We start from the raw sequence: 60,948 nt of genomic DNA on the forward strand, positions 1-60,948 counted from the left end.
CTGTCGATACGAAAAAAAATAGAGCTCCAGTCACCCGCTTCGTTTTGTGTTTCGAGCCCTCTACGTACCAAACAAACCGATCACGTCCCGCCGCTATCGCGCGAGATCTTCTTTACCATCGTGACGTTTCAAAAATGTTATGATTGAATGACAGCCAAGTGACATTTATAAATTATGCTTTCGAGGCGACACCTACTGGCGTCAAGTGGAGGAGGAAAACGTGACGTCATACCTCGTAATCCTAAAAGTATCATTTTTATAACTATTAATTCAGAATAAATCTTATATCTTTTAGACAAATAGCTTGATACATTAAGTAAAACGACATATAGGTTCCAAAAAAAAAATGATTTGCTTAATCATGTAAAAACACCGAGACTATGTCATAAAATAAGATAATAAGGCTAAAATAGCTCCGACGACCTGTCAATTTCGCTATCTTTCGTCTATAGAGACATGGTCGCTCAGTGGGCCTATGGGTAGAGGGGAAGGGGGAATTAGCTTCCAGACGCGACCGCGTCTTTTGATTTTGTACAGCATATTTCCCCTTTGTATTAACACACCTGAACGTTGAACTTCGTTGTCGGAGTCTTCGCTGCTCCAGAATGCTTTCGGAATAATGCGCCTACGCATGCTCGGTGGCTCATCGGACTTTAGGTCGCTTGTGTCCTCAGCCAGCTCCGTTTTCTCCCTCGCTTTGAGGTAAGTATCTGGAAGTACATATTAGTAATTACTTGATATAATAATTCGAAAATAATTAGTATAATAATTTGAACTTACCAAAAGTGACTCGTGTAAGCAATTTCACTGGATGCTTTGGCCAACTCGTTGATGCTGGCTCGCACTTTTTGATTACAGCGGTGACCATTTTTGCCGCAATCGGTGGCCAAGATGATGAATCGCCGTCAAGTCAAGATGACGGCACAGCTTCTGGCCACTCTTCTTGAATATCCTTCCGTTTTCGTTCCAACCTTGACGATGATATTAAAGAATCCGATGAATGTAACATAATACAGAAGAGATCTTGATTAATTCTCTGTCTTGATACTTTGCAAGTGTTTCTAAGTCTTAGCCCTCGATATTCTTTGTAAAATCACACCTTATCAATTACCAAAGCTGTATACTTTTTTTTAAACTTCTAGATTATGTGTAAACGGTTAGAGACGGATATCTTTCTGTGTACACTGGTCAGGGACACATGGTTAAATAATACTACAGTACCATTCCAACTGTGAAACGTTGTGATTCTTTTGTTTCAAACAATGTAAGTAACTCGAAGACATTACAGGTGATTGCTTGCAGTTAAAAATAAATGTTCCTGTCTATACTTGGTCCATTCTATCCTAAAACACGCAGAGTTTAATTATTTAAAAAAAAAAGAAAACAAAAAATTTCAAAATATCAAGAGAAAGAGTTAATCAAGATCTCTTCTGTGTTATGTTACTTTCATCGGACCCTTTAATATCATTTTTAAGGCTGCAACAAAAGGGGAAGGATATTCAAAAAGAGTGGCCAGAATAGATACGTTTGAATTTTAAATAGTAATAATGCAAGTAACGTTTTCGTATTAGTTAATGTAATTAAGTATTAGTTAATATAAGTAACGTAATGCCATCTACCTAATGAAGGACTCTTCAACTTGATTAAAGAAAAAAGAATTATTACTTTATGTTCATCCGTTCAAAAGATAGATTTTTGGCCGCTGCAGCACCGATTTTCTTCCACTGTGCGACGTGTGTTACGAAAAGTAGCACGTTTCACTTTTCATACAAAAAACAGCACGTTTGTCTTCGATGTTACGAAAACTATTATGTTTGGGTTTTCGCTGCGAAAACTAGCATGTTTGAGTGGGTTGGCACGAAAAGTAGCATGTTTCGAGTGTAGCTACGAAAAGCAGCATATTTGGATGGTTCACTACGAAATATCGAGCGCGTCAACTTAAATACCTTCCGCCGCGATTTTTATTTAATACTAGGACGGTAATTTATTAAACATTAAAATGCCGTACTTAAATTATGCAGATTAAAATTTTCATACGTGTTTCCTTTTGGAGATTAGATGGAGTTATATTATTTATTAAATAATATTTTCAAAAGTTGAATTCTTCGATACAAAATGCACTTGAACAATTTAAATTAACCACGCGCGGAAATGTGATAATTTCTGCGGTAGAACCCAAAACGTGTAATTTTTCGTGGCGAAACAGGATAATGTGCTAGTTCTCGCTGCAAAGTACGGAATGTGCTATTTTTTAATCCAAAATAATGATAATTATCTGTTTTGATATGTTTAATTATACGTTCCCGGCTGTTTTTAAAAGCGTTCTGGCATGTAACGTGCTGGAAACTGAGCTTTTTAAAATCGGGAGTAGGGGAGACCGGGGCTAAAAATACCGGGGGTAAGTTGTTCCGACGGCTCTATCTTCAAAATAAAAAGAGCGTTGTACTTTAAATTATTTTTTCCGTGGGAGTTGATCACGCCACTCTGTCGCCCACTTTGATAGCGTCCGCGACAGCGAATCGTGTGGTTGTAAGCAAGGACCTATTAGTCGCGTACCAGATAAGTAAAAAAATTTCTATCATCATTTTTTGGTCTATTTCAATTATTTAACGTCGATATTATAGATTGATTCGTTCTTATGGATCAAATGACATTTAAGAACATGGTGTAATAGTGTTTATCGTTTGAATATTTGTAGAAGCAGAATAGTCCCCCAAATTGCTACATGTGTCGGTAGGGGCTAGTTGTTACCGTAAAAATTTGCCCGCCGCAAATGTATAAATTGTTTCTGCTGTGCTTTAAACTGTCGGCAGAGAATTCAATATCTGCCACATGATTCTATCGAGATTTATGAAAATACTACAATGTGGACAAGAGTCCACAGTAGGTTACATGTACAAATCCCAATAAGTAGGTACCTACATACAGTTGAATGTAAGACTAGTAGATTAGTAGATTATAGTTTTTATACCAAAGATAATGTTTATGGTTATTATATCGTTTTGGTTTTCTTTTAAAGATAATACATTTTTCTTGGTCCGAACCTTCATAAATAAACATTATTAATAAAATTCTGTTTTATTTCATTAAAAGGCAACTCTTATATCTTACCCAGATAGCACAAAGACGTCTTATGTACGTCCGAAGAACGTCCGTTCCGTTCGGAGGATGTCCCGAGAATGTCCATATGTCCCCTGTATGTCCCCGTTAAGTTCTTAAAATGTCGTAGGAAGGTCCTATTTACAAAGTAGGACGTCCTGAGGACGTGCTGTGTCAACATTCTCAGAACGTTTTCCGAATGTCCAGAAGTAACATTCTCTGTACGCATTGGAAACGTTTAAAGAATTTTAAAAACACTGTGGTGATGTGTTAAAAGTGCTATAATAATGTTTAAAATTACTAAACAAAACAGCTTCTATACTTTTTGTGAACGATTTAACAGTCGGACGGCGAACGTGGTCATTTTTGACACATGCTAAATTCGCATACTTGGACATTATGAAATAAAGTGAAGAAGAAGACTTTATTATCTTTACAATAAATTATACACATTTGGGAAGTACACATATATTTACGATTTATTTGTAAAATTAGAAAATATTCAGCAAAAGTACAATTATATTATTTATTATTATATATTTTTTTTATAGAAACACGTAGAGTACACATAATTATAAATCTTTCACAATAACTTTATTGCGCTCTGCGGCCCTCCTAAGCCATGATTGAATGGAAACCTCGGTTTCTTTTTTATCTTTGGCCAGCTTTGATTTTTCTGCTGCATCTGAAGATTAGAATTTCAGAAGATTTGAATAATATATTCAATTGTATACGAATAAATTTAAAAAATAATAAAATAAACATGATATTTACCAATTATCACTTTGGCTAATTTCAACTTATAAAATTTTTTCTTTCCTTTTTTCCCCACCCAACTGTACTGCATAGCCAATTCATTTGTGATTAAACTTCCCATCACACGTTTGACAAAATTCAAATTGTTCGCTCCTCCTATTGTTGCTAATTCATGAACCTACAAATTAGTCATTTTTTTAAATCAAGTGAGAACTCTACTTTTAGTTGCGATTTCACACCGGTGACGCTGTGCGATTTGGCAGGTTTACTATGTCTATTCTACATATATATGATGGAATGCACACGAGCGTTGCGATCCCTCCTAAGATGTGGCAAGTGACTTAATAGGGTATTCGCATTTCAAGGTCCTAAAAATATGTAGGTGATATTTGTGATTTATTTTTTAATAGAAAGGAACACTGTATAACTCGAATCTTTGTACAACGTTTGTATTAGTTTTTAAATACAATATGTACCAGTTTAAAAAAAAATCAATACATTTGAAGTAACAGCGGTTTGATATGGGCCGTACATTTAGTGACGGTGAGCATGATTTCGTCTTTTGTGTCCATTTGAAGTGAAAAACAAAGTTATTTTCATATTCAAAATGGTTTCTATTTTCGCCCTTACTAGAATTGTTCATATCTGATAACGTAAAGAAATATAGCAACGCGATAAACAAAGCAGTTCAATTTTGTACGAATTTTTGAGCTCCCACCTGAGAGCAAAAGTTGGAAGTTGTTCATTAATTTTTACAATTCTAGTAGGAGCGAAAATAGAAACCATTGTGAATATGAAAATAACTTTGTTTTTCATTTCAGATGCACACGAAAGGCGAAATCGTGCTCACCGCCATACTAAATGTACGGCTCAGATCAAACCGCTTTTACTTCAAATGTATTGTTTTTTTTTAAACGATATATATTATATTTAAAAATCAATAAAAATATAGTGTTTCATTCTATTAAACTTTCTTAAAGTTAGATAGTTTACGCTGGGACTGAACCAAAAATTGTAGTTTCAGTTTTTGTTGATAATACATTTTGCATCGATACAAAGTAAATTTATGTAAGGAAAAATTTACTTTTCCTTTTAAACCCAATAAATTTTTCAATTGTTGAATTCTTTTTAGATTTGTATCAATCCCAGCGTAAACTACAGTTACTCACAAAATTAAGCGTACACCTAGGTTGGTAATGAAAATTGACGAAAAAATGAATACAAATACACATATTCAAAAATGAAAACACAACATATATTTTATTCGTTTATTTTACTAAATAATTCATAAAAAAATCTAAATAAAATTGACTATTTGTCTAAATTTAACAGAAATTGTAAAAGTATACGTATTTTAGTGACACAAAATTGAGCGTACACGTAGGAATTTTCACATTACGCAGGTCTGTATTGATTAAATGTTGGTACTATCGAAGAGGAAGTCCCGCGAAATGTCTTTCAAAGTTCGGTTGCTCAGGAACCAGCAACAAAAAACTATCTGTTATCCGTAGATTGACGATTATAGTAGCAACATGGCTAATAAGAGGAATCAGACTGACATTTCAATACGAAATCTTATTGTAAAATTATATTCGCAAGGCAAATCCTTTCGTTAAGTAAGGAAAATAGTCGGCAGAACACATTCTACCGTACAAAAAATTATGAACAAATTTCGGTACGATGGAACAGTCCGAAATACACCTGGCCAAGGAAAAAAGAAAATATTGTCGAACACTGATGAACGATTCATTTGTCGACAAATTAAAACAAATCCGAGTACAAGTGTGCGGAAGTTAACGTTAGATGTTTCCTCACGTATAAATAAAGACATCTCGGTTGAAACAGTTCGTAGAACATTAAGAAAAGAGGGATATGATTATCGGCCATTGCCGAGTCGCACGAAAGAAACCGTATATCTCCAAAGCAAATAGGCAGAAACACATAGAATTTGCAAAAACGTTTGTAAATTTTGACGAAAGTTTTTGGGAAAATGTTACATTCTCCGACGAGACTAAAATCAATTTTTTGGACGGGATGGAAGGAAGCAAATCGTATGGCGACAGCCAAATACTGAGCACCCCAATAGAAATACATGTCCAACGGTTAAACACGGAGGAGGATCCGTTATGTTATGGGGTACTAGACTACGAATGTTAGGTGTTAGAGCTACACCAGATAGATGTTCTGAGCTCACTGCACTCAACTTCTCGTGCACTATGCCGTGGGCGACACGATACAATGGATTAAGCGGGAAATCATTTGGTGAAACGCTTAACATTCCGATACCGCGGGTGCTGATAGCAACTGGTTGTTTAGATCTTATTTGTGCTTGTAACAAAGCTGCCAGCTCGTCCGCATTGTCCAGGAGGTAGTAGTAAATAGGTTAATTTTTTGCCGTTCGGCCTCAAAATGGGGTTACATGTGTTAAGTGTGTAAGTGTTTCTGGGACTGTTAACTGCATGTTGTGCTTTCGTTTTGACTTCTTCCTTCATCTTGGTCTTCTTTTCTTCTCCTTTTTTTCCAGAACCATACGCATTCACTCCACTCCTTCCTGCATCTCCCTTTAATATTCCTCTGATCGTTGCATTTTCTCTTTTCAGCTCCTTACAGTCTCGTAACATGTGACCCAACGTCTCTCTAGCCCCATTACATAGTCTGCATACTGTCTCTTTTTCTTCCTTCCAGTACTTGCTTCCCCGTTCCTCGTTCCCACATCTGAACCTTGCGATCATGCTTTGGTCTCTGCCTCTGTAGTTTCCGTCTAGGTAATTTGCTCTTTGGTTATCTCTGATTTCTGTGTAATGTGCGTTGTATCTGCCTCCTAGTATTCTGTCGTATTGCCATTGCACCTGCTCTGCCCTGTCTCTTTGCGCTAGATCCTACGCAAACTCTCTTCCTCTCCTTCTTTCTATTTCCATTTCTTGCATATCCATCATTTCTTGTCTGTAGTATGCGTCTCTCATTTCCTCCCATTTCGACTTTTTCTCTTCTTGCTTCGCGTCTATTTCCCTCCAGTATTCTTGTACTATTTTATTTTTATTTAGACGTTTTGTTTTCTCCTCATATTTTATTGCTCTTTTCCCCGCTTCTATCCTTACTTTGTCCGTTTTTGTTTCCTCCAAAATTAGATACGCTGGTGTATTGAAGTCCAAACCTAAAGTCCACCTTATGTATTTCTCCTGTATTTTCTCTATCTTTTCTGCTTCCATCCATCCCCAAATTTCTGACGCGTACAGCAAGATACTTTTCACTATGCTTCTAAATATTCTCATTTTTCTCTCAAAATTGTTCTTGAACATTCTTTGCCCTATTCCCCATATCTGCGCCATTGCTATTCTTGCTTTCTTTATGACCTCCCTTATATGCATCTCTCTGCCCCCATTTTTCTGAAAATTATACCCTAAGTATTTGAACTCCTTTACTTCTTCTAGATTGTGCCCCTGCCAGCCCCATTCTTCTCTCTTCTTCTTTCCTCTTCCTTTATGGAAGATAAGCACCTTTGACTTCTCTGCATTCAGATGCAACCCTTTCCTTTCAAGATATTTTCCGAATCTACTTATCATATCCTTAAGTACCTTTGGTTCATTTGCTAGTAACGCTATATCATCCGCATATGCTAGAGTCCAGATTTTTTCTTTTCCTACTCTAACTCCTCCCGCTTGGTTTTTTCTCATGGTTTCCTCCAAATCCGCTACATATAGTGTAAATAACGTTGGACTCAGTGGGCATCCCTGTCTTACCCCTTTTGTTGTCCAGAATTTGGATGACATTTCTCCGTTTGCTTTTATAGTATTTCTTGTTTCTTTGTAAATTTCTCCGATTCTCATCCTCAAGCATTTACTTATCTCCTTTTTCTTCATGATGTTTTGAAGTTTTACTCTATCCACTTTGTCAAATGCAGCGCTTAAGTCTGCAAAAAAGGTATACAGCTTTCCCCCTTTTTTCTGTATTTCTCTGTTAGCTACATAGTTCAGAATAAAAATGTTATCTATTGTCGACCTACCGCTCCTGAATCCTGCTTGTGTTTCTGGTAGTATGTGGTTCTTTTCCAATTCCTCTTTTAGTCTTTTTTCCAAGACCATAGCATATATTTTGTACGCTGTGTTTAGGATCGTTATCCCCCGGTAGTTGCTCACCTTTTCTCTATCTCCTTTTTTGAATATTGGTGAAATCACCCCTTCTTTCCACCTCTCCGGGAATCCTTCTCCCTTCCACACTTTATTGAAAATTTGTGTGATCCTTTTTACTATTTTCACGTTACCGTAAATCCAGGCTTCATTTTCTACACTGCCCGAAATTACCATAAAGCCACCATGTTTATTGATAAAATCTTACACTTATTCCATACTATTGATAACTTTGTGTATCATACCATTTTGGGAGAGTTAAAAACAGCATATAGATCGGTTGTAATAATAGAAGTAACATTTATTTAAAAAGAAATGTAAAAATAGAATTTAACAAGGAATAAAGTGCGAAATTTCTATAAAGCCACTTGCTTTTTAAATAAATAAAATCAAAATTAACAATAGTTTTTTCTTTATTTCTATATTAATAATTAGAGTAATTGCCATTTCTTCGAATAACATAAAAAATGCGGTTCGGCATTGACAAAATCAAAGTTTGAAGTGTTTGTTTTTTTATAGACGCCCACGCTTCGTTTACCGCGTTCCATAATTCCTTAATGGAATTATATTGCTTGCAATTGCCATAAACTTTTCTTGTAAGCATTCCCCAAAGATTCTCAATAGGGTTCAAATCCGGAGAACAAGCTGGCCATGTCAAAACCCTAATATCTTTTTTATGTAACCACTGCTTGGTGTGTTTCGATGTGTGAACGGCAGCGTTATCGTGTTGATAAATGAAGTTATCATCTTCAATTTCTTCTGTAAATGGTATTAAAACCATTTCCAACAATTCTGTGTACGCTATCAAATTCATTTTGTGAGTAATCTTACATATTGGAGTCAGTAGGTTGTTTCTGAATGCAGCCCAAATCATTAATTAGCCACCACCAAAGTTACGACTCATTGCTACGTTTTTCTCCTTCCTTAAATCATGCCAATAATATTTATAGCCATCTGGCCCATTTAAATTAAACTTCTTTTCGTCGGAAAAGATAACATATTTCTATTCTTTGGTCCATGACATGTGCGTATGTGCAACATCCAGACGGGCCTGTTTATGTCCTGGTTTCATTGCTGATTTCTGCAGGATTTTCGTCCAAACGAAACCGCCCTGAACTTTTTACAATCTGCTGCACACGCCTCGTACTTACCGGCAATTCTAATTCAGTGCGAAGTTGTGCTGCACTATTACATTCTTTTGCTGCAGATCTCATCAACCGCGAACGCTGCCTCTTCGTTAGTTTCTGTCTTCTACCTTGAGGATGTTTCTTACCGTAGTCTTCACCCAAATTTATATAATTATTTATAACAGTGCGTGATCTATTGATTTTAATTGCAATTGCGCGGTTAGAACATTCCATATCCCTATAAGCATTAATGGATGCCTTTTCCTCACTCGTCAATAATTTTTCCCGTGGCATTTTACTAAAAATGTATTAAAATATAACATATATACAATTTCAATGAAGTTATAGATAAATTTTAACACAAATACATATTTTGCGATTGCAGTTACTCTTCTGTAACAGTATCTAGCTGTAGTTATCCATTCAGAATCTAAATGCAAACTAAGCGGCTTTATAGAAATTTCGCACGCGTATGCTGCTTCGCGCAGCAAAAAAGTAAACGAATACGAAATCTAAACACGTCTGACCCGCTACTATGTACATCTACATTTGGTATGAACTAAATATAATTGTAGATGGGACAGAGTATTAAATTTCGTAATATTTTTTAAAAAAATACATTAAAATGTAGGTGGCTTTATGGTAATTTCGGGCAGTGTATTTTGTCTTCCCCTGCTGCTTTCTTCTTTTTTAATTTCCTGATTTGTTCTTTTACTTCTGCTTCTGTTATTTCCTCTTCCTTTTCTCCTTCCGTGTTGTCTATTTCTTCCAACTCTCCTACTTCTTTCTTACAGTCGACGCCTTCTAGCAATGTTTTAAAATGATCCTTCCATTCTTTTAAATCTATTTTATTGGAGATTCCTATTCTTTTCTTTCTCTGTTTATTTATATATTCCCATATTTGATTTTCTCCCTTTAATTGCATTATCTCATTCTCTGTATTTTCTTGTAATTCCCTTCTCCTTTCATCGCACACTTTTTTGTACTCCCTTCTTTTCTTCTGGTAGTCTTCTTTGTCTCCTTTACCCCTTCTCCAGTTCCTCAATGCTTTCCTGGCTTCCCTTTTCTTTTTTGTACAATTCGAATTCCACCACTTAAAGCTGCCCAATTTCCATTTTTTAATTTTTACTTCTTCTTTTCGTACTGCATTATTTATTTTTCTTATCATTTCTTCTACCATTTCATTCACCTCCGTCCTATTAAAGTTTATTTTGTTTAATTCTATTTGAAACTCTCTCCTCCCTTCTTCTGTCCAGACTCTTCTCTCTCTCCACCTCTCCTTCTGATTTCCCTCTCGTTCTCCCCTTTTATTTCCCCCATACAGTTCTGCAATCAGAGGCATATGGTCTGACTCCACTCTCTCTTCCACTGTGAATTTCTTGATCTCTTCTTTGGCCTCGACATTTGTTATTATATAGTCAATTACCGTACTGCCTCTCGGCCCCGTATACAGGGTGTCCCACTAAGGAGTGGACAGCGCGATATCTCTTAAAGTATTGTCGATAAAAATATAAAAAAAATAGGGAATTGCATGGTTCGAGGGGGCCCATTTATTACCGCGAACGAATTTTGTTTTCGATTATTATTTTAAAAGATACGATGGTCAAGTTCGGTTTTTCAAATGGAACTATTTTTTTTGAAGACCTGAGTTGATAGTGCGTTCCAAGACAAATTCAATAAGCTTTAATGTATACACTTTATTTCCACTGGTTTTTAAGATATTGCGCTTGCAAATTTACTGATTTTCACTGCAAGAAACCCCTCTGGAATGGCAAAAACCGGGGGCGGTCTTACTGCCGCCACGGGTGGCACTGCCTATTGAAATGGATACTTACCTGCCCAAGGTCTACGCCAGAAATGGCAGGCCCAAAGGCTGGACAATTCTTTTCCGTCAGAAATGCTACTTAGGTAGGTATCGTTACTTTTATTTCGCACTTGCTTCTACGCTCGGATGGCCGGTTCTTTTGGGAGGGATGCAAGTTGGATTGGTTCTGATACAATCTGCTCCCTATGGTTGAAATTTAGTCTAGCAACTTTCACTCCTCCTAACCTAACCAATCCAACTTGCATCCCTCCCAAAAGAACCGGCCATCTGAGCGTAGAAGCAAGTGCGAAATAAAAGTAACGATGCGCTTCTCGATACCGCAGATGTACCTACCTAAGTAGCATTTCTGACGGAAAAGAATTGTCCAACCTTTGGGCCTGCCATTTCTGGCGTAGACCTTTGGCAGGTAGGTATCAGTTTCAACAGGCAATGCCACCCGTAGTGCCAGTAAGACCGACCCCGGTCCTTCCTATTCCAGAGGGTTTTCTTCCAGTGAAAATCAGTAATTTTGCAAGCGCAATATCTTAAAAACCAGTGGAAATAAAGTGTATACATTAAAGCTTATTGAATTTGTCTTGGAACGCACAATCAACTCAGGTCTTCAAAAAAAATAGTTCCATTTGAAAAACCGAAGTTGACCATCGTATCTTTTAAAATAATAATCGAAAACAAAATTCGTTCGCGCTAATAAATGGGCCCCCTCGAACCATGCAATTCCCTATTTTTTTTATATTTTTATCGACAATACTTTAAGAGATATCGCGCTGTCCACTCCTTAGTGGGACACCCTGTATATATACTCTCCTTTCTCATCTCCCTCCATATTCCCATTCAGAATATTCCATCCTCTTTCCTCAACCACCTCTAATAACACCTTTCCCTCTGTGTTTTTAACTTTGTCTTTTGATCTCCTTACACCATGCTTTTCTTCTATTCTAAAATCGCCCCCTTCCTGTCCAATTCTTGCGTTGAAATCTCCTCCGATTATCAGTTTCTCCACCTCCTTCTCCTCTATTATCTGGTGTAACTCTTCTTTCGTCTCCTTCATATCTCTGCTGTACACTGTTATTATTCTCCATTTTTCATTTTGTATCTTTATTCTTCTCTCTTCAATGTGTTTCGTTCCCGCGTTCGATTCCTCCTCTTCTATGCCCTTTCTTATGCCTGTGATAATTCCGCCTATCGCTCTCCCTTTTTTTCTCTCTCTGGTGGCATATTTACATTTCCATGAGAATTCTTGTGGCAATTTATCTTTCAATCCTTCCCATTGTTTCTCTTCAATCCATGTTTCTACTAATCCTATTACATCGATTTCTTTTAGGAAATCCCAAAACTGCTTGTCTTTGCTGAGTAATCCTGCTACATTCCAGTATCCTATTTTAAATGTATCTATTTCTCTTTGATTTATTATTCCTTTCCCAATTCTGTGTACCCCCTCTCCCCACATATCTGCATCCGCAGGCGCGCGGGGAACGGGTGTTGGTATTGCCTTTTGTCGTGCTTTCGTTGTCCTTGTAAGCTCTGCGGTCCTCCTAAAATTTAGAGGTTCACAGAACTTTGCCGACTCCAAAAATTTACTTCTTTCAGCCCACCTTCCTCTTTCCAGATAAATGTCTTATCGTTGATTATTACTTTCCTGTACCCAACTTTCACTTTTGCCCCTTGCTCCCTTTCCACCTTGGTAATATCTTTAATGTTTCTTTGTATCTCCCTTTCCTTTTTCGTCAGGTCATTGTCAATAAACAGCCTCTTATCTTTCAATGTACTCTTCTTTAGCATTACTGCTCTTTTCTGTTGCCAGCTTCTTAACTTCGCTATCAGTAGCCCTTTTTTTCTCCCCCCTTCCTATCCAGTGTGCTTCTTCGATTTCTGCTTCTACCTGCAATTCGTGCTTTAACACATACTCCACCGTATCCTTCGGCGTCTCTTTACGTGGTAGATCTTCTCCCCTTAGGGTAATATTATTTCTTCTCTCTCTCTTTTCTCTAGCCTCTTCCTTCCTTTCTAGCCCCTCCAGTCTTTCTGTCAGCCTCTCTGCCTGAACCTTCTTGGTCTCCAGTACTTCTATCCTTCCTCTCATTTCCTTCCTTTCCTTTTCCCATATCTCATCCCTGCTCTTCCACTCGTCCCTCAGATCCTGCATTCCCTGCCTTAGATCTTTATTATCTTTTCTCAACTCTTCCATGTCTTTCTTAACTGCCAGCACAGCTTCCATCAATTTGTCTAATTTTGCATCCATTTCTTTTTTCTGCCCTGTCTTCTGGCTGTCTGGCGTTTCCGCAGTTTCTATAGCTACCTCAGTTTTCTTCAGCGGAGGCGACCTCCCTACTTTCTTCGCTTTTAAGAATTCTTCTTCTATTTCCCTTTCGGCCCTCAACCTCTCCTGCTCCTCCTCGCCGTCCCGTTTCCTCTTAAATGAGTCCAGTATTGAGCCTTCGCTGTCCGCTCTTCTTCCCAGCTGTTCTGCCAGCGATGGTCTTCCCCTTCTCCTGGTTTCCTTTTGCACTTCCCCACCTTCGCCTGCTTGGCTCATTAGAGTCTCCGCTCTTCTTTACCAACTGCTGTCTTCGCTTTGTCTTCTCACTTCTTCCACTCCCTAGATATCACTTATCCTTGCCACGTATCTTGTACTTCGTGTACTCGTTTCACATCTTCTCTTCTTCACCTTTTATCTCACCCTTCGGTCCTTTATTAATTGTCGATTATACTGTCCACCTGAACCTTGTCTAATCCCCTCGTTGTCCACCCGGCCTCGTAATTTTCTGCGCACTTTTGCCACACTTTTCGTCTATTTCTTTCGTCTGTCTGCCAACACACGTTATTCTCTCACGCACGTCACGTGGTTCCCCCTGTCCAGGAGGTAAGATGATAATATTTCTTCCCTCATCTTCGCCACTGTCTTGTCAGACTCGATTTCGCGCTTAGCTTCCATCCGTCGTTTATCGCGTACGCGAGTGTTACGTGATTTGGCATTTTTAGGCTTGGATGTAATAGCCTTACTGCCAGTCTCGTCCACTATGGATGTATAGGTGCAAATGGTACCGGAATTATCGAATACATAGATGGCATAATGGACAAAATTTAGTACTTAAATATCTTAAAAAAGAATCTAAAAGATTCAGCAGACAAATTAAAAATGCCGCGGGTGTATTACTTTCAACAAAATAATGACCCATAGCATTCATCATATATAGTTCAATTATGGTTGCTGTATAACATCCCAAAGATGCTAAAAACACCTTTCCAGTCTCCTGATCTCAATCCCATCGAGGATGTCTGGGGAGAAATAAAATCCAGGATGGCAAATAACAATTTTACGAATATAGAAGATTTCAAACAAAAGTTGAGAGAAGAATGGGAAAAAATTCCTCCTCCTTTAATAAAACACCTACTTTATTCTATGCCACGTCGCTTACAAGCCGTAATTGATGGCAGGGGATATGCGACGAAGTATTAATAAATGAAATGATATAGTATAAGTTTGTAAATAGTGTTTTAACAAGGTGTACGCTCAATTTTGTGTCACTAAAATACGTGTACTTTTACCATTTTTATTAAATATAGACCAATAGTCCATTTTATTTAGATTTTTTACGTATTATTTGGTAAAATATACGAATAAAGTATATATTGTGTTTTCATTTTTTAAGAAGTGTGTTTGTATTCATTTTCCCGCCAATTTTCATTACCAACCTAGGTGTACGCTTAATTTTCTGAGTAACTGTATGTAACCTTAAGAAAATACGTCACACCAACAGGAGTTACATCGTAGAAGAGGTTAACAAGATTCCACAATAATTAATAAATAAAAAGGATCGAATAAAAAAAATTTCTAAAAGTTTAATGATGCCTCCTTGTATCCTGAAGGAGTTTAATTCAATATTAACAATCGTATTTTTTTTTTCAAAAAAAAAAGAAAGAAAAACTCATTAATATCAATTACTTTTTGGGCTGTTACACGAGAATCCCGCCTTAACAAATAAACGTGCCGCGTTCATTGACGCAGCGTCAACTGTGTGAAATCGCAACGACGCCAACGCCGACGCCGCATCACTCGTCTGCATAGGGCATTATCGTTAATGTGTTATTTATTACTGTGTCTCTAAAATTATTCTCATCTTGTAAATGAGTCTCCAATTTTTGCAATTCTTCCTCGGAATTTATAGGAAACAAAATGTTTCCTTGAAAAATTGAAGTTCTCTCTCCGGAAGAATTTGATTTGGTTTTCAAATGTTTTTCAATTATTTCTACTCTGGTTAAAACATCCGTCAGTAAAAGGCGTAGTAAATGCTGCTGCTCTATAATTCTTTTTAAATATATTTCTGTGGTTGTTGCGGTTTCTTGGTTTTCTGAAAATTTTTATTTATTAGGTATCATGCTTACAAATATTTCTGTGTTTAAATCAGTTTATACATAGATCTATTAATATAGTTACCAATAATTCCATAATTATTATTTATTGGAATATTTTCTGCAGGTTCAATTACGTTTAAATTCTCGTTACTCTTCATGTTTGTAACTGAAAACAATAATCGGTTTTGCTACAGAAATTAAATAATTATAAAAAAAGAAAAAATAAGTAGCTATCAATAGTACAATGTTCCATAGCATACAATTTTTCATTTACAGACCTAACTTTTTGTTCGTTTGTAACACAGGAGGCGCTGGGAGTATCGAGTCCGATTCATCGGTATCACTACTCAAAGGACCTTCCTTTTCTTTCCTTTGTCTTCTGCTTGTTTGTTCAACTTCTGACTGCAAATCAGAAGTTTCTTCCGCTACTTTCGCTTTTGCTCTGGCTTTCGCATAATTATCTGGAAGCATTCTTAAGTAATATGTATTTATTTTAATTTCATTGTATTATAAAATCCTTAACACACCAAAAGTGCCATTACTAAAAAGTTTGATCTCGTGTGCTTCCCAAGTCTTCTTCATGGGTTCACATTTTTTTATAGCTGTTGAAACTTGGTTATGCGATAACGATGGTGGCCAATAGCAATAACCACCTACCAACCACGCTAATGGTACTGCCTCTACTGTGCTGTCTTCCACAAATTGAACAATGTTCCATGAATGCATACCTATTGTTCAATTTGTTCTGCAAAATTGATATATTAATAAAATGTGATCCTGAATCAGTAAACATGGGTTGAGGGTGGGTTGGGGGTCATCGATAGCTACTCGGATCGTGTGTAAGTAAAGTCTCTCCCTCTTTCTCTCGCTCTCCCTCTCTCTCTCCCTCTCTATCTCTCTCTCGTGCTCGCAACGTTTCGCTCTTCCATGCATTCCTTTAACGGTCACTCTTCATACATAAGTACTTTGTATCATTCTTCCATTCCGGACATTTCATTTATCTGGGATTCTTTAATACTTTGTAATATACCTCGCCACTCTTATTCCATTTTTCTTTTTCACTCAATGTCTTTTTCTACATTCGTTGCTATTGGCAAACTACAAAAGATAGATTATTTCAAAAGATAGCAGGGGCAGTATTGGCGGCTAGTTATATTTTATTACCTGTGTCGTATTTAAACAGTATGGGTAAATTTCCACACCACCCTATGGGGTATTACCCTGGTGCGTTCCTGTTTTTTTAGAATGTGGGTAGTTCGCCAATAGCCGTATCGTCCCACGATTTGGTTAAACTTGTTTTTATCGGATCGCAAATTAGTGAGGTATTTTTATTTCTGATAGCATTCGATGATGAGTAGAATCTAAAAATAACAATTTTAACTATACTCACAGACTAAGTCCCAAGGACAATGATCAAAGTCAACATGGCGTTGAAATAGCCGTAAAATATGCATTTTTACAAACGTATCTTTTGATACCATGAATTCCTAAAGTTAAAACTATTATTTTCGGACTGTCCTCGTAGAATCCTATTAGAAGATATAAAAATATCTCACTCATTTGTGGTTCGGTAAGAAAAAATAGCCCACGATTTTACTGGCTTTACTTACAACACAACTGCAATGTTACAGTTGATTAGGACAGATGTTATTATTATATGTGCTAAAAGTGCTGAACTATATGAAGCTACTTAGTTTCTAAAGTGCTGTTTAATCTGAATGCCTGAGACGGCGTGTGGAGTGCCACTGGTCGGTCAGGGAAGAAAGGCACTTCAACGATGGACGGATGAACGTTATTTATTCGGCACATGGGCGTCGTTAACAAAGAGGACGAACACTCCACGGAAGACAGCACGAATAGACAATACTGGTTAACACGCAATGGTCCGAACAAGAGACGTGACACTTTGTACTATGCGCGAGGCGCGAGGGCTCGTGGACCGTTTTTGGTTTCGCTGGGAGCGTGGGTCGCTGGGCGACAAAGAAAAGGGCGATTCCCTGTGTGCGGTGTCGACCAGGTGTTCGCAGAACTAACTGCCGGATTCTCGGAAGCGCGCAACGCTCGAATCCGGCAAAAACGCGTGACGTCGCCCACCGTCTTACCGGACAGTGAGTCACCGTGTTTACACGCTCTCGCACGCACATTTAAACCGGCCGATCAGCTGTCGCGCTGATTTCGGCTGCAACTAGTGCCAAAGAAAAAATAGGTATACATACCCTGATAACCAGATCAGGCAGCAGGATCTGCCGGCAGCTGCGATGCAGCCTACGTCCGCATTCAGCTACGGTTCTGCCGGCAGGGTCTGCTTGTCAGGGTCTGCCGGCAGATCGACGGCAGGGTCTGCTTGTCAGGGTCTGCCGGCAGATCGACGGCAGATCGACAGCAGGTCCTGCTGCTCGCCTGACACATCCAACAGCGCCATCTGAAGGCCACAATTGCCAAAGAATTTCCTACGCGTGACGTCACATGGACTTATTTCAAAAAGTATTTATTCTTTCTTTAATAATATACAGGATCAGTGATTACAATTGTTACAAAATAATATAAGCGCATATAAATCCAAAGAGGGACTTTCAACATTTACATTTACAAATCCACGTCCCGTAACCACTGGTACCTAGTAGGGGCGATATCAGGAAATTTCATTCAGTATTTTCGACTTCTTTTTTGTGTAGAATCATCATGTTCCGCGTTGTGTTAGCGCTGAAAACAAATACAATATTAGCATAAAATTAAACGTAACGTATGAATAAACAGAATACATGCGATACTTACTTCAGCTCCATCTCCACACAGTACACAGTCTAGGCGATCATGCATGCTCCTGCGAACATTAAAATTTATAAGAAAATATGTCTTAAATTATTATCTACTAAACAAGACGCTGAACATTCGCACTTCGCGCATAACCCTACTTTTCTGTCTTCTAGATAATGCGAATCTCGATGTCCGCGACGTAGATAATTAGAAATTATTCAATTCCATAATTACGTTTGCCTTCTGGATACGACGAGATGCTTTGTCTGGATGTTGATGGATGAAATTACTTGGAATATTCTTCGATTTTGCCGGCACTGACTGCCACCGCCAGTGACTGCCACCTCAGACCTCGAAAACTGGAAGTGGCACCCGTTGCCCGTTGTGCTTGAAGACGTACGCTCAAAGAATATTCTAAGTAATCTCATCCATCAGTATTCAAACAAATCATCTCGGCGTATCCAGAAGGCAAACGTAATTATGGAATTGAATAATTTCTAATTATCTACGTCGCGGACATCGAGATTCGCATTATCTAGAAGACAGAAAAGTAGGGTTATGCGCGAAGTGCGAATGTTCAGCGTCTTGTTTAGTAGATAATAATTTAAGATATATTTTCTTATAAATTTTAATGTTCGCAGGAGCATGTATGATCGCCTAGACTGTGTACTGTGTGGAGATGGAGCTGAAGTAAGTATCGCATGTATTCTGTTTATTCATACGTTACGTTTAATTTTATGCTAATATTGTATTTGTTTTCAGCGCTAACACAACGCGGAACATGATGATTCTACACAAAAAAGAAGTCGAAAATACTGAATGAAATTTCCTGATATCGCCCCTACTAGGTACCAGTGGTTACGGGACGTGGATTTGTAAATGTAAATGTTGAAAGTCCCTCTTTGGATTTATATGCGCTTATATTATTTTGTAACAATTGTAATCACTGATCCTGTATATTATTAAAGAAAGAATAAATACTTTTTGAAATGAGTAGAATTAATTATTTAATAAACTGTAGAATCTGCTTGTTGGTCATGTGGAGTAGGGATGCACGTTGGTCCATGTGACGTCACGCGTAGGAAATTCTTTGGCAATTGTGGCCTTCGGATGGCGCTGTTGGATGTGTCAGGCGAGCAGCAGGACCTGCCGTCGATCTGCCGTCGATCTGCCGGCAGACCCTGACAAGCAGACCCTGCCGGCAGAACCGTAGCTGAATGCGGACGCAGGCTGCATCGCAGCTGCCGGCAGATCCTGCGCTCTCCTGGCAGACCCTGCTGTCAATCTGCCGGCAGACTGCAGGCAGATGGCTATCAGGGTTGTTATTAATAGAAGAAATGTCTACAAATTGAACGAGGTTTAAAATAGAATTCTTTAAACCAAATTGGTAGTAATGCCCTGCTTCGATCTCTTTAGTAACTACTTTCTTACATGTTTTTAAAAGACTTCTAGCATCTATTGGTAAATTATTTGGTACGGGCTTTTGTAATATAGAAAGTAAACCATTAATAGCAATATGTGAAATATTGTGCTTTATAGCCCAGTCTGCTAAAATAACATCAAAATTTTCATTATCATTACTTTTGGCTAACAACTCGTGAATTGAATGTGTGAAATTCTGCCTTTCTGTAGTTTCTTCAATCTGAAGATTTTCTATAGAAGTTTCGTTTTCAATACTACTGTCTGACGAAGAATCTGAATAAACTAAATTGTTTTCATTGACAATAATTGGATTATGACTTGGAGATCTTATATCCGATTGTTGGATAAATATTGTCAACTCTGCTCTGAGATGGCGCTGAGAGCGCCGTTACACGCCAAGCGGGACTTCCCCTTGGCGTATATCTCTTATATTCTTTGTTCTCTTTCTGATTTTCTTTTGTTCTTATATATAACCTGTTCGTTGTTCAATGTAACGTGTGCGAGGTACACCTCCATTGTCTCAATAAATACAATTCTCTATTATTTTGTAACATGGTAGCAGAGCGTGGTTCGCGCTAAGTATAATAGAGTGATAAAAGGCTGCATCTGTTTGCAAGTGTACTTGACGTGCGAAAATTCTGGGACTATTTTTGTAAAAGTGCGCCACGATGGAATCTAGGTTAGTGGTGTTGCCCACGTTATCGAATGAGAATTTCCAAAGGTGGAAATACGATGTACAAGCGTGCTTGGAGGCCAATGAGATTTTTGATATCGTGGACGGTACGAAGCTGAAACCAGAGGATGCAACGCAAGCTGCTGTTTGGAATAAAAATGATGCAAAGGCGAGAGGTATAATAGCGTACACGTTGGGAGAATTGCATCATTCGATGATTCGGTCCTGCAAAACGTCGAGGGAGGTATGGAATAAGTTGGTAAATCTATTTGAAATGAGCTCAACAGGTAACAAGGTAATGCTTCATCAACAATACTATAAATACAAGTTTGAACCTGGTGTGAGCATGTCGGTTTATTTGAGTGGTTTGAATGTATTGTTGCAAAAGTTAGAAGCAATAAATGAGAAGGTGGATCAATCCGCTGTAATTGCGAAGATAATAAATGATTTGCCATCGGAATATGACCATTTTCGTCACTCGTGGAACTTGACATCGGCTACAACGCCAGGTTTAACTAAAACTATGTTAGAAGATCAATTGCTGACAATAGAGAATAGTTTAAGGCAGGCAAAGTCTGTGGAAGGTGAAGCATTCTTGTCAAAGGGAAGGAAAGAATTTAATAAAAATCATAAGAAGAAACCGATAGTTTGTTATGGATGTAAGAAAGAAGGACACATCAAAAGAAATTGTCCAAATGTAAAAACTGGTTTTAAAGACAAGGAGGCGAAGCACAAACTTAATAAAGGAGAAGGTCTGTATGCAGGTGGTTCGGCTGCAGATTCAGAAGAAGTATAGTATGCTGACAGTGCAGCATCATACCATATGACCCGCAATCGTGACTGGTGTGACATGTACAAAAGCTTAAAGAACCGATAAAGATAACGATTGCAGATAACAAAGTAATACACGCAATTGGAAAAGGAACTATAAAAGTAGAAGTGTATAATGGCAGTGAGTGGACTGCTAATAAATTGATGGAAGTAATGCATGTGCCAAGCATGGGATCGTCTAATTTGTTCTCAATGTCAAAAGCTTGTGATAAAGGTTTACGGATTTGTGGAGATTCCAAGATCATTGGCTTGAAACGAAACTCTGATAATAATACTGTCATTATTGGTACACGTACAGGAAATGTGTGAAAAATGTTGCTTAAAAGGTGTGCAAGAAGTGAACGCACTGCAGACAAACTTGGTTTTCAAGCAACATCAACGGTTGAAAACAGTCTTAATATATGGCATGAAAAACTGGCTCATATAAACAGTCAGAAAATATTGACAATGGTAAAAAATTGTGTTGTCAATGGATTAAACATATCCAATAACGAAGATTTCTTTTGTAAAGGATGTGTTCTAGGTAAAATGACAAAGAAACCGTTCAAAACTAACCAGCAAAGAAACTGTAAAAGTGGAGAATATATCCACACCGACATATGTGGTCCTATGAGGACAAAATCCATAGGAGGCTCTATATATATGTTAATTTTTAAGGATGAATTTTCTGGTTACGGAACCCTCCATTTCTTGAAAACAAAGGATGAGGTATGCAGTAAATTCAAGCTCTTTATTGCACAGGTCAAAGACGAAACTGGAAATGACATAAAGCGACTAAGAAGTGACAATGGTAAGGAGTATGTGCATAAAGATATGGAGCGTTTACTGGAAGAAAAAGGAATAAAACACGAACGTACAGTACCATACAATCCACAAATGAACGGTTTGGCAGAACGAGAAAATAGGACAATGATCGAATTGGCCAAATCTATGTTACTGGCCAAGGATCTCCCTAAGACTCTATGGGCTGAAGCCGTATCTACAGCGGCCTATATCATGAACCGAGTGTTGAACAGAAATGAAGATAGCAAAACTCCGTACGAACTGTGGTTTGGATATAAACCGAATATTTCTCATTTGAGAATTTTCGGATCAGAGACGTATAGGCATGTCCCAAAAGAGCTTCGATCTAAATGGGAACCAAACGCTAAAGGTATGATTTTAATCGGTTATACAGACTCTCGGAAAATGTATCGTCTGTATGACGCAGAAAATAACAAAGTATATGTGTCGAGGGACGTGATTTTCAATGAGACTCCTACAACTAAGCTGAAGTCATGTTATGAATTTGAACCGGATCATGGGGATGTAAATACTGAAGAAAAAGGGATTGAAGAAATCAAACAGACAGAGGCATCGGACGAAACTGATCTGGATGATGAAAATGAAGACGTCTACTTAACCCCAGATAGTGAAGAAGATGTGCAGATCAATAAAACAGAAACAAGAAAACTTGGTAGGCCAAAAGGCTCGAACAAAATTTTGCAAGAAGCTGAAAGTAAACTGAAAACTCACGGAATGGAACTAAGACCAAGGAATCAGTCAATGCTCGCTTTAATGGCTGGTTGTATAAATGATGAACCGTCTTCTTATAGTGAAGCAATGGAACACCCGACTAAAGACGAATGGATGAAAGCCATGGATGAAGAGTTTAAATCGTTAACAAATCGTTGGACAAAATAATACGTGGAAGCTAGTAGAACGATCCGGTAAATGTAAACCTATATCGTCAAAATGGGTTTATAAGATTAAGAAAAACATAGATGGATCCACTAGATATAAAGGTCGTTTAGTCGCTAGAGGTTATACTCAGCGGGAAGGTCTTCATTATAAAGAAACATTTGCACCGGTCGCTAGGTATGATTCGATTCGAACTATACTAGCAGTTGCAGCGGCTAAGAATATGGAAATCATGCAGTTTGATGTAAAGACTGCATTCTTATACGGAGATAGAGACTTAGACAACTACATGGTGCAACCAGAGGGATACCAAGATGGAACGGACCGTGTATGCCACTTGCAAAGGAGTCTGTATGGACTGAAGCAAAGTCTTCGACAGTGGAATAAGAAACTGACCAAATTCTTACAAGACATTGGATTTTGTAAATCGAGAGTAGAACCATGTGTTTATGTAGCGAAAGACTCGAAATCATTAACGATTCTGGCAGTATATGTGGACGATGGTCTGTTAGTCTCCACATCCAAAGAGAAACTTAACTCTATAATAGACAAACTTCGTGAAAGATTTGAGATTACTGTTGTAAAAGTGTAGGTCTACAAATCGAACAAAATAAAGACCAACAAACTATCTCTATTCATCAACAGGAGTATACCGAACAAATTATTGACAGATTCGGATTAAGTGAGTCGATAACGGCGCCTACGCCAGGAGATCCACATACGAAGTTGCAGAGAATTATGAATCACACCAAAGAAAGAGACAAAGATGGTACTAAAGTACCATATAAAGAAGCTGTAGGGTGCCTTATGTTTTTGGCGACAGTAAATAGACCAGATATAGCCTTTGGTGTGGCTAAGGTATCGAGATTTATGGATGATCCAGAAGCTGCTCACTGGAAAGCAGTCAAGAAGATTCTTAAATACCTAAAAGGTACCTTGGACTTCAAGATAACGTACAAAGCTGCAACAAGAAATGAACTGAAATTGACGGGATATTGTGACGCAGATTTTGCCGGAGATATCGACACCAGAAAATCGATGTCCGGATATGTATCCTTACTAAATCAAAGCCCTATCACATGGATGTCCAGGCAACAATCGATTGTTGCACAAAGTACAACATAAGCTGAATACGTTGCATTAGCTGAGGCTGGGAAGGAAGCAGCCTGGTTGCGACAATTCCTGACAGATATAAACTGCAAACAGACTGATCCTACAACAGTTTACTGCGACAACCAATCAGCGATAAAATTGGTGAAGAATCCTGAGTATCACAGAAGAACTAAGCATATAGATTATCGGTATCATTATATCCGGGATCTCGAGGAGAAGGGAATAATTACGGCGGAATTCGTTTCTTCTAAGGATCAAGTAGCCGATATATTGACCAAGGATTTATTTAAACCAAGTCACTACTCCTGCATTAGCAAGATGAATATACAAACACAGTTTGTGAGAGAGTTGACAACAAGGGAGAGTGTTGGATAAATATTGTCAACTCTGCTCTGAGATGGCGCTGAGAGCGCCGTTACACGCCAAGCGGGACTTCCCCTTGGCGTATATCTCTTATATTCTTTGTTCTCTTTCTGATTTTCTTTTGTTCTTATATATAACCTGTTCGTTGTTCAATGTAACGTGTGCGAGGTACACCTCCATTGTCTCAATAAATACAATTCTCTATTATTTTGTAACACCGATGAAGTAGAAGCTTCCTGACGAAAAGTATCGTACGAGAGACGCAAAGATTTTTTAGCACGCATATAATATTTCTGTAATTTCCTTTTGCCAGACATGTTTAGATGTATGAAAGTAAATATAAAATAAGAACTTACCTGAAATAGCAGTAAAAAATTTCACCGTCTCACTATTAACACTCGGAACAATAATTAGTCTGTTCGATAGAAATACTGGTTTTGTCTCCTTCGCTTTCTTCTCTTCACTGATCGATCACAGAACACAGGCGAGTATAACGCTATGACGAATAACGACCGAATGACGATCGATGCCTCCGGCAGGGATCGGCGGGCTTCGGTTATGCGCAGGCTACGCTGAGGAGAGGGAAATGTGTGTATGAACTGCGCCTGCGTCAGTCACGCACACACATTCCCACCGCTCCTGTAGGTGTTTCCCTCTCCTCAGCGTAGCCTGCGCATAGCCGAAGCCCGCCGATCCCTGGCCTTCCGCGACAGAACCGAGGAGATCGTCACTTGTTTCCCTGTCTACGTTCACCTTTGTTGTCGACTGTTTTAACGGTTTTAAGCCTCGTTCACATTAGTGAAGTTATATTTCAAGGCAACTAAAGTTGAAAGATTCTCTACTTCACTTGAAGTTTGAAAGAATCCTGAAAGGATATTTCAAGTCAAGTAAATATAACAGGTTCTCATTGGTAATGTAGTTTCGAGTGACTGAAATTCAAGCGACTTGAAGTAAAGTAACTTAACTAATGTGAACGAGGCCTCAGGCTATGGTTACAGTGGACGCGTTTTCGGGTGAAATTTCGCGATATCGCGCGACAACGTACAATTTTGCGTTTGTTTTTTTAGAAATACGCGTTTTTGTGATAATCTTTACTTAAGCATATCTTTACTTCGATATGACGACAGCTGAAATGGATGCATCGATGGATACTATTGGTTAGATAATCCTTTATTAAGGATTTTAATAAATATGTAGTGTTGGGATATTAGGTTTTTGGACAAATACGTGTTCGCCTCGTGTTCGGTAAAACAAAGAGATATCACCTTTTGCAGATAATAAAGATATATATATATATATATATTTGCGCACAACAATAAATCAGCAGTGATCCTACTGGTACAAATACAAGTGTGTTGACTGCTTGATCACTGAGGTATTTTAGGATTATAAACTTTAACATTTGCTCACAATGTTTCTTACTTTTACTTTGTACACTCATTCGGATTACAAACGGAAGTGAGAACACGCTCGCGTTTTCGCCGGGCCGGTGCCCTTGTTCTGGAACATTCCCGCGACTCGCAGCGCACTCTGTTTTTAACGCGCGAAGTATGAAATTGTTCAGCGATGCTGTCGCTTCCAACATGTAGTATTTTTGTTTCTTAGACAAAGAATAGTGATGAATATCACACGGTACTTAAAGATCTGTTGAACGAACGAAGCAAATTGTTTTATTTTAGAATGTCCTCAGAGACATTTTATTAGATTTTAAGTGTAGCAATAAATGATAATTAATAATTAATAATTTCGTTATTTATTACTATTTTTTCTTATTCAGATTATTTGATTAATATAATTATACGGATACTAGTATTGCAGAATTATTACATTCGTTATAGTTATAATAGAATTCGGGACAAAGAGATAATTATAAAATCTAACTTTAAAGAATTTTTGTTTTCTGTTTATTAGTATAACTGTGCAACTCACGGTTGATCTACATGTACATAAATATTTTAAAATTAGACGTATAACGTATTTCAGCGTTTCAATCATCTGCGAAGTTGTGCTGCACTATTACATTCTTTTGCTGCAGATCTCATCAACCGCGAACGCTGCCTCTTCGTTAGTTTCTGTCTTCTACCTTGAGGATGTTTCTTACCGTAGTCTTCACCCAAATTTATATAATTATTTATAACAGTGCGTGATCTATTGATTTTAATTGCAATTGCGCGGTTAGAACATTCCATATCCCTATAAGCATTAATGGATGCCTTTTCCTCACTCGTCAATAATTTTTCCCGTAGCATTTTACTAAAAATGTATTAAAATATAACATATATACAATTTCAATGAAGTTATAGATAAATTTTAACACAAATACATATTTTGCGATTGCAGTTACTCTTCTGTAACAGTATCTAGCTGTAGTTATCCATTCAGAATCTAAATGCAAACTAAGCGGCTTTATAGAAATTTCGCACGCGTATGCTGCTTCGCGCAGCAAAAAAGTAAACGAATACGAAATCTAAACACGTCTGACCCGCTACTATGTACATCTACATTTGGTATGAACTAAATATAATTGTAGATGGGACAGAGTATTAAATTTCGTAATATTTTTTAAAAAAATACATTAAAATGTAGGTGGCTTTATGGTAATTTCGGGCAGTGTAAGCGTTTAAAGATTTGGTAAATTCTGCCTGGAACCCAACAAACTTGCTAGCACCATTACATACGAAAGAAGTCAGGCCATAGGTAGACCAATCGTGGTCAAAGTCACTATCGTGCAAGCTCAAACATCTCATACTTAGAAGCATCAAATCATATTGTTTTCACTATAGATTGATTTTGTGTTTTAATTTTAGATATAAATATCCATAGAGCAATTAAGCATGGGGAATGTTCAAATTTTGAGCCTTTGACCGAAAGAATCCGTATTGTAGAAGATATAACAGGTAAGAACTGATTGGTATAAGGAAATGAAGATTTATTATATTTCTATTAGCTTATGTATATATTTAATTCATTTACATAAATTAAAATACAGTTTTTTCATATACCTGTGTTTCAGAAACCCCAGGACCATCTTTTCCAAATGAAATTGCTGTTACCACACCAATATCATCGGATATTGGTACACAAATACTCGGTTTTGCCTTCCCTTGGAGACGTCGTGGTGTCCTATGAGGATTTCCCCACGTAAAAAAAAAAGTTATAAGTATAGATATACGTAATGTGTGTGGAGTGGTCTGTACAGAACTGCGTTTTATGCAAATACTTATTGTAAAACCGAATTCATTTCTTGGCAATTACATTGAAATAAAGATTAAAATTATATACTTCTTTAATATATTTGTATATAATATGTATTATTATAATTTATTTTTAATAAATATTCTTTAATTCATTCATAATGTATACTTTTCTTGTATATTTGTAATACATTTTTATATATTTGTTGTGCAGTGTTTAAAAATTTAGCATTTTTTACATGTATATGTCGACTTTAACTTTAAACTTTTCAAATCTAGAAAGTATTAATATATATATTCACGAAAAACAGTACTGATAATATACAGAAAGTTTATAACGTAAATAGGTTTTCAAAATTGTCACAAATACAAGCGAAGGAAAAACCGTATTACATTTAGTCGATTTGAATATCCCGCTCGAATAGACAACCAATTTAAATGCCAAGGTCAAGTAAGGACTTCAAAGGTTCCGCCCGGAGTGACGCCTCTTATTATATCTCCTCTTTGCTTGTATTCTTCCCGAACGGCCACTCTCTGAAAGAGCCCCTCTTCACAGCAAATACCTCCTCCCTAAGGTCCACCTTCTCTCGCACGGAATACGTCAACGCGTGCTTTTGGATTGAAATTCGAGCGCGTGTTTATACTCGAGATATAAGGGACCTGTAGAAGGGGCGACGACGCTGGTCGGACCACGCGCAGGCAGAGGATTACCCTTTTTGTCCTTGTGTCTCACCGCGAGGCGTACTGGTACTTGTTCAAAGTTATTTCGTTTCCAACCCCATTACAGCCCTGATAGCCAGATCTGGGCAGCAGAATCTGACGTCAGAACTGCAGCAGTCTGTGTCCGCATTTGGCTGCGTTCTGATGTGCAGAGCCTGATGTCAGATGGACAGCAGATCGACAGCAGATTTCGCCGTCTGCTAGGCACAGCAACAGCGCCATCTGAGACCAGAATTACCAAGCAATTGCCTACAGATGGCGCTGTTGCTGTGCCTATGTGGGGAACGCGTCGTGCGGCTCCCTCTAGTCGGTTCCCCCACCTCGGGATGTTGAGTGGGGAGAGGAAGAGAACGGTGGTTTCGGCGCCATGGTGTCATGGCGCCATTGTCTGTAAGGATCCACCAGAGTAGGGCTGGAGTTCCAGCTCTCTCGCAGAGTACAAATATATACATTTCATATCGAGTTTAATAAGTTGGCTATTCACTATCCGATCCTGAACACGTCCTTCTCTCCGTTTGATAAGCGGGGCAGTTAGCCCTAGGAGATTTGGCCAAGCCAACATTGGTGACCCCGACGTGATTACGTACTTTGGTGATAAGTTCATCACCTTCTGGAGAGTATCTCTGTCGACATCCACGAGTTTCGTGGACGTGGTGCCGATCTGTGGCAAGAATTTTACTAGAACATCCGCTGGATATTCTGACGGACCTTCTGGCGCCCTGGTCGAGCTTCAATTCACGAAGTTCGTTGCTGGTAAGAAACCACGTGCTTTCGCTGTGTGGTACACAGCGCACCGAGCCAATCACCGACATCGGGGCCCGTCCGTATCTACAAGGGGTCTTCGATTGCCGAATTGCGCGAAGCCATCGACACCGGCGCCTTCACATTTCCTGGGAGCTCTGTCGCCGAGGACATCGACATCGTCGCCGCCTACGACGCAGCGCTATCGCCGTCCGGCGCCGTGATGTGCGGCCGTTTCCATTGGGTGCTCTCCCGGTAGCGTTCCCGTGAGGTATTTGCGTGGTGCGTAGCCCCAAATTGCGTTTCATCTGAGGTGCCGCCATTTTATATTCAGCACGTGTTTCCGGTCTCTCGAACTGCGTGGTTCGTTAAGTGCCGCCATTTTTGATCGTGTGGCGCCCCCTGTGCGACGGGATTTTCGAGAGGATTCGCGTTTTCCTCCGCTCGTGTTGGGAATTTTGTCGCGGTTTCGCGGGCGCCTCCGCCATTATGACTGACCGGGATACCGCGAATTCGATAGCCGGGGTTGAGGCTCAGTTACGTGAAGCGCAACAACGTTTGGCCGTGATGGAGGCTGAACGTGCCGCCGAGCGCTTATCGCTCGGGGTGCCCCGCATCGATGCGTATCGCGTACCGAAAATTCCGAACTTTTTCCGATCCGATCCCGCACTGTGGTTCGTTCAGGTAGAAGCGTCGTTGCGTAATTCGCGGATTAACGTAGAGAGCACCATGGCGGACGTGGTGCTTGCCGCGTTGGATGCTGAGGTTGTTGCTTGTGTTAAAGACATCATTTTAATGTCTCCATCGCCGACGGACATTTACCAACGAGTTAAGGCTCGCATTATCGGGACGTTCGCGGCTTCCGCGGAGAGCAACCTGCGCAAATTACTCAAAGGTCAAGTACTTACTGACGGCAAGCCGTCGCTGGTACTGAGTCGCCTCCGAAACCTTAACGGTGGTCAGTGTGACGACGCAGTGATTAAATCAATATTCATAGAACAATTACCTGCGAACCACCGGGCAATACTCGCGGCAACAGGCACGGAAGACCTGGACAGACTAGCTGCAATCGCAGATAAAATCGCTGATAATGCGGGCACCGGTGACGTGCAAATTGCGTCTACCTCTAAGGCTTCGTCTCACCCATCATTGGAGGACGAGGTGGTGCGATTGGCATCTTGTATAGCAGAATTATCAAAAAAAGTGGAACAGTTGTCGAAGTCGTCGAACTCGAGTAGGTCGCGTCAACAGTCTCGTTCCAAGTCGCGCGCAGGCGGTGCAGGTCGACAGCGCTCCCAGTCTCGGCACAAGTCCGGGATTTGTTACGCGCATCGGAAGTTTCCGAACAACCCGACATCATGTCGCGAATGGTGCACGCATTTCTCGAGTTGGAAGGAAAAAAACTAGACGTTCCTTCCTGCTCGGAGGCGTCCAGTGAAGGAATCGATTTACAGAACCGTCTCCATGTGCGCGACCGCGTAACAGGCCAGTTTTTTTTAATTGACACTGGCGCCGACATCTCCTTGCTTCCGGCGAATCCAAGGATTGACGTTAAGCCTTCGGGTCGTAAGCTCTTCGCTGCGAACGAGACGCGGATAGATACGTTCGGCGAGTCCCTCCGCGAGTTGAATTTGGGTCTGAGACGTCCGTTCCGCTGGAATTTTTGTATCGCGGCAGTGCCGCACGCGATAATCGGGGCCGACTTATTAAAGCATTACGGTCTGCTCGTTGATTTGGGGAGACGTAGGCTCATTGACTCCGAGACAAAGTTGTATACTCTGGCAGTCGCTAAGGTCGTTCCCTTCCAGGCGGTCAGTTCAGTCGTTCCTGGCTCGGATTTCGCCGGGTTGCTCGCGGAATTTCCGGAGATCACGGGATCTTCTCGGGTCGCGTCCCCGGGGGATGAGGGCGTTTTGCATTATATCATGACGACGGGTCCGCCGGTCGCTCAGCGTCCGCGGCGCTTGTCGCTCGAGAAGCTCAAAGCGGCGAAGGCCGAGTTCAGAGCCTTGGTCGCGGCTGGCATTTGCCGCCCATCCAGCAGTCCATGGGCCAGTCCCATTCATTTGGTCTTAAAAAAAGACGGGACGTGGAGAGTCTGCGGCGATTACCGCCAATTGAACGCGGTCACCACGCCCGACCGTTATCCGACTCCTCACCTCTACGACTGCACCGTCAATTTGCAGGGCAAAAGCATTTTCACTTCCCTCGACCTCCATCGGGCGTACAATCAAATACCGATGGCGCCCGAGGACATACAGAAGACCGCGGTATGCACACCCTTCGGATTATTTGAATTTTGCGTCATGACGTACGGTCTTCGTAATGCTGGCCAGTCATTCCAGCGCTACATCAACCGCGCGCTGGGCGATCTGGACTTCGCGTTCGTTTATATCGACGATATTTTAATAGCGTCATCCTCTCCTGAGGAGCATGCTGCCCATCTTCGGGAAGTATTTTCTAGACTGAGGAAGTTCCACCTTCGTCTGAATGTGGACAAATGTGTCTTCGGTGTCCCCGAGTTAGAATTTCTGGGCCACACGGTCGATGGCAGGGGAATTAGTCCCACTGCTGATAAGGTCGCCGCGATTATGCAGTTCCCTAGGCCCACTAATATTGTGCAACTTCGCCGATTTCTTGGTATGGCGAATTTTTATCGTAGGAATTTGGCCCACTGCGCGTCCACTCAGGCGCCTTTGAACGCGTACCTTCGCGATTCGCGCAAAAATGACAAGCGGGAGATCGTTTGGACTGCTGAGGCGGAGAAAGCGTTTGACCAGGTCAAGGCTGACCTCGCCAACGCCGCCCTCCTTGTTCATCCGCGTTACGGCGCGGACATTCGTTTGGTGACCGACGCGTCGGATTCGGCTATCGGCGCGGTTCTTGAGCAGCGGTCCCCTTCGTCGGTGTGGGAGCCGTTGTCGTTCTTTTCGAGGAAGTTTTCGTCCGCGCAGGTGAATTATAGCACCTATGACAGGGAGCTTACGGCAATTTACGAGGCTGTGAAGTATTTTCGCCCTCTCGTGGAGGGTCGGGATTTCGGTATAGTCTCGGATCACAAGCCCCTCATTTATGCGTTTCTTCAGAAGTCCGATAAAGCGTCTCCGAGGCAGGTGCGTCAATTGTCCTTCATTGCCCAGTTCTCCACTCGGATTGAGCACATTGCCGGAACCGACAATGTGGTGGCGGACGCGCTTTCACGTGTCGATGCGTTGCGTTTACCGGTCGAGGTCGAGCTGGTTCAGCTTGCAGAGCAGCAAGAGTGCGATGAGCAGCTAAAGCTGATTCGTGAAGCGAAGGATTATCCGTTGAAAATGAAAGCGATTCAATGGGGTCCTACCCATACAACGGTTTTTTGCGATATCACGGGCGAGGCAATCCGTCCCTACATTCCAGCAAGCTTGCGGGAGTTGGTTTTCGGGTTGTTTCATCGCCCGGCGCATCCGAGTGCGAGGATCACCGATCGTTTGATCCGCCAGCGCTATGTCTGGCCGGAGATGCATCGCGATATCGCGAAATGGTGCAAGACTTGCACGGACTGTCAGCAATCCAAAGTATCGCGTCACGTGAGCCAGGTTCCGGGGCGATTTGTGGCACCCGACGGTAGGTTTGACCACGTTCACATTGACATTGTCGGTCCGCTGCCGGCGCAGAACGGGCTTAGCCACTGTCTTACGATGATAGACAGATTCTCGCGATGGGTTGAAGCGGTACCCCTGCGAGAGATTTCTGCTCAGGCCGTTGCCGAGGCATTTTTCGATTCGTGGGTCTCGCGATACGGTGCTCCGAAGATACTGACAACGGATCAGGGTGCTCAATTCGAGTCGAGACTGTTTACAGCTCTGCTGTCGTTGATTGGTTGCGAGCGCATTCGCACCACAGCTTATCACCCCGCGTCTAACGGGATGATCGAGCGCTGGCATCGTGTGTTCAAGGCCGCAATCATGTGCCATGCTGACGCAAACTGGCCTCGCTCGCTGCCAACTGTCCTGCTGGGACTGCGATCTCACGTGCGATCCGACGTTGGTGCGTCCCCTGCCGAGTTCCTGTTTGGGACGACGTTGCGACTGCCTGGGGAATTCTTCCTGCCGGATGATTTCGTTCCGGATCCTAATATATTTGTTAACGAGTTTCGGGAGTATATGCGTCTGGTACGACCGGTACCAGTCGCGCACAAGTACAAAAAGCGCGCCTTTGTATTTAAGGAGTTGCACTCGTGTTCCCACGTATTTTTGCGGAATATGGTGAAGAGGTCCCTCGAACGACCGTATACCGGTCCGCATAAGGTTCTCCAACGCGTTTCTGAGCGGGTTTTCAGAATCGAGGTGAAGGGTGAGGCGAAGTGCGTATCGGTCGAGTTACTTAAACCAGCGCATCTAATAGCCGATGACCTTGTCGATGTCGGGTTACCCGACGGCGGGAACGTCGATGGCCCGTCCGTTGCCTCGCGTGCCCCTACCGTTCTGAGAACGTATGAGCGCAAGAGAATAACATTTGCACCGATGCCAACGACAAACCAAACTAGTAATTTTAAGACTGATTAATGTTAGCGCGCGAATTATTTTGTAACCTGCGTTTGCAATGGATGCGTTGCGTAAGTGATAATGTTTTGTCGCACCATTAGCTTTACTGCATTATTTTTTGTTTTCCTTCTTCTCTTCTTGTGATACAATATCTCCGTCGCGCGAAGTTTTATATTTTCTATCTGATATTCTTGGAGGGGAGTGCTGTGGGGAACGCGTCGTGCGGCTCCCTCTAGTCGGTTCCCCCACCTCGGGATGTTGAGTGGGGAGAGGAAGAGAACGGTGGTTTCGGCGCCATGGTGTCATGGCGCCATTGTCTGTAAGGATCCACCAGAGTAGGGCTGGAGTTCCAGCTCTCTCGCAGAGTACAAATATATACATTTCATATCGAGTTTAATAAGTTGGCTATTCACTATCCGATCCTGAACACGTCCTTCTCTCCGTTTGATAAGCGGGGCAGTTAGCCCTAGGAGATTTGGCCAAGCCAACACCTAGCAGACGGCGAAATCTGCTGTCGATCTGCTGTCCATCTGACATCAGGCACTGCACCTCAGGCTCTGCACATCAGAACGCAGCCAAATGCGGACACAGACTGCTGCAGTTCTGACGTCAGATTCTGCTGCCCAGATCTGGCTATCAGGGGAACGATATATTTTTTAGAACTCAATTTACAGTGCAATTCAAGACAAATTTAATAACCTGTAATGTATACACTTTATTTCAACTGGTTTTCGAGATATTGCGCTTGCAAATTTACTGATTTCCACTGTCTTGTTTGCGCCACGGGTAGCACCTTTAAGTTGAGTCTGTGTAGACCGGGTAACAAATCGCCGCCAACGTGTATTCAGCGACTTGGCAACATTTCTGTGGGATACAGTAACTCGCCCCTTGCTTCAAGCAGCCTTCTAGAAATCACAGTTGGCCACATGTATCCGAAAAACTGTATATTCAAGTGGACGGTGAGCAAACTCGCCCGACTGTCTAGCGGCGTGACATTGGCCGTCTCCAGGTTTCCCCTTTCGGATGGGAAATATTCCCGACTCTGTGGAATACATATATACATATAGGGTGAAGTGGAAAAAATACTTTTGTTCGATGATCAAATTCCCTGATAGCCATCTGCCTGCAGTCTGCCGGCAGATTGACAGCAGGGTCTGCCAGGAGAGCGCAGGATCTGCCAGGAGAGCGCAGGATCTGCCGGCAGCTGCGATGCAGCCTACGTCCGCATTCAGCTACGGTTCTGCCGGCAGGGTCTGCTTGTCAGGGTCTGCCGGCAGATCGACGGCAGATCGACGGCAGGTCCTGCTGCTCGCCTGACACATCCAACAGCGCCATCTGAAGGCCACAATTGCCAAAGAATTTCCTACGCGTGACGTCACATGAACCAACGTGCATCCCTACTCCACATGACCAACAAGCAGATTCTACAGTTTATTAAATAATTAATTCTACTCATTTCAAAAAGTATTTATTCTTTCTTTAATAATATACAGGATCAGTGATTACAATTGTTACAAAATAATATAAGCGCATATAAATCCAAAGAGGGACTTTCAACATTTACATTTACAAATCCACGTCCCGTAACCACTGGTACCTAGTAGGGGCGATATCAGGAAATTTCATTCAGTATTTTCGACTTCTTTTTTGTGTAGAATCACCATGTTCCGCGTTGTGTTAGCGCTGAAAACAAATACAATATTAGCATAAAATTAAACGTAACGTATGAATAAACAGAATACATGCGATACTTACTTCAGCTCCATCTCCACACAGTACACAGTCTAGGCGATCATACATGCTCCTGCGAACATTAAAATTAATATAACATAAAAAAAATTAAGCAAACATAAAATATGTTAAATTATTTATCATTAAGAGGGAATAATTTTTCCTCATTTTTCGACGCAAATTCCGATATTTTTTATAGTTCAAAAGTTATACGGAAAAAGCGACAAATTCTTCAACCCGGGTCGGGAAATTCCGAATAGCTCTTTGCGATGTTAAGGGGACCGTCTCATTTTTGTTATGGTCCGAATCGATCGAAGCGTCCCCAATAAAAAAACGGACACTAATGAAACTATTGCGGTAGATAAAAAGAACTTGTACAGAGATGCCATCTCCAGGTATTCTGGGTAGACGAATTTTTTACGCATAATTGCCACAGGTTCTGTTCGCTCTGTCTCTGCCGCGCTGTTGCCACAGAGTTCTCTCTTTTTATCGAGAAGTCTTGAAGGAATTTTAGAGCCCCCCCCCCCCCCACACACACACACGCGCACGCACGCACGCACGCACACACACACACACACACACACACACACACACACACACACACACACACACACACACACACACACACACACATATATGCTCTAAGGAAGGAATACGCCATGAGAGCTGCGTATAGCGTCAGAGCCTCGCTGAACGTAGCAATAATGAAAGATAGAGAGGTCCGAGTGTGTAGGAAGGAAAGATAGAAAGATACCAAATCTGACTCTCACGTCTCGCGACGTGAAGTCTAATATTAAGGGGGTAGACACGTCACGTGACCTGGCCGATTTGGCAGGTCGGTATTACAGCAGGTTTTTTCTGCACAGAAATAGTAATACCGATAGATACGCGGCTGCCTGATGAACGCGAGAGGGAGCTGTTTGCTATTTCCATATTCTATTCTGAATGTGGAAAGAAATCCTAAGCTGTTGCGTTGCGCTTGTACAAATTTAAACGCAAAGTCTGCTGGTAGTGCAAACGAAGAGAATTCATTGTACATTTTAATTACTTGAAATGTGCTTATGCTACAATATTCGACGTTGGCAGTAAGGAATTATAAGTGAAAAGAAAAAATAGATGAGGGGATGTCCCCAGAAAATGAAGTTTGTTAGCTACGGTTAGGCATTTTTTTATTAGCAAAACACTGAAGCAGAACCTGTAAGTTATATACTTATTATAAGATAATTAAACGTCCTATGCAGAAAGCAGTTGAACAAACATTATATATAAAATTGTGTTGGTGCAATAGAGACTTTAGATTGCAATTGCTTATTCGATAGCTTTTCATATGCGTTAATGCACTCGTCGGTGCTACTGCGATGTTCTCATCGATTATACAGAAACAGAATTTGTTTATTTTTCATCGTATCAATAAGAAAGTGACACCAATTGATTCCTGGCATTCCCCCGATTAAATTGACAGAAAATAATTTAAATCGAACTATTTTTTAACGAAACGGACTTTCAATTCTGCAAACAAATTTTTCACGTAATTTCCTTAATTATGATCCGAATTATATAAATTTTTGGGGCCAAGTTGATCGAGAAAACAAGGAATCGATTGACGCCACTGTCGTAAAGATCTGATTAGAAATTGAGGAACTTCAGATTCGTCACTGCGTTGAAGCCCACGAAACTCAGCGAAACACATGATTGTTGGCAAGCATCGCGTTTGACGACTCTAGCTAGAGAATCACCCCGTATAAATGCTAAGAAACGATAGTGTGAAGTGGTGCGCGTTTCAACTGCACATTGACAATAGGGTAAACCAACCAGTGATTGACCGAATTGTTGAATCTATGGACCTTTGAGATTAATACTTGAATATATTGTTGCGAGCACCCTTTGGATGGAATCCAGGGCCTGCTGGTGCTCGCGACTGGAACAAGAGGACAGCGAGAAGAAGGCGATCGGATCGATCGCCTGTCAAGCTGTCATTCGATACCCAGACGCCATTACATGCAGTTACTTCTGTTCTTGTTAATGTTCTGTTACTCTTGCTGTACTGTTACATTAAACTTCCGTTATGCCAAGCCGAAATCATAACATTGGTGTCAGAAGTGGGATGCCCACTCGCGCATCCGCGGCCTCTTCGAACATTTCTCCTGCAGCGACGGGTGATGCCTCCATATAGGAGCTTCTCACCTCCCTCCAGTTAAGCATCGTGGGACAGATGCGGGAACAGCGGAGGGACGACGAGGCCCGCTGGCAGAGGGAAGACCGTCGCAGGGAAGAGAGGGAAGCCGCCGACCGTCAGACACAAGCGGCTTTCGAGGCGCGCATGTCGAATATGGAGGAGCGAATTCAGGTCGTAACCGCCTCGTTACAAAACGGACATAGTTCGGTTGGTAGCGGCGCGAACCCTCGGGGTGGGGAGAATGTGCCTGTTGTAAATAGTGTTGTAAATTGTGTTCACCCGGCGCATGTCCCCGCACCCGTCAGTGTGCCCGCCGCTGTCCCTTTGTCGGAGCCGCACGTTCTCAGTTTGGGATACGCTGTGAAACCGACAATGTTTGATGGGAAAAATTCGTGGGAGGAGTACAAGGTTCAATTTGAAACGATCGCGCAAGCAAATGGTTGGAATGACCAAAAGAAGGCTACAGCCTTGATCGCTTCCCTCGGGGGCTCTGCGAGGAGCTTTCTTACGACGCTCTCCGCTGCCCAGTGCGAAAGTTTCGCGGAATTGGTTTCGGCGCTCGAATTCCGCTACGGGGCGAAGAATCTGTCCAACTTGAACTACGTACTCTTCTAGAGCCATAGGCAGCGGAGGGATGAAAGCATCAACTCGCTCGCCACCAAAATTGAACGTTTAGCGCAGTCCGCGTTCGCCGACTGCCCGGTAGAAACCCGTGACAAACTCGCCGCGTCTCAATTTGTAACGGCATTGTCGAGCTCTGCCATGCAGCGGGAGCTGCGGCTCGGCGGATTCACGACCCTAAGAGCCGCAGTGACCAGAGCACTGGAAATTGAGGCCGCTGAGGCGATGTGTCGCGCCCCCCCGGTCGAGTCACGAGATAGGTACTCGGAGAAACGGAAGGCTAAATCCTCCGACAATTCAAGGCACCCGGAAAAGAGGAGCAGGCCAACCAGACCCGAGGATCGTACGGACTGCCCACCAAGAACCTGCTGGCTCTGTGGCAAAACGGGACACCTGCAGAAGGACTGCTTCAAGGCCAAAAACGGCCAGAGAAGAGCAGCCCCTTTGAAGAAGCCCTATCAGGGAAACGAGAAGAGGATGGCGTAAGGGGGAAATGCCGGTCTGTAAGGAACAGTCCCCGGTCGTCAAGAGTGTGACGATGCAGAAGGTGACTGGGCGTGAATGGAATCCGGCTGACGAGATTTACGTATGTGGGAAAATCAGTGGGAAACCTTGTAAGATTATTCTAGATACAGGTTCCCCTATCAACCTTCTGGACAAAGGGCTGTGTGCGTTCAAGGGCATCGTCCGAACAAGACTCGACATTCGCTCCACTACTGGAGAGAAAATGAAAGTGTTCGGTAAGAAGAGCTTGGGAGTCTGCGTTGGAGGCCTTTCGAGCGTGGAAGACTTCTACGTTGTCGATATGGTGAAAAAGTGCATCCTGGGGGCGGCGTTCCTGAAAAAGCATCGTTGCAGCATCGACTTATCCCGGAATGTGCTGCGCCTTCCCGGCAAACCGGATATACGCTTTGGTGAACCTACCGCCGAGAAGAGGAAACATGAAGGGAAAAGGGAAACGGTCGTCCCACAGCATTTGGAAGAGCTGTATATTCGCTGCTCGTCAGGTTTGTCAGAACGACAGGAGAAACTGTTTCAGGATGTTTTCGCTAAGGATTCGAACCAGATTGGAAAATGAGATGTGGTCAAACACCGGATTAATACAGGAGATTCCATCCCTATCAAGCAAGCACCCCGAAGACTGCCATTGCATCAACGCGAGGAAGTGGAGAAAATGATACAGAAAATGAAGGACCAGGGCGTTATCGAGGAATCACGGAGCCCCTGGTCATCACCAATAGTCCTCGTGAAGAAGAAGGACGGTTCCATAAGATTCTGCATAGACTATCGACGCCTGAACGAGGTTACGAAGAAGGACTTATATCCTCTCCCCATTATAGAGGATACGCTGGACGCCCTCGCCGGATCGTGGTTCTCAACCGTGGATTTGCAGAGCGGATACTGGCAAATCTCTATGGACGAAAAGGACCGCGAGAAAACTGCATTTCAGTAGGGACGGGACTGTGGCAGTTCAAGGTGATGCCATTTGGATTATGCAACGCCCCTGCAACGATCGAACGTTTAATGGAGAAAGTACTCCAAAATTTGACCTGGAAAATCTGCTTGGTCTACCTGGACGACATCATCATCTACGGAAATGATTTCGAGCAGGAGCTCGAACGCCTTCGAACGGTGTTTTCTCGTCTATGTCAGGCCGGTCTATTGATGAGCCCCAAGAAATGCTCCTTCTTCTGCCGAGAAGTGAAGTATCTGGACCACGTCGTTACCGAGAGTGGAGTTAGGATGAATCCAGAGAAAATTAAAGCCATTTCGGAGTGGCCACAACCAAGGAACGTTACGGAATTAAGAAGTTTCCTAGGATTATGCATTTACTACCGGAAAGGTATTTTGTAAAGGATTTCTCCAGATTCGCTAAGCCCCTGCTTCGCCTCACCGAGATCAAACGGAACTACCAATCGACTGAAAAATGCCAAGGAGCTTTCCAAGAGCTGAAGAAGAAACTGACCGGAGCCCCGGTACTGGCCTACCCAGGGATAGACAGGAATTTCATACTGGACACGGATGCCTCTAATTTCGCCATAGGCGGCGTCCTCTCACAGGAACACGAAGGACAGGAAAAGGTCGTCGCTAATTTCTGTAAGACCTTGGGAAAACCGGAGAGGAACTACTGCGTGACTTGGAGAGAGTTGCTGGCGGTGGTGAAATCCGTTGAGCATTTCCACTACTACCTCTACGGACGAAGATTCCTGATAAGAACAGACCATGCGGCGCTTCGCTGGCTGTTGACCTTCAAGCGCCCTGAAGGACAGGTCGCCCGTTGGATCGAACGTTTACAGGAATACGACTTCGAGATACGCCATCGGGAAGAAAAGCCCACGGAAACGCCGATAGACTTTCACGAAGACCTTGCGTCGAAGAAAGTTGTAAGAACTGCGATCGACTGGAGAAGAAAGAAGCAGAAGAGGAAGTGCATACCGCGAAGAGAATTCACAGGATATTTTGCGACGAAAGGAAGAGCGAGTGGAAATAAAGCCAGGTGGATGATGAAGAGATTGGCTTCATCTTTAAGAAGAAGGGGGAAGGGGAGAAGCCCGGCTGGCAAGACGTTGCTCGTTTCTCCCGCAAATGAAATATTACTGGTCAATCTGGGACTCGCTGGAAGTTCATGAAGGTTTGCTTTTCAGGAAATGGGAGTCCCACGATGGAACAACGACCTCGTGGCTTTTGGTGGTGCCGCGCGAAAGGGTTGCAGGAGTACTGAAGGAGTTCCATGATGCGCCAGCAGCCTACACTTTGGAGTGAACAAGACCTTGGCGAAGATCGGCCAACAGTTCTTCTGGCCTACTTGTCGACAGGACGTTCAAGAGTGGTGCCGGCGGTGTGACACCTGTGCGGCCAAGAAGGGACCACGTCAGAGGGGAGCGGGGAACCTGAGAGTATACAACGTGGGAGTTCCGTTTGAAAGGCTTGCCCTGGACGTTGTGGGTCCGCTCCCGAGGTCCCAGGCCGGGAACAGGTTTATGCTGGTCGTGGCGGACTACTTTACCCGGTGGCCGGAAGTAATCGCGATGCCTGACCAGCGAGCTGTCACAGTGGCAAGAGCTCTTTTGCACAACGTAGTATGTCGTCATGGTGTACCGTCAGAGATACACACGGACCAAGGAAGGAACTTCTAATCCTCCGTGTTCAAGGAATTGCTGAAACTGCTGGGAATCAGGAAAACATATAGACATTGAGATTGAGACACAAGACATTGCTGCAGTATCTCACGATGTTTGTTTCAGAGCACCAGCGAGATTTGGATGAGTGGATTCCCATGTTCCTATCGCTTACAGATCAGCACGACATGAGGCTACCCAATTAACGCCAGCGATGATCCTGTATGGCTAGGAACTTCGCCTACCCCTGCAGTTATGGAGAGGACTGCCCACAGAAGTGGAAGAAGAAAAGGACATCGAACAAGGATATTCGGAATGGATCCGAGGAAAAATGAAAAGGATCCACGAGTTTGTTTGACGCCGTCTGGACATCTACAGTTCGAAAATGATGTCGTGGTACGACAATCGAGTCCACGCGGTGGAGTTCCTGCCCGGGGAACGAGTGTGGTTGTTCCAACCACGAAGAGTAAAAGGAAAGTGTCCGAAACTGCAAGCGGATTGGGAAGGCCCTTACACGATAGTGGGCAAGATCAACGACGTCATCTACAGGATTCAACGCTCGCCTAGGAAGAAGTGCAAAGTGGTGCAGGCACGTCGCCTTGCGAAATACGAAGGGCAATTGCAACAGGAATGAAGACGTCGAGGGACAATTCCACTGTCAAGACGCAGGAGAGAAGACAAGAGTTTAAGCTAATCAGTGGACTGGGCTGCGAAGGCTACATTCGTAGCCCAGCCTCCTTGTCCTTGTATTGTTTCAGAGAGCACGAAACTCCACGACGAGGGACAAGGTGTCGGGGGACTGCTACCCCAGCCTGGATACGCGCTCCCGAATTCTCCGAATGTGCCACAATAGCGTGGTGGTCCGCAGCGGAGCGCGGACGTACGTGAAACCGCTCCGCTAGCCCCCCCCCCCCCGGAAGTGAGTCCCATGAGCTCCCGGGGCCGGTCCCGGCATGGAGGACACCATGGGATCCCTGGGTTGCAGCTGTTGTGCCCTGCGTGATGGCTCGCAAGGCTGGTACGGGATCTGGCGTAATCGTGGGTTCGGGAGTGATTAAAGGATGAGAATCCACCGGATGAACTACACCAAGTGTGATTAAACCCAAAGACTAAGTCTTTATTCAAAAACACTTAAACTAGACCGGAGTGTACAAGTAGGAATTAACCGTGTTAACTGGTCGAGAGTCGGCTCTAGAGTCTCCCGATTTGCGGCGGCAAATCGGTTTTTATTGCGCTATTGGGCGTGGTGCCGTCGCTTCGCGTTGCCGTGCATGGTCACGTTGCAACGCTCGCAATTTCGCTGATTTTGTAGTTTCGCGCTTTGCCTCGCAACTGATTTTGCTTAGGAACGTCTCGAACGTTCTGGAGTAGTATAATGGTTAATATGAAGTATAATATGTCGCGTGACACGTGTGCTTGGGCGTTGCCTGGGCACAACATCCCTCCCCCCTTGGGGAGGAAAAGCCATAGCTTTTTCTGCCGATGATAAACTATCTTAGGGAAATCCCAAAACTCGTAATGGTTGGATTGGTTATCATCGACTTACATGTGGTTTTTCTTAACTAGCTTATAATGGTATATTTTAAAGAGAATTAGTGGAAGACGTTTCCTCCTTACTAACTATTTTGATTATCGCTTCGGGTTTTTGTGTTGTTTTGTCGCGACTCGTGTTGTCTGTGGTACAGTGTCGTGGTGTTTTTGCTTTGCAGCGTACAATGCATTTGTAAAGTGCGAACATACATAGTGTAGTTGTGATAAATCCCGTCACAGAGGATAGTGTAAAGAAGCTATAGTGATACTCGGTTGGTATAATCTCGGGTTTTTCTAAATCGTTTTGTAAGTCTTCTAATTTTTTACTAACTTTATTTAATTCTTCCGGGTGTTTGATTATTCTTTTAAGTTCAAAATTGGTATGTCGGTACGAATTTACAGTGGTCTGTGGAAACGTAATTTCGTCTAGTGTCAAATTGTAACCAGGTAAGTAGTTCCATGTTTTTTCTATTCCGTATTGTTTTCCGGTTTCTATCGTAAATTCGGCGGTAGTGATAGTACATTTATTTCTTATCGTTATTATACCAGAGTCCTTAATACTATACATGTTTGTGTTTTTATCGCCGCAGGTTACTGCTAGTTGTATTTGTTTCGGTGCGATATAAATCCATGTGCCCGGTTGTTGTAATTCTATCAGGATCGTGTGTTTCAGTGTCATGATTCGTATTTTACAATTGTTCGGTTTTTGCGTCAATTTTGTGTACAACTGTACTTCGCAGGGTCCGTATGGTATCGCTTTGAACATTGGATGGTTTGAGGTGCAGAGATATAGCTCGTTTATAGTTTTACATTCTGTTAGGTCTTGTTTGCTTAGTTGTATGTAATCTTGCACCGAGGTGTCGAGTACCACGTATGAGTCGAGGGGTTCTATATACGCGTAGAACGAATCGTTTACCTTTGTGGGTACCGGGTGTACCTTGCTTAATTTGAATTTCTTTGCGCTCAACAATGGGATATCTAGTACTACGGTAATTGATTTCGTATCCGAAAATGCGGAAAGTGTAAGGATGTCGTATAGGACGTGCATATTTTCTAGTTTTATTCCGATCGGGAAGTCTAATCCTTGCGGGATGTGAGCGAGTGCTGAAGTGAGGTATGTTATGATTTGTGCCGGTGGCATTAATTGTGGGTTAAGGACTCCTTTCTTTATATCCATTATGAATTCTAACAAGTCTTGTGTGTCACGCAGGAGTGTTTCCGCGACGCTATTTATTAGTATGAGGTTTTCGTCTATTGTCTCTCGAAATCTAGTAATGTCAGTCGTCTGTTGTAGTAAGTATTGAATTTGCCAAGTTGCGTTTAAAAGGGTTTTTTTCATTTTCTTGTACGTTGTGTATAGTTTCATTTAGAAGTTCGGCGTTAGCTCTTACAATTTGCATTTGCCCTTTGATTGTATTCTTTAATCTACTGTCTTGTCTTTTTAGGAAGTCTATTTGGTCGTTGATTATCTTTCTGTCTTCGGAATCCATTAGTCCGAAGAGTGATTTGCCTATGTAACCTAATCCGTCTATTAGCCCGCGACGCTGTTTTGGTGCGGAGCTTATGGTTTGTTGGACGTAAGTAAGGAATTTGGTTACGCGGTCTACTTTGCTTTGAATTTTCGTGCCAAACGTTTTACAGAATTTTTGTAAGTTATTAGTAGAAGGTGTTTTACACTGAGCAAGTATGTCATATAGTGCTGCCTGGAGATTTGATTCGCGTCGGTAAATGTACGATATGTCTAAGTGTAGTATTAGTTTCCAACTATCCCGGTAAATCTGTAGATCGCCTAAGTTTTCGAAGTAAATGCCCGGGTGATCTTGAAATTCTTTTATAGCGAAGTCTGTGTCGGGGGTTGTTCCTCCTATGAGTAGTGTCGTCAATTGTAGGACGGTAATCCTGTAAAATATAATGTCGAGGTGTAGTCGACGCATCTTTCTGTTCGTCGCGAAGTCTCTTGTCTTGCGTGTGTTTCGCGTGCGCGAGATAAAATTTTGTTAACGTAAGGCAGTTCTTCCTTGCAAGAGACTCGATTGTCTCGTCGCTTCTCATTCCGTTGTGATCAGTTGCGACATCATGTTGTGTTTCTTAAGCCTTCCTCGCGAGCTCGCGCTGTTTTTACTGGTACGATTAGTGCAAGTTGTTGGGTGTTTTGTGTTTTGGTGGAAGTGCGTAGGGTTTTTATAATTGGTTTCCTCTTTTCTTAAATTTTTAGTGTTTGGAATATCCGGCGCCGTCCGGGTTTATGAGTATTGGGTACAGGCGGGTGGTGCGGGAGTACCGCTCGGCGCGGCGTCAAATCGCCGCCGAAAACGCTGAATGGTTGGACGCGGAGGACGCGTGGGGGATACGGGCACTTTACGGTGAGTATCAAATGTTTTTGTCGGTTAGGTGTTTTTTGTTTCTAGTGCAATTTTCTATTTTGGTTATTCCGCGTCTGGTTATTGTTCCAGAACGTCATGGCGATCGTTTTCCGGAACCCTTCACGCGGCCAGGTCCGTGGTTTCTATTATAGGCGCGCTTGGGGGGTGACACACACACATATTAATTTGGACTCATATATCCCAAATTGAATAAATTTTTTCTCCTCCTTTTTTTTTCAATAGTTTGTCTGCGTACCGTTACTTTCCTTCACTACTGCGACCGTTTCCTTGTTCCTGTCCTATTCTATGAAGTGTTTTAACCGGTTTGCGTGTACGCGGCGCGTTTTTCGTCCCTTTCCTATAGTGTAGTTATTATTGTCGTGCGTGTTTTGAATTGAGTAGGGTCCTATCCACGCGGGTGTTAGTTTTTTCGATCGTCCGCGTCTCACTGTCTCGTCGTGTAGGAGTACTTGCTCCCCAATTTTGAAAAATTTGTTAGCTGTCCTTTTATCATATTGCCTTTTTGACTTGTTCTTATTGATCCCTATAGTTTCGCGCGCGATGCTATTCGTGGACCGTAGTCTTTCGCGTAATTCTTCAGCGTATTTGTCGTAGGTGTATGTTAGTTGCGGTGCTTGGTTTAATGAGGTTGGTAAGGAAGCTTGTCTTCCGAAAACGAGTTCGTAGGGCGTGTAGCTAGTAGACGTGTGAGGGGTAGTATTGTATGTGAACATCGCGTACGGTAGCCATTCATCCCAGTCAGTCTGGTCTTCTGCGATATAGTTCTTTAAATATTCTGCCAGCGTGCGGTGGCTTCTTTCTAGCGCTCCGTTCGATTGGGGGTGGTAGGCTGTAGTTTGGATTTTGTCGATTTTTAGTAACCTACATACGTTTTTAAAGACTTGGCTTAGAAAATTAGTTCCTTGATCTGTTAGTACTCGCTGCGGAATGCCGTATTCGCAAATTATTTTAGTAACGAATTCTCTAGCTACGGTATCCGCTTCTTGGTTCTCGAGGGGTATGGCCTTACTGAATTTGGTTAAAAGATCTTGAAAGGTTAATATGTATTTGTTTCGTCTGCCGGTCTCGGGTAAAGGTCCTACGATGTCTAGTGCGCATTTCTCGAATGGTTCCGTGGGAGTGTCTGTAATAACCATGGGGGCTTTGGTTATTCTCGATAGCTTATTTCTTTGGCATTTTTCACATCTAGAGATGTACTTTTCTACGTCTTGTCGCATTCCTGGCCACGAATGATTTAATTTTATGCGTTCTAGGGTCCGTTTTACCCCTAAGTGTCCACCCAGAGGTGTGTCGTGGAATTCGCGTAGCACTCGAAGTTTTTCGTCCTCCGTGTATGTTGCGTTGTCCGTTTCTCCATTCGATCGGGGCTTCTCTTGTTCACTGTCGTCTTCGCTGGCGCCGGCTATTGTTTCGTTGTCGATCTTTTGTTTCACTCCGCGCGTTATCGCGAACATTCTGCTAAGGGCGTCCGCGTTCCTATTCGTTTTTCCGGCCTTATAATCGATGCTATAGTCGTATTCTGCTAATTTCAACTTCCATCTCATTAATCTAGAACCGGGGTCCTTTACGTTGAAAAGCCAAGTGAGTGGCTTATGGTCCGTCACGATTTTGAATTTAGTGCCGTATACGTATGGTCTGAAGTGTTGCGTTGCCCATACGATGGCTAACAATTCCTTTTCGATGGTGCTATAATTCTCTTCCGCCTTATTCAATACTCTACTCGCGTACGCTATTGGCAAATCTTGTCCTATTTTTCCTTGCGATAATACTGCTCCTATCGCTTTTCCGGAAGCGTCTGTTGTTAGAACAAACGGTTTTGAGAAATCTGGATATTGCAATACTGGTGCTGTCGTTAATTTTTCTTTTAGAATCTCGAGAGCTTCCTGCTCCTGTGCAGTCCATCTGAATGCTTGGTCTTTCTTTAACAGTTGTGTCAAAGGTTTTGCAATCTGTGAAAACTCCGCTATGAATCTCCTATAATATCCAGCTAGGCCTAAAAAGGATTGCACGTCTTTTATTCCTTTAGGTACCGGGAAGCTTCGGACAGCTTCTAGTTTAGATGGGTCTGGCTTGATGCCGTTTTCGGTTATTATGTGTCCTAGGTATATTGTTTCTTTGCGTAGGAATTCGCACTTGTTGGGTTGAAGTTTTAGGCCACTTTCTTGTATGCGTTCGAATACGAGTTTTAATCGTTCTTGGTGCTCCTTCAATGAGCGTCCGTAGACGACTATGTCGTCTAAATACACGAAACATTTTATTCCCTGTAAGCCTGACAGTACGGTGTTCATTAACCTTTGAAATGTCGCGGGAGCGTTTTTAAGCCCAAATGGCATTCTATTATACTCGAAATGTCCGTATGGCGTCGAGAATGCGGTTTTTTCACGATCTTCCTCCTTCATAGCTATTTGATGGAACCCTGAAGCTAAATCTAAGGTTGAGAAATATTTTGCTCCGCCTAATTGATCTAAAATATCTGTTATATTCGGCAAGGGATACGAATCGCCTATCGTCGCGTCGTTTACCTTTCTGAAATCTACTACCACTCTTAGCCTGCGTTTACCTGTAGCATCTGGTTTTTTCGGGACTACTAGCAAGGGAGCGTTCCATTGGCTGGCGCTTGGTCTAATTATTCCTTCTTTTACCATTTCCTGAACTTGTTTATCTACTTCTTCCGTATGCGCTTGAGGTAGTCTATACGGCTTCACGTATATAGGTTTAGTACCTTGGGTTAGAGTAATTGAGTGTTCCGCTTTTTTGGAGTATCCTAGTTTGTCTCCTTCTAATCCGAATATTTCATTGTATTTTTCGCAGAGCTCGAGTAAGCTGGTTTTTTCTTCGCTATTTAAGTGTTCGGTCCTGAGGCTTTCGCGCAAGATTTGCATTCTATTTCTCCCGTGTACAGCGTGTACCATATGTGTCGGCGTGTCGCGATCTTTGTCGCAGGTCGCGTCCGTCGGGTCAACGTTTTCGCTCGTCAGTGATTCTAATGTCACGGTCGGCGTACTGATAAGAACTTCGTCTGCTGTGGTGTTCATTATGCTTATTATGCATTTTCCGTCATTGCCTATCGTTAATGAGTTCCCTATGAGTATTCCTGGCTTGATCGGCTGTCCCTCTACTATTCCTTCTCCTTTTTCCGTCGTTTTGGCTAAGAGAATTGTTTCTGATCGCGGTTTTAATGTTACGTTGCCTCCTCCAGAGTAGGAGAACCGTGTTCCGTACAATTCTATTCCTTGATTTGCCCGAATGCATACGTCGTGCTTAGTCATGAAATCTTGTCCCAGAATTCCGTCTGCTTCTAATGGGAAGTCATCTCTCACTAACCGACAGGGATGCGTTATGAGTTTGTTTCCGACCTCTACGTTTAATTGTATTAGGCACAGCGTTTTGATTTCCATTGGGGCTATTCCTCGCAAGGACACTATTTCGTCTTGGGCGTGGACGTCGCCCAGCACCTTCCCTATCTTTATTAGTGTAATATCGGCACCGGTGTCGACTAGCAGGCTCGCTTTTCCTTTTACTAGTTCTGATGCTCTGATTTCGACGGTGTTTTCTATTTTGGAAGTCATTACTAGATTCGCTCGATACGAATCCACTCTAGGCCCTGTGTTAGTCTGTCTATCGTCGGTTGTCCCGTGGCCCGTGTTTGGGTAATCTCGATTCCCGCTATGTGATTCTCGGCCCGGAGTTCTGCTAAAATTCTGTCTAGAGTCGTCGCGCCTGTAACTCGTGTTTGTATAGCGCGGTCTATTTTCTCGTTCGTTTGCCCTTTCTCTGGCCCTGCATTCCCTGATTTGGTGTCCTGGTTTCTTGCAATAGTGGCAGACTACTGTGACGCGCTGTACTTCCCTTTTTATGTGCGTCTGTTGCGGCTGATAGTTTATTCGCGGCATGCTTAATCGCGTATAGCAATTCCTCGCCAAATGCCCTAATTTATTGCAGCGTTCGCAGCGCGGTACGTTAGATCCTTCTCTTCTTTTGGGTTGGTCATCGAGCTTCCTAAAATTTCGCGAGGTGTTTAGACCCATCGCTTGTTCCTCCTCTATAGCTGCGGCGATAGCTGCATTTAGCGTTGCGTAATTTCGAGACCTTATGATCGTTCTCAGTTTTAAATTCAACCCGAGGGTGAAAACATCGAGGGCGCGTTCTTGCACTGATTCTGTTAACGCGTTATTTACTTCGTCGCTGTTCCCTGGTTTTACCGATAGTTCCGATAATTCCCCAGCTAATTCTTCTACTCTACACGCGAATAATTTTACGCTTTCGCCTTCTCGTTGGTGGCAGGCATGAAACTCTGCTCCAACTGCTCCTATTGATCTTTTGTCTACGAATAGTGAAGTTAAGATGTCCTTTAATTTATCGAAAGTATCTATATCTTTGTACTCTAATACCTTGGCTGCTTTGCCTTTAATTTTTGTACCTATCACTGTTTTCAAGAATCGTGGCAATTCATTCGCGGGGACAAACTCCGAGGCGCTTGTATAAGACTTCAAAAATTCTGCAAGTTCGTCTGACGATTTTCCTACGAATTTGTCGACTAACGACAGCGCGGTAGATAATAATTTTACGTTTGGTACCGGGAGGCTACTTCCCGCGTTTAGCGACATTTCGCTTTCTTCTGTTCCTTCTATGTCCAACAAACTAAAATCCGCTAGCACGATCGGGTATTCTCTATTCGGTGTTACAAAGTTTTCCGGAGACGATTCGGCACTTGAATCGTCGTCTTTTCTAACGCTTAGTCGCAACGGCGGCGGTCGAAGTGTTCGGCGAGACGATCTTGGATGGTCTATAGAAGGTAGAAGGTCTAATTCTTCGCGTTCGAAAGTTAGCTTTTTATTGAAAAATGATTCGAATGATCTCGACAAACTTCTTTGACCCGGGAGTTTGAATCGATTTGCGCGTTCTTCTTCTATAGACATGCATGTACCGTTTCTATTTTTATATAGGACTCTGGTTTACAATATGTACGTTTGCGCTATTCTGTTACTCACAAGGCTGCTCGCAACCACATGTCGTCGGCTCGGTCAGGCGTCCTCTCGTCTGTGAACCAACGGCGGTGATAAGCTGAAGCTGGACCCAGCAAGGTCGATTCGTACAGCTGTTCGCTGCGTGCTCCGACGGCTGCTTCCCGTGAACGGCTCTCCGTCCGTCCTTCAGGTGCGGCTCCTACAGGTTCCTCGGTCTCCAAGTCCTCTCGTGCGTCCTGATCCTCAGATCAGTGACGTCCTCGTAGATGGATTTGGTGTTTGATAGACGGTAGTTTCACCCGTTCACTCTCAGGCTGATTTTACTCGACACCAGGCTCGTCGTCGTTCGGGCTGCGTCGAACGTCTTCTCAAAGGCCGTTCCTCGGTCCTCTGTGCTACCTCGGTAGCGACGATGGCCTGTTTTGGCCTACGAGATTGCGATGATCCAATAATCTTGTCGGAGGTAGTTCAACCTCAGTCGACGTCGATCAATCGGTTGCGTCAAGGCTCGGTAAAATCTTTACGATGCAGATCCCACCGCTGCCACCAATTTTGTTGTGCCCTGCGTGATGGCTCGCAAGGCTGGTACGGGATCTGGCGTAATCGTGGGTTCGGGAGTGATTAAAGGATGAGAATCCACCGGATGAACTACACCAAGTGTGATTAAACCCAAAGACTAAGTCTTTATTCAAAAACACTTAAACTAGACCGGAGTGTACAAGTAGGAATTAACCGTGTTAACTGGTCGAGAGTCGGCTCTAGAGTCTCCCGATTTGCGGCGGCAAATCGGTTTTTATTGCGCTATTGGGCGTGGTGCCGTCGCTTCGCGTTGCCGTGCATGGTCACGTTGCAACGCTCGCAATTTCGCTGATTTTGTAGTTTCGCGCTTTGCCTCGCAACTGATTTTGCTTAGGAACGTCTCGAACGTTCTGGAGTAGTATAATGGTTAATATGAAGTATAATATGTCGCGTGACACGTGTGCTTGGGCGTTGCCTGGGCACAACACAGCAATGCGGGGTGGACAGCAAACGGGAAATGGCACCCCCAATCACCGGTCGGACAAGCGGTGCTTGGATCGGCTGGAGGGGATGTCGCGGAGACGGGAGCGCTAACAGGACGCACAGGACGGTCCCCTGGAGCAGCACCAGATGCGTAGAAGAGGAATGGGGCCATCAGGATGCCAAGGATTGGAGAACTGTAGGAGATTGGAAGAAAGAAGAGTGAAGGCTTCACGAGCTGGGAGTACTGGGCGGACTGATCGGTGAACGAGCCGATAGCAAGCTCATTGTTTAGGTGTGAACCTCTGCTTTCGTACCTGGCTCGCCTTTCCGTCCTCCAGGTTCTCTCGGCTTCAACGTTTCTCAATACTACGTTGCATGTGATAAAGTGCTGTCGCCCGTTTACTAGGCAATCCCGATGCTAGCTGCCTGGAGAGGTACCAGAGGGAATCCAGAATGGCGACATCCGAGGGAGCCCAGATCATTGCGCCAGCCGGAGGCGCAACCGCGAATCGGAGCATTCCCAGCAACCGAAGGGAGAAATAACCGAGCGCTAGTGAGGAGACGGTTTTCACACTTCCGCACGCGAAGGATCCAGGAGCAGAAGAGGAAAAAAAACGGAAGGGAAAGGAGGCGAAAAAGGAATGACATTACGGAGTTCCGACCGCCGGATGACAGGGCTCCTCCACCCGTTTTTGCCCAAGATGAGGACGTGTTGCCGAAGAAGAGAAGCCTTTTTCAAGAGAGAAGCGCCCAAGAACGAAGATGCAACTGGAGGGTAAAGACGGGAAAAATTCTTCGAGGTATCCGCCGTACCCACGCCTTGCTCAGGGTTTTTGGGTAGTTTTTGCCTTGGGCGTGAAGGCGAATGCCGAGGCGCCGGACGGAACAGGCCACGCAGCGTTTTTCCACTCTTTCGGACCAGGGTACGGCTGCCTTCAACGAAGAGGCTGCAGCGGTCGGGACGACCACTCTTTCAGAGGGGGAGGCAGTGTTGCGACCACCTTTTGGATGGAATCCAGGGCCTGCTGGTGCTCGCGACTGGAACAAGAGGACAGCGAGAAGAAGGCGATCGGATCGATCACCTGTCAAGCTGTCATTCGATAGCCAGACGCCATTACGCGCAGACTCATCGACACTTACACTTTTCTCGCGCATTAGAGATTGTAATCGGTTACTTCTGTTCTTATTAATGTTCTGTTACTCTTACTGTAGTGTTACATTAAACTTCCGTTATGCCAAGCCGAAATCATAACAATATTTATGTATAACAACAAAACAAATGTTGAAATTGCATTTAAATTTATTTTTCTTCAAATTTCTATAAAAATATAACTTATTCTTATCGTAATTTAAAAAAAAAAAACAGTTATAAAATGCAAAACTTGTAGAAGCCCAGTAAATGACCGCATACTTTCATTAAGAATTGTATTTATTAATGTTTGCTTAATACGCGTAACTAAAATTATAGGATATTAAAAGTGCAACTACACTCCATTTATAAACATATAATAATGTTTAAATTTATAATTGACATTTCTTTGCCTAATGGTCATTCACTGGTATGCGATCAATTACCGGTTGGTTTACCCTACCGTAGATTCTAGGGCCTAGAATATTACGATGTTCTTCACGAGAGCACTGCATTCATGAATTGAAAAATAAATTAATTGGTCAATTAGTTAAAATTAATGAACTGTGTTTGATTTTAATGTCGCCCAATTTAATTGCAATTACTAATTGTAATTAAAAGAATACTTGAACATGAAGCTGCGCACCCAAATGGTCGGGCTCGGATTGTCGGGAAAGACCCCACTCACAACACTGTTTTGCTTTCTCGCTGCGAGCGAGGACCTTTGGGTTCTAGTAGACCACCCGTTGACAGCCGAGAGCAATAAAACCGATGGGCCCGATAAAATGTTCATGTTTTTGATAAGTGTTGATGAAAGTATTACCAATGGAGTTTTTAGGGTTTTCCGATAAAAATAATCCCAAACATGGAGCAATTCAGTCCGCTTTTTTTTAGTGAATGTAGTGTGTGTCCTAATCATGTATTCATAAGAAAAAATAGACCGAATTGCTCGGCATCTCGACTCATTTTCCTGGACATAAACTCACCAATACGCTACATCCACGGAGTGCCGAAGATAGTGCCCAGAGTAGAGTGTCCAGTGTGCGTTTCTAAAAAAAAAAAACGCGTGAGAAACCCCGTGATATATTATCAGAATGTCCGGGAATTGCGGACCAAACTTGAAGATCCAAAGAACTCACAAAGAGGACATTATTATTCTAGTCGAAACATGGCTCAATTCCTCTATTTCCTCTTTTGAGCTGGGTATGGGTGATTATAACGTTTTCCGGTATGATAGGTCTGACCTTACGAGTTGTTTTTCCAGAGGAGGAGGTGTACTGATCGCTATCGATATGTTATACCCATGCACGGTATTGACAACAAGTAATAACTATCTTGAACAGTTGTTTGTGTGGGTGAAAGTCAACACCAGTCACATGATTATCGGTGTCATCTATCTTCCTCCATCCTCGAGCAATGAACTTTATCGAGCACAATCAGAATCTGTCACTGAATTATTCCATGAGTTTAGTTCTGATAAGCTGTTTGTTTTCGGTGACTTTAACCTTCCTCGTGACATCTGGAGTAATGAGGGGGGCTTATCATGCTCCAGGAAGCCTGGGATTCCAGCTGGTGAATCTCTGGCGGTAGATCTCCTCCACCTCGAGTTATAATTACCTGAACCTAGCTCAAATTAACTCGATATGTAATAGGCCGTCCCGAAAAAAAATGAACACGATTGTCGCGTTAGGCCTTAGTGCGGGAAAGTTGTGTCTTGGGATCAATAACAACTGTGCAAAATTTCAGCCCTGTGAGTTAATATATTCAGTTCCGGCAAGAGCCTTGAAATTTCGAAATTTATATAAAAAGTATAAAAATGATCTTGCCCCCCCCCCGCCCATCTGGCAACAGAGTGAGTCAGAACTCATCGCGCAAAGGTGGCTGCTTGTGGAGTTCCTCCTTTTCCCATTCCAACCACCCTACCTTGTGGACTAGAAGACGAAATTTCATAAAAATGTCCTAACCGCGGAAGGAGACTCGAAGTCGGGTTTATAGACTTGATTAAGTGGAAACATGAGACTTGTACTCAAAGGCGGGCATATTGCTGGATGTCTCTGTTACGAGCTCCATACGTTCCACAGCCTGAGTGTGGCAAGGGTATGCCTCGAAGTCCCAGGATTTGGGAATCCCATCCTCCTCCAGAATTTTTCTCATCAGTAGTAGCATCAAAATTCAACGAAGGTGGAGAACATTTTCGGATTTCTACCGACTTTAGTTCCTACTTGCTGCCAGCACGATACGCACAGCAAGTTCTCTGATCATCAGAGTCATTCCATGCGAACTCGGACAGATTTCGGAGTAAGTTTTCGTAGATTGCTGAAATTTGAATATGTTGTAGTCTTTAGTGATATTTAAACGTACCTCAAAGGTACCTTAACCATTTTGTGCAATTATTTTAAACAAATGCAGGTTTTTAACATCGGGCGCGATTTTAAAAATCTGAAAAAGGATAATATATGTAAGGAAGTCGTAACGCTCAATACGAGAATATTGAAAATCACACTGGGCATCGCTCGCCGTCGTCGAAGGCGCGAGGCCCCGTAGGACACGTAAGATGTATATACAATGTAACTTGGATTCTCGATGAATGCCGATGACGTCAGGGGCATCGGCGAGGGTTCGAGGCGCGTAAAAGGAACGAGAGGCATTCGTTTGTACGACTCAGGGTAGTTAGCATCGACGATCCAGAGTATTCTTTACAAATCAGAAGTGGGATAGACTATAACGCGCCCGTGCATAGATTTTCGTTTATTCTTCGTTACGCTTGTTCCTTTTTCGGGGTGAGAACTGTTAAAACTTGTGTCGGAAAAGTGTTGAAACCGTGACAGCCACGTGTTGCACCGAACATGGGTCGGCATCGTTCCCGTCGAGATTCGAACCGTAGCGGAACGAAAAGGAGACGACAGCGAACTTCTAGTTCAACATCAAGCGGAAGTTCGGAGAGGAGGCGAAAAGATGACCGATTAGCGGAGCTGGAACGGATGGTGGAGCGGCTGTCTCGCGGAACGCCATCGCAGAGCCGGAATTCAAATGTTCGATCGGGGGACGAGCAAATGATACCTCGTTTTGACCCATCCAAGGACGACCTAGTGATAGAGAAATGGGTGGAACAGGTGGATGGACTAGGTGACCAGTACGATTGGGATGACCGATCCGTAATGCGACTTATCGTATCTCGGTTACGAGGGCACGCCAGATACTGGTATGATACACGTCAAAATGTTGCCGCGACGTGGGTGGAGACGAAAGAGTTACTGATCCAGCAATTTCGTAAGTCCGTTCCATTTTGTAAATTATTTAAGGAGGCCGCATTATATGAGACGAGGCCAGGCCAATCTCTAGGAGACTATTGTTTCCGAAAGTTGGACAAATTACGGAAGCTAGACATACCCATCCCAGACAAGTATCTTATCGATATGGTTATCGGCGGAATTAGTAACGAACATATCGCTAGAACGGTACGGTCGGCGGGAAAAACGGACGCGAACTCTCTCTATTCGTACATGGTAACGTTAGGAAAAGTTCCGATTGATGACGAATCGCGACGGGCAACCACGCGTTCTAGGCGCGACGACGATACGAGCTCTAGGCGTACATCCTCGCCGTCATCGAGAAAACGATCCCGTTCCGATACAACAGCAACAACGAGCAAGACCCCGGCTAAGAGTAGTAGTAACGATGATACTAATAAGAGTAGCAGCAGTAAACGATCATCTGTCGAATGTTACAACTGCGGCATAACGGGACACATGGCAAGGGAATGTAGGAAACCACGTATCGAATGTACGAATTGCCGCCGGTTAGGTCACCTTCGCGAGAAATGCCCTTCTATGAAAGAAGTTAACGAAATAGGATACATGGGTAGCCGTAAACCAAATTTGTATGAACGCGTTGTCCGAGTAAATGGTCACAAGATTAGAGGCTTAGTCGATTCGGGAAGTGCCTGCACTATTATACGTTCGTCGGTAGCCAATAGATTCGGTATAGCTGTAATGTCAACGGGGAATGCGGTATTAAAAGGATTCGCAGGGCAAATGGTAACAGTGGACACAATGGCGCGGTTAACGGTAAAAATTATGGACGCGGTAGCAGAAGTAGATGCAGTAGTTGTGCCAGATGAGCATATCGCGCATGAAATCATCGTCGGGCGAGATTTCTTAGAACAAGAACACGTAGTCACGATGAAGCGTGGTAATCAGCTAATATTCAAACAAATTCCGGAACGTAAGAACGAGCTAGACGACGCGTGGGAAGTAAACTTTTGCGAAGTTTTAACAACGAGTAGTCTGAAATTTGGAGATGTCGATGCTACGACAAAGCAACGATGTAATGAACTGCTGGAAGAATTTAGAGATTGCATATCGTCATCGATGCGGGATTTGGGGAAAACACACGCAACGTCTTTGGAAATTAAATGCGTTTCGGAAGTACCGGTCGCGTATCGCCCATACCGTTTGGCAGAACCCGAAAAGAAAGTATTACGAGACATGATTCAAGAATTGTTGGACAACGGAATTATACGCGAGTCGAGTTCGCCCTACGCCAGTCCGATTACGCTGGTAAAGAAGAAGACGGGAGAGTATCGCCTGTGCATCGACTATAGGAAATTAAATGCGATTACCATTAAGGATAAATACCCACTACCTCTTATCGAAGAACAGATAGACAAATTAGGGGGAAACCAATACTTTATCGGGCTTGATTTAGCATCTGGGTATTATCAAGTCCCTGTCGCTGATGGGTCAATCGCGAAGACGGCCTTTGTTACGCCGGAGGGGCACTATGAGTTTTTGAGAATGCCTTTCGGGTTGTCAAACGCACCCGCAGTCTTTCAACGGTTAATAAATACGGTTTTGGGACCATTAAAAAACTCGATAGCATTCCCTTATATGGACGACATAATCATTCCTTGCGATACGGTAGAAGAAGGACTAGAACGGTTACGAAAGGTATTAGAGGTACTACGTGCGAACAAACTAACGCTGAAACTCGATAAATGTTCATTTTTTAAGCAAACCATCGAATATTTAGGCCGGGAAATTAGTAAGGACGGGGTAAGGCCCGGTCAACGGAAGACTGACGCCGTGTTGTCTATGGAAGCACCGCGCTCGGTAAAACAGTTGCGACAATTTTTGGGTTTAGCCAGTTATTTTAGAAGATTCATTAAGAACTATGCCGCGATGGTGGAACCATTAACACGTTTAACGAAGAAAAACGAACCGTGGATATGGTCAGCGGAACATTGCAACGCGGTTAGAATGATTAAGGACAAGTTGACAACACGCCCGATACTGACGATATTTGATCCAATGAGAGAGACCGAATTACATACCGACGCGAGCTCACTTGGCGTGGGTGCAGTGTTATTGCAAAAAAAGGACGGAAAAATGTCGGTCATCGCACATTATAGTAAACAAACGACGGTCGATCAACGGTGTTACCATTCATATGAGTTAGAAACCATGGCAGTCGTACTAGCATTAGGATACTTCAGAATTTATTTGTTAGGTCTCAAATTTAAGGTAGTAACCGACTGCAACGCGCTACGCACGACATTTTCCAAGAAAGACTTGTTGCCACGGATTGGTAGGTGGTGGCTGCAAGTACAAGAATTTACGTTTGATATCGAGTATCGAGCAGGTTCAAAGATGGGCCACGCAGATGCGTTGAGTCGAAACCCAGTGGTAACGTTAGAAGTGACGCACGTTGACTTGACGGAGGCAGATTGGGTGCTAGCTGCACAACTGCAGGATGAGCAATTGTCGCGTATAAGGAAAATACTTATTGGGAAGGAGCGCACAAACGAGACGAAACAATACTTTAGAGAATATTTGTTAAAAAATGACAAAATTTACAGACGACTGACGGACAGCGAAGAGGCGTGGGTGGTGCCACGAGGGGCACGAATGCAAATTTGTCGACTGTGCCATGACGATGTAGGACATCTGAGTGTCGAAAAGACGTTAGAACGAATCAGCAGAAACTATTGGTTCGCAGGTATGAGACGTTTTGTCACTAAGTACGTAAGGGCATGCCTCAATTGTGCTTACTACAAAAATGCGGGGGGGGGGGGGGGACAGTGCAAATTGAACATTATTGAGAAGATCCCCATTCCGTTTCACACAATACATATCGACCATGTGGGTCCGTTCGAGACGAGCCGGAAACGTAATAAGTATCTACTGGTAATCGTGGATGGATTTACAAAGTTCACAATTATTGAGCCGGTTAAAGATCAGAAATCGAAGCACGTTCTGAAAATAATTACGAATTTAATATATCTGTTCGGAACCCCCACCAGATTAATTAGCGATAGGGGTACGGCATTTACGTCGCACGCCTTCAAAACATTTTGCGTTACGTACGGTATAAAACATGTGCTGAATGCTGTCGCTACACCGCGAGCGAATGGCCAGTGCGAAAGGTACAACAAGACAATTGTAAGTGCTTTGGCGACGACTTCCGCTGGTAAAGATCCTGGAAAATGGGATTTGGAGGTAAAGAAAATACAAAGTGCGTTAAATACGACCCACAATAACGGTATAAACACAACACCTATGAAAGCACTCATAGGTCACAACACGAAGAGCGCGATCGAAGCGCCGTTACTTAATGAAATTCAGCTTAATTTACAGCGGTTAGACGTAACCGAACTACGGAAAACCATATCGACGCACATTACGAATAAACAACGGGAACAAAAAGAACGATACGATAAAACGAGACGGGAAGCTAGAAAGTATAATCAAGGCGACTTAGTTCTGGTACAGATAACGAGCGACCCGGCGACAGGGGGTAGTCGCAAGTTATTCCCCAAACATAAGGGACCTTTCCGGATTCACAAAGTCCTCATAAATGATCGGTATGAAGTAGAGGACCTACGCGAAGGTTCTAAAAGGGCTCGAACGGTTGCAGCAGCCGACCGCATAAAACCATGGATTACCGTTCAAACAGACGATCAGTAGTATTAATTAAAAAGTATTAATTAAAAAAAAAAAAAAAAAAAAAAAAAGTTTTAAGCTCATATAAAGTATAACGGCATTAGATAATAAGTAGTAATAACGATCGACCCAAAGGCGTGCAACGGTGTGTACGACTCAGGGTAGTTAGCATCGACGATCCAGAGTATTCTTTACATATAGTTCTATCCTTCCCCTTGATGGACAAATTTTAAAAAATATGAAAATTTTAAAATTGGCCCTGTAAAAATTGCCGAAAGTTGACGCTGCGTCGCCCAGCACCGGCTCGACTGGTCGGGCCGTGCGGTACTCGCAGCGGCCAACCGGCTATACTTGATATTCTTATACTGGATTCTCGAAAATGGTAAGTATTAGAAAAAAAACTGGAAGAGGAAAACTCTTACTGTTTTTTATTTTGTATACAACATGGTATCTCAATTTTTGGTGTTTGCAATATTTTCCTTGAAACTAGGGTGACTTTTAGTTTTTTAAATGGAATGCTATATGAAAGCGACTGTCAAGACAAATTCAACCATATGGTATACTATGACCTTCAAGGTCACACAAGGTTAGGAATGAAAGGAAGAAACTCAATCTACTAGATAGATAGTTTAATATATTTACTTCATTTATAACCTTGTGTGGCCTTGAAGGTCATAGTGTACCACAGGCTTGGGAATTAAGTGAACGCAATGGCCGATTTTCAGAGGCAACGTCTCATTTCTCCCGCCCCGCGCGTCTTGGCCCCCGCAGCGGCCTAAGTGTTTGGAGCGCATCAGGCCCGTACCATATGAACCGCGCGTGGCGCATTGGGGCGACATTGTATGAATACAGTATTGTCTCGTTAGCGACTCGATTTTGTGTACACGATACCGACTCTTCGCTATCCCCACCACTTTTGTCTCACTCTTGCCCGGCGAAAGCTAAAGCGAGATGGAACGAGAGCGAGCGAGAGGCACTGAAAGCGAGCGAGGACGGTACGAGACCGACGACGCGTTGATGTTTTATCTCGCTCCGTCTTTCGGACGCCTGACACTCTGTCCTTTGCGTGCGCGACGGGCGTGCGCGATGGTCGCAAGCGCGTATCGTGGGCACGAAACCGCTTCGCAAAATCTTGACGCAGGCCTGGTTCAAGTCTTTTTTGCGCCCTAGGCGAACTTGGCAAATTGTAATATTTTATTTTGAAGTATATTTTAAACAATACCAGCAATGAAAATACCATTATGCACCTTTTGTCGACTTTCCGCCCTAGGCATTGGCCTAATTTTGCTTATAGGGACAAGCTAAGCTTACAGGCAGAGATCATTATGTACATAGCCAAAGAAAGTACATATATAACGCGTCTTAGACTAAATAAATCATTTATACTTTTGAAAAATTAAATTCTAATATTTTCTATTTTATGTACATATTTGTAACAACTATGCCAAATTTCCTAAATGAAAGGAAAGCCAATCTCGACGACCTTCGTACAATTGTATATATCAGCAACCAAGCAACAATTCATGCGCAGTCGGAGCACATACATAATTGTACGAAGGACGTCGAAATTGGCCTTCCTTTCATTTAGAAAATTTGGCATAGTTGTTACAAATATGTACATAAAATAGAAAATATTAGAATTTCATTTTTTTTTAAATTGAAAAACCAAGCTGGGAAAAATAAAAAACACCAAAAAATGCTGAAAAATGCCGATTGTGTATCGAAGCAGTCTTGGCACTATAATTATATTTTTACTGTAAGTACGTATCACTGTTACTATTGTTCTGAATTTTTTTCAGATTTTTCAATTTGGTGCGCCGCAGTTAAAAAAATTAAAAACTGATTTTTTCGTCGTTTTTTCCGTGTCAGAGTAACTTATACGTCGAATTGCTTCATGAAATAAGTGTTTTATGCGATCTTCTATGTTTATACGTACAGCAAAACATCATAGGAATTAAAGAAACTGAAAAAACCGAATCATTTGAAACTGTTGTGCGCCTTACATTGTAAAGTATCTACCGTATTTTTCAACGGCGTCGGTGGC

General features: G+C 42.7%; 3 protein-coding genes, 3 long non-coding RNA genes and 1 pseudogene across 12 annotated transcripts in view; 4 read left to right on the forward strand and 3 right to left on the reverse strand.

The window, feature by feature from the left end:
- Positions 1–934, reverse strand: part of LOC143373960 (uncharacterized) — a 3,497-nt gene extending 2,563 nt beyond the window's left edge. The window contains exons 1-2 of the mRNA XM_076821726.1: positions 781–934; positions 564–710 (exon numbers count right to left, since the gene is read on the reverse strand). Coding sequence (XP_076677841.1) covers positions 564–710; positions 781–868 — 235 coding nt within the window. The 5' untranslated portion in view covers positions 869–934. The remainder of the gene's footprint in view (positions 1–563; positions 711–780) is intronic.
- Positions 935–3,593: 2,659 nt separating this feature from the next.
- Positions 3,594–24,637, reverse strand: LOC143373942 (uncharacterized). Of its 7 annotated transcripts, none has more exons than XM_076821690.1 (9): positions 17,504–17,711; positions 16,452–16,648; positions 16,318–16,385; positions 15,815–16,032; positions 15,566–15,748; positions 15,370–15,453; positions 15,030–15,283; positions 3,874–4,033; positions 3,595–3,784 (listed from the first exon to the last, which is right to left on the reverse strand). In XM_076821690.1, exons 4-9 carry the CDS (start codon positions 16,011–16,013, stop codon positions 3,672–3,674), a joined length of 993 nt encoding a protein of 330 aa, XP_076677805.1. In that variant the 5' UTR covers positions 16,014–16,032; positions 16,318–16,385; positions 16,452–16,648; positions 17,504–17,711; the 3' UTR covers positions 3,595–3,671. The 7 variants fall into 7 exon arrangements, with proteins under 7 accessions (XP_076677809.1, XP_076677810.1, XP_076677805.1 ...); XM_076821689.1 differs by lacking the exon at positions 17,504–17,711 and adding an exon at positions 16,898–17,444 and having other exon boundaries at positions 16,452–16,816; XM_076821691.1 differs by lacking the exon at positions 17,504–17,711 and adding an exon at positions 16,678–17,444 and having other exon boundaries at positions 16,452–16,579.
- Positions 18,203–36,573, forward strand: LOC143373976 (uncharacterized). The gene is made up of 4 exons (XR_013086587.1): positions 18,203–18,518; positions 18,686–18,734; positions 18,807–19,362; positions 36,187–36,573. It is a non-coding gene; the product is annotated as an uncharacterized LOC143373976 (long non-coding RNA).
- LOC143373954 (uncharacterized) lies at positions 23,389–23,775 on the forward strand (annotated as a pseudogene).
- LOC143373826 (uncharacterized) lies at positions 25,497–27,410 on the forward strand. The gene is made up of 2 exons (XR_013086541.1): positions 25,497–27,023; positions 27,140–27,410. It is a non-coding gene; the product is annotated as an uncharacterized LOC143373826 (long non-coding RNA).
- Positions 36,574–42,032: 5,459 nt separating the features above from the next.
- On the reverse strand, positions 42,033–50,065 carry LOC143373785 (uncharacterized). The gene is made up of 2 exons (XM_076821336.1): positions 49,857–50,065; positions 42,033–44,380 (listed from the first exon to the last, which is right to left on the reverse strand). Exons 1-2 carry the CDS (start codon positions 49,874–49,876, stop codon positions 43,759–43,761), a joined length of 642 nt encoding a protein of 213 aa, XP_076677451.1. The 5' UTR covers positions 49,877–50,065; the 3' UTR covers positions 42,033–43,758.
- On the forward strand, positions 44,532–45,063 carry LOC143373784 (uncharacterized). The gene is made up of 3 exons (XR_013086530.1): positions 44,532–44,605; positions 44,697–44,844; positions 44,935–45,063. It is a non-coding gene; the product is annotated as an uncharacterized LOC143373784 (long non-coding RNA).
- Positions 50,066–60,948: the final 10,883 nt, after the last annotated feature.

Source organism: Andrena cerasifolii, chromosome 10 (genome assembly GCF_050908995.1).
Source record: "Andrena cerasifolii isolate SP2316 chromosome 10, iyAndCera1_principal, whole genome shotgun sequence".
Classification (NCBI taxonomy): Eukaryota; Metazoa; Arthropoda; class Insecta; order Hymenoptera; family Andrenidae; genus Andrena; species Andrena cerasifolii.

What these genes read in the sequence shown, in the direction of transcription:
- LOC143373942 (XM_076821694.1), bottom strand. Translation starts at nt 16,013, where the DNA reads ATGCATTCATGGAACATTGTTCAATTTGTGGAAGACAGCACAGTAGAG. An exon ending in TTTTAGTAATGGCACTTTTG is followed by an intron (nt 15,749 to 15,814) that starts GTGTGTTAAGGA and finishes GAATGCTTCCAG; the next exon opens with ATAATTATGCGAAAGCCAGA. An exon ending in ATTAGCCAAAGTGATAATTG is followed by an intron (nt 3,785 to 3,873) that starts GTAAATATCATG and finishes TCTAATCTTCAG; the next exon opens with ATGCAGCAGAAAAATCAAAG.
- LOC143373785 (XM_076821336.1), bottom strand. Translation starts at nt 49,876, where the DNA reads ATGTGGTTGCGAGCAGCCTT. An exon ending in ATGTGGTTGCGAGCAGCCTT is followed by an intron (nt 44,381 to 49,856) that starts GTGAGTAACAGA and finishes TATATTTTACAG; the next exon opens with GATTACCGTCCTACAATTGA.